Source organism: Gossypium hirsutum, chromosome D12, assembly GCF_007990345.1.
Source record: "Gossypium hirsutum isolate 1008001.06 chromosome D12, Gossypium_hirsutum_v2.1, whole genome shotgun sequence".
NCBI lineage: Eukaryota > Viridiplantae > Streptophyta > Magnoliopsida > Malvales > Malvaceae > Gossypium > Gossypium hirsutum.
Genome location: NC_053448.1, coordinates 59,203,598 through 59,264,545, shown reverse-complemented (window position 1 = coordinate 59,264,545; position 60,948 = coordinate 59,203,598). Strand labels below are relative to the sequence as shown.

Below are 60,948 nucleotides of genomic sequence, written 5' to 3'. Positions count from 1 at the left end.
TTTTTTAGGAATATTTTAGAGAGAACTTCGAGTCTGCAAAATCTTATTCAGGGAAGATCAAGCTTTGCTACAACTTAAAGCTTGATTGTTGATCTGTTAGCGAAATTATATCATTGATTATTAAGACTTTTGATTCATTATGAGGACCATACAATTGACTCTAATGAATAAGTCTATATATGTCTCATGAATGTATAGAAAAATAAGAAATCAGATATATTGAATGTTATTAGTCTGTTAGAGTGTATTTTGCTAATAATGCAAAAATATTGTATTCTTTGGGTGCTGAAGAATTAACACATCTTTAAAGCTTTTTCCCCTATTGTGAAAAGAGTTCAAGAGCAAATCCTACTACACCGTTGAAGAACCAACGTATGATGAAAATCCATTGGCACTTGAACCCACGTATAATTTTCACAGTTATATATACTATGCTTTATTACTTTAATATATGTAAATACCGACATGGCCATGGTTGGAGTTATTGTTAGTTGGCACCAAAGACCATGGACTAAAACTTCGGCAACCAATCTCGCTCCCCAAATTTGTGATGTAAGAATAATTGTTATCCTAGGTTCCAAAACCTGTAATAACGCTCAGGAAATAAGTCACCCAACGAGCTCATCAAACTCAACAGCTACAATGCTACACTTGCCACTTTAAGGTAAGCACCGTAAATTGAGAAAGTCTGAATAAGACAAAAGATGCAATAGTAGCCGCATGATCCTTGGACATAGCCACGTTGGATAGAGACGTTTTAGCCAACAAATGCAGGATCCTACAAGGGAAGCTTAACATATAAGAACATCTCAGTCAATCAGAAGGAATTAGCACATTCTAGTCAATTAGAAGAAAAGAAACTCATGAGTAGTAAAAAGAATGAAGGTAAAGGTTCAGCTTTGGATTATCAGTCAACAATTAGTTCATAGATAAATATTTGTGATATAATTAATCTCGTTTGATATTACAACATTTTCGAATCATCATGGTGATCGAATAATTCAAATTGGTATGATATCTAAATTGTTATCAAACAGATTGATCTAATCATGGTGATTGAGATAAGTTTTTCTTTTTTCTTTTTTTTTGTTTAGTATTTGCCAACAATTATAAGAATTATAACTGTTGATGACGAGAGTATCAATAAGGGAATAAGGGAAGAGACAAGGAGGAGGATGTGGTGGTGTTGTGCTAGGCAAAGAGGAAGGGGATTGAGAGCTCAAAGGAGGAGGTTGAGTACAATAAGGTTGTTGTGATTGCCTAAGATTCGATCCCTCCTTTATCGTGCTAAAGGGTATATATAGTTGAAGATCCTTTGTCTGGTAGTGCTGGCGTGATAGGACTCAGTATCATTCCTTTTGAATTATGATATATAAATGGTGTGTTCACGTGTTGGTGTTTGTTCATAAAGGTGAATGGACAATGCCTTTCTAAAGGAAACTAGTAGTTTGTTCATAGGGACGAATGTTGGCCAAAACCTTTCTAAAGAGATTAGGGATTGGTTGGAGATAGACCGTTCGAAACATGTGTCCAAAGCTAGAGAGATATAACATTGTCATTAGTCATTAACTTAAAATGCTGAACTTTAAATTATTACCAAGCCCCTTTTGAATTTAAATTGTAGGTGACTTTTACCTCTCTCTCTTTTTTGTAATACCTAATATCTACTTAATGTCACTTGATCATTTTTAATTAAAAAATAATCAATCATGTTTTTGTAATTAAGTCAATCAAAATAGAAGTTCTACACCTTTTTATGTGTCAATTTTATGATCTTTCATCAAATTAAATTATTATTTACCGATTTAATTAAAATTTGAAGATTTTTAACTGTAAATCAAACATAACTTTTATGAAAATAATGAACTACCGAAATTTATAAGAAACCAAAATATAAAAAAGCAGAATATCTTTTTACAGAAAAAGCACTTAATTAAGACAAGCCTAACGAAATCTTAATATCACGCTTTTAATTCGCTACCAAAAGAGAAAGAATATCTTCCACCAATAAACCACGAACAAAAAGTGGAGGTTCTTCAATGACCATTCATTGATCCAAACCACTTTGAGCTGCTTTAATTAGACAGTCAGCAACTTTGTTACTGCTTGAATTTAACCTGCCAATCTTTGAAGTAGTCATTACGATATTACTTATTGTTGCAAGACCATTCTGAATAGCTTCGATTAGCATAAAAGAAAACAAAATATTTAATATATAGTAAAATAAAAAAAATTCGTAAATGATTTTAAAAGTATATATAATATTGTTGTCGGTGATAAAGAGTCTAGAAAGTAACCAAATTTTAAATCACTACAATCAACGAAGACCTTGAGAAACGAAACCGAGCTACTAGAAACAAGCAATATCCATCAATGCTTCATTGATCCAAGTGTTTTGAGATCCCATTATTTGACGAAGAAGAAGCAGCGAAAAGAAAGAAATGTTGTTTTGGTATTTGTGAGTTTCGAAAATGCCAAAAATTTGAAGGCAAACAAAACAAAACACGAAGGATCGATGTAGCTTCCTTGGACACCGCCCCCATTTGTAAACCACCTTATTTAAATTTTGCTCTGATAAAGACACCCATCTCTCCCATAAAAACATGTATAGCAATGTATGTCAAATTCGACAAGCTTGGAGTGTGTGGTTCTTGGTCCAAAACTATATATTTATGTATTTATAAATTACCATGTTTTTATTACATGCTTCTTCTTGTTTTTATTGGGTCGACGACCTCAAACTAATAAAAGTTTTTATATGGTGTTTTAATAATGTGAAATTTTGAACATCTTTTATGTGGAAGACACAAGTCAAATGAGCATCCTCCCCTAGGTTGAAAATTGCTTTCACCCTCATCATCGTTTTGGATTCATTTCATTATACTTGCATATTTCCGTTTCATCTCATATATATATATAATATAATATAATATACGCCTAGATTTTTATTCTTTCATAATTACAACACAAAGTTGATTGAGTGTTTACTCAATTGACATCATTACTCTTGTAATGTAATAATTAGGAAGATGTTGGTTTAAGACTGCTTAAGTATGTGTTATCGTCCGATCTAAGGGTTGAGGGTGTTTATGGGTAGTTTAGGAATTATATAAAAAAGGGAGTAAGGACGTAGAGATGGTTCTAATTATTTTATAGTTAATTCATATAGATCATATATGTTAGGTTTTGTACAAATTAAAAAATTCTAATTATTTATAAAACTTTCAGTCGTTCGATATCGGATCTAATAAAAATTACTAGTATTATATTTATTTAGCTATCCCATCCCCATTGATACTATCTCTTTTTAACGTAACAAAGATTAAAAAGTCAGAAAAAAAACCTAGAAGAAAGAGGACAAATTTAACATAAACTGACGTTCTTAAGTTCTTCACTGGTGCACATTAACATTTAAAATAGAAGAGACATGAAGAGGTGGATCATCCCATTTATTGTGATTCATATAACATAAAACTACCCTACCCACTTTATTAACTCTCCACACACATTTAACAACAACATTTTATGAAATTTAAATTAATTTGTTAAGTATATTTAATAGGAGAATAAAATGCTTTGCAGCTGAAATTAATAGTTTAATAGGCTATTTGGGTGATGATTTAAGCCCTTAACGAATTGTACGGCACTTGTCTTGTAAATCAACGACAGAGAATCACCGGCTAGGCCCCACCTAAGCCATAACTCACGCCGCCGGTGTTTTTCGGTTAACCACCGACACGTGTTCGTTGTGATGTTTCACCTTACCTGCAACTAAGATGAGTAAATTAAAGCATTTGTTTTAAAAAAGTTACTGTAAAATTGTAAAAAGCTTTTGGAAATGAAGGTAAAAAAGAAAGTAAAAAATGAGGAATGTCAAACTCAACGTGTTTTATTCATTTACAAAAGCTTGGACATCAATCAACATCAAATTAGCTTTGTAATTGAGATATAACACGATCATGCATTCATGACACTTTCCTCATCTTTCAATTTCAATTTCAAAAACATGTGTTCTTAGCTAACAACGGCATCCAAATTTATGGTCCACTAATAAAAAGATAACTAAATTTGAAATCACAAAAATATTCAATTATTGCTTGGTTTATTAGAATGTACTCAATGTGATGATTGCATTTTTTTTTAAATATCTTAAACATGAGAATTGATATTTTTCATTTTATAATTGCAATACAATAAGTAAAAATATTATTATCTATACTAATTATATTAATATTTTAATTTATTTTAGTCGGTTGAATTAAATAGTGATAAGTAATAAAACACATTACACTCTCAAAAAGACATGACATACCAAAATAAATTAAAAATTCAAATAAAAATATGGACTAAAAACCTGTACATTTTACAAAGTGGAATTTGTACATATGAACTCAAAATGAGAAGCCAAATGATTGTCCCATGGTTTAGCCAAGAGTATTGATTACTTGAATGTTAAATCTCCAATAAGAGATCCCAAAAGGCGAGAACTAAAAAGGAGGTTTAGAGCTTTCCAGGACTATTATGATGGTCGGTCGATCATCATCCCCACTCATCACCTTTGGCATACTATCACCCAACCATCAACTAATTTTTTAGTTCAATGACTGATGTTTATGGAATAATAAGTTTTGGGCTTGGATTAGTCTTTTGCCTTCTTTGGTAAAGATTGTTGTTGTGGTGTTGGCTATATGCTCCGCCCTTTTTGGGATTGTATCTTTTTTAATATAAAAAATTTTTACCTAAAAAAAATAATCTTACCATTAAATTAATCTGTCATCCAAAGTTAAGTATAAGCGTAATATCTTCCTTTTGTGTAAAAAAAATAAATATTATTAGAATTTATAATGAAATTATTAAAAATAATAATAATAAAAAACATAAACTGCTGATAAGGAAACAATATGGGGACTGGGGGGTCAAGAAATGCCAATTATGAATAAGTGAGATATTAGAGTGGAGAACAGCTTGTAATCTGCAACTCAATCTTATCTTCTTCTAAGTACATAAATTAATGATTTAATTAATTAGGAGTTATCTTTCTTAATTTGTCAACTGGGGGAATCTATCACATACAACAACCTTCGGACATGGTCTGGTCTGGTCTGTAGCTTAAATTCAGAGATTCTCAAGTCAAGCATGAACTGAAGCTGAGCCACCCAGGCTCGTCCTTGCCACTTATCATGCCGTCCACGGCAAATTCTATTTCTAGGGTCAGAGGTTGACCTACCAAATTATATTTGTTGTAATCTTGTCTCATGTGTCATAATAATGTTAAACAATTTGTATTATTTTATTTTAAGACGGTCGTATGTCTTTATTATATCTTTTTCTTTTTCTTTTTTAAATATCAGTTCAAATGAAATGGTGTTTTATTAAACATATATATATGTATAAAAGGAAATGGCTCTAACGTTTCCCTGTATATAATAAACAGAGATGCATTAATTAATATTTATTTTAAATAAAAGTTAAACCTTCTATTTAATCTTTAGATATCAATATTATAATGAAAAAAATTCACACAATTAAGATTTCATTTGCTTTGCCTGAGAACAAAAAAGGTTGTTAAAAAATTAAATGTCTATACATTTTTTTCTTTTTCTTTATTTGCGATATATATTTGATAGATTAACCATGGGCGAAGTCAGAAAATATTTTTAGAGGGCCGAAATTAAATTTTAATTTTTAATAATCTATATCTTTATAATTTTTAAAGGATTAAATTAAAATTTTATAATTTTAGGGGGTCAAAGTGCAATTTTATCTTTACTTTTTTGAAATTTTCTAAATGGTCAAAACAACAATTTTCCATTTTAGGGGGGTTAGGGCCCTTGCCAGCTCCCTGGATTCGCCTATGAGGTTAACCGTTGTTAGAAAATTTTATTATATACAAATATAGCTTATACATGTTTTCAAGTTTAAATTTTATGGAGACAACTTATTTTCTTTTTTCCCACTAAATACACATATAAATATCTATATTGATGATTAGACTTGGACTAGCATGAAAGTTTGTTCGAAAAGTAGGATGATTGAGGTAAAAATATGGATTTAAAAAATAGGTTTAGACAAAAAAATAATGCCCATTTTTTAAATGGCTTAGGCCTTGAGTAAGTTTTTTTTAGCTTGAGCCCAACTTGGTCTGACCCTAATTTGCAAAAAAATTGTTGCTCTTTTTTTTTTTACTATTTTACCACTTCTTTTTCATTGTTATGCTATCATTTTACTATTCTATTGCTATTATTTTATTGTTATTATTTGGATATTGTATAATTCTTTTTTTTATTTTTGTTACTATTTTAGGGATATTTACTTATTAAGTTGCATTTATCTTAATGTTATTGAAGTTTTTTTAAAATTTTTTCTATTTGTTGGGAAATATTTATTTTAATATTTATAATATATTCGATGTATTATATTTTTTAAATTTATTTTTATATAAAAAATTTTAATATGAGCAGGTATTTTAATTATAGTATATAATAACAGAAAACAGAAAACTTAAAAAAAAAGTAAGATTGATAAAAATTTATTAAAAAGAAAAGAGAGACTAACAACCAACTTGAATCCCCTTTAGCTTAAACAAAAAAGTGAAGACAAAAACATGAGAAGTCATAGTAAAAAAAGCCCTTAGATGATCCCAACTTTATCTTCATCTTCAAAATTTATCCTTAGACTAGGATTGTTTAATAAATAAAATTGACCTTGGAGAATTTATTCTTTCAATTTTAGGTAACATCATTATCTATTTCTTTTATTTCCTTATATGTAAAGTAATATATTTTATGGTTTTGTGATTTTTTATTACTACAATTATATATATAATTCATAATAAAATGTATTAATTAAAAATATAAGTAAAAATACTTTTTTGGTCCTTCTCAATTTTGATATTAAACAAATTGATTCCTCTTAAAAAAACTACTAAAGATAATTAATCATAACCTTTACTTTTTTTAATTTATCCTACAATAATAAATTATGCACATACTATTCATCAAAAATTAAGCTCTAAGCCTGTATCTAGACTTGGGCAACAAACCCAAACATAAACCAAAATTTGAATTAGACTAATCAATTCTAACCATAACCTAAAAACCCAATCCAATCTACCAACACCTACTAATCAATTCTAACCATAATCTAAAAACTCAATCCAATCTACCAGCACCTAACAAAGTTTTATCCATCATAAAAGACAACAATGAATTCAAGTCAAATTGACCCTCGAACTTGAAATTGAGTAGAATCTAAGAAGATTTGAGCTCAAAACAACTCAAACCCAAAATAAATCAAACCTATAACAAATTGGCATGAAAAGCTTGAACTTTAAACTCAAATGACATAAACCCAAAATTAACCTAAATCCAAAGCGATTTGGCTGTGATACATGTCACAGCTTACACATTGAAACCAGAGTTATAGCAGCTGAATTTTCATTTTGCATATTGAAAATGACAGAATGAACGATTGCAGACAAGAGGTTCTTTTCAACATAGACTAATTTCATTGTCCATTCAGATGACAACATTGTTTTGTTTATTAATACAATAATTTAAAGATAAAAGCCAGATAGAATGAAGCGCTCCTATTGCATGCGTAGTAGCACATTAATCCATATTATACTTCTCGGTCCATCTCTGTGCAGTTGTAACGTACTTCTCACGATCGGTGTTGTACATGCAGGCAATCTCCGGCACCAATGGGACATCGGGATTTGGATTCTTTAACAGTGAGCAAATTTTAAGCAAAACCTAGAATCCAAACAAATATAAGAAAACATCTCCACCTCTAATACTAGTAAACCAAGCAAAGCAATAGTTACAAGATATAAAAAAAATAAAATCTAAACCATGGTGACCTGATTCAAAATAACAATGACACATGATGCAATACTTAAAGGGCTTGCTGTTTATTTCATTTTAAAGGGTACATGGTTGATAGATGACCTAAATAATAACATATGTTCAAATTAAAGTATGCATTTTTCTTCAAGGCAGTTAGGACTATGAGCAAATAACCTTGGAAATGGTGAGGTTGGGGTTCCACCGATCCTGCAAAATATCAAGGCCAATGCTGCCATTCCCATCAATATTAGGATGAAAGATTTTTTTCCTGAACACAACCTCAATGGAAGAGGAAAAAAAATCAAAAGAGAATATAAAAGAAGTAAAAAAGAGGTTAGGTGAACAATAGTAAAAGGTAAAGTTGGTGGTCATTAATTAGCAGCTAAACAAGCATGCTATAAGGTTAGAAAATCATGAATTAACTTCAACCTATTATTTGCACCTTGGGTGGTTTAAATGGATATTGGAGAGGGAAATGAATGTCAACGTGAAACACACCACCAGCATATGGACTGCCTTGAAGATCCAAGATTTTTGCTTGCCAATGAAACATGTTATCTTCATCAACAGGACCTTATTCCATCATAAATAAAAATGAGGTAAAACAAATGTTGGATGGAATACCCAATCTACAACTGATCGTACACGTACCAACCAACCCTTTTTCCCATTTGCCTTGACAAAATATAACATGTTGCACTCCTAAAGAATCTCTCCACATTTAATAGAAATAATGGTGCGATAATGAGTTCTTACATGCAAAACCATAATTGGAATGACTACCTACAACTTAACAACAAATGGATATGTATGGCAATCAATAAGACCCCCCAAAAAGAAGTTTCATATAAAAACAAATGAAAAAGGATTTTGAGAAAAAAACCACAACAAATTAACAACGGCAGTGTAAAAATCAAACCTGCGCTGTAATTGCGAGGAGGGTTCTTGAGACCTTCAAGCTCCTTCGAGATTGTTCCATAAGGAGATACTAAAACCCCAAAACAAACAATTTTTTTTTATTTAAATAAAAGAGAAAAGAAAATCCTAGCTAGATCGCCTTTAGCTTCATCCAAGGAAGCATTGAAAATGTGTTTAAATTTCTAATTTTTATTTTATTTTATTTCAGTTTTGAGTTTTAAAATTAAAAAAAAAGAGTCAAAATTAGGTTGTCATTATACTGCTTGACCCACACAATTATAACATAAATTTCATTTTTGTAGATATAACATTTTAGCTTACCATAGCATACATCTGCGTCCAGTTCTGAGCATCTTTCTCGTATTGGCTCCTATCTGTCTTGTACATGTTGGCAATGTTCTCCTCCACTGTCTTATCGAGCAATGGATCCCTTAAGATTGAGTAGATTGACTGCAACACCTATAGAATCAAAACAAATATAACTACACTTCTCCGCATCTAAATTCCAGTTAACCAAGCGAAGAAAAAGTTTAACCGGGGTGACAGTGACTAGATTCAAAATGACATTAATGATCCATTACGCAACCTATTTGACCAATAGCTTGATGTGCAATTCATTTTATAGAATAGCTCTGATTAATTAAATACCAATTCAATTAAAAAAGCAATAAATTTTATTATAAAAGCATTAATGCCTTCCAATAATTTTATATTTTTTTTAAAAATTAAATAACTCAAACTACAACTTTTAAATTAATCTGAAAATGATTAGAGATTCAATTACTTTTAGGTGTGGGTTGGGGTTGATTTTATATAATTTATTTTCTTTCACCCGTGGGCATCTCATAATCTAGTTTTTGACAAAGAATGGTTGAGAAATAGCATAACAGGGAAATGTAATTTTCAAAGTGAAAAATACGTTTACTTGGATGTAGTTAGGAGGGAGTTAGGAGGTTTGAGCAAATTATAACCTTGGGTATGGTGAGGGCGGGAGTCCAGTTATCCTTCAAAATATCAATGTGAATGCTACCATCATTCCTGCCAATATTAGGGTGAAAGATCTTGGTCCCGAAAGCAACCTAAATGGAAGGAAAAAGAATCGAAAGAGAAGATAAAAGAAGAAAAAGAGAGGTTAGGTGAACAAAACTACAAGTTGGGGGGCCATTAATATGTTATAAGGTTGGAAAATCATGAAATAACGTTGTCCTATTATTTACTATGCAACTTCAAGATTTAGCACAGTCTAGCTCAGCATTGACGGTCCATAGTCCTCTGGTTACAATAAAATTCTCTTTGAAAATAAATTTGATGCTATTCTATCCTCAGTATATATTAACATCAACATTATAAAGTACCTTGGGTGGATTAAATGGATAGTTCGGAGGGAAATGAATGCTGAGTTCAAACTTTCCACCTTCATATGGACTGCCCGGAGGACCCCGCATAATTGCTTTCCAAATAAACATGTCTTGATCATTTTCAGGACCTTATCATGCCATCATAATAAAAAGGTAAAACAAGTGTTAGATGGTAGTGCAATGAGAAAATATATCACGTTGCAGTCCTAAACAATTTTAGCACATATTTAACAGAAACAATGGTGCAATGATGAATTCTTACATCCACCCAAGCTAATACCCGGAAATATTCTCTTTTTGCGAAACATGCTAACCATTTGCTATCAACTTCATTTACATCTATAGCATTATTAATTCCAATGACTTCCTATCAGCTGTAACTGTAACAAAAGGAAATAGGTAAAGAGGAGAGAAGAAATGGAACCTAAGCGGCAAAAGTCAGGAGGATCTTTCTGGATACCCTTGAGCTCCTTCGAAATCCGCTTTGAAGCCATCACACCTAAAATCCCAAGCTAGATTGATCACCTTTAGCTTCAATCAAGCTGTTGCACTGAACATTGCACAAGTAACTAGCCACACTCAACAATATTTATTTTTATAGTGAGGTTCCAGAACCCAAGTGTTGACTTCCTAACCCTTTTTTTTTTTTTGGCCAGATTGGCTTTAAAATTAAAAAAAGAATATGGACAACCAGGGTCTTTCTTAAGTTCTAAATGTTTCTTCTGTGGGACCCCACAGGTATATTTTTTTTATAATTCTGAATAAGAAAGGGAATGTTTGATGTTGAACTTAAGTTCTCATATTCTTGCCATTAGATTGATTAAGAGTTTGTTGACAAAATAAAATAATTTTACTTACCCTTTCTCGAGTATTACTTTTTTTTCCCTATTTATAAAATTATAAAGCTTTTGAAAAAAAGATAAAATGAAATATTCGTAAACTCTAAATGTTGAAAGTAAAACTACTAAAATTTGAGAAATCTCGACTTGTTAATTGGGTGTACATTTCAAATGGACTCTCAGGCAATGGCAAAGCTAAGGAGTGACAAGGTCCCCAACCCCACCCCCAATTGTAAATGTATATTTATCATTTAACCTTTTAACTTTTGAAAAATTTGTCCCCCTTCAACTTTCTATTTAGCCCCTTTCCAAGTTTGAACACTCAACCATGTACTTTTTTTTTTCATTTCATATATTAACTTGTAAATTTAATTATTTATATACTATATATTATATAATGGTCTCACCAACCACCATGATTTAAACCTTAGAGCCACTTTCTTTTTCTGTTTTTTTGGAATGATAATTGATCACTTTTCAATTTAACATTAACTATGAATTAAGGTTGAAATTCAATTTGTTACCTCGTGAAAAAGAAGTCCCTTTTATTATTGCTATTAATACTTATTATTATCAACACCGAATTTGTCCTTCAAACGTGACATAGGATTCATCTTTTAAGGTTTTTCTTTTTCATCTTTTTACTATCATTTTTATTGTATTTTAAAGTTTATTGTAACAAACCGTTTTCAGTGAAATTGAAACAGTAGTTTCGGGACCACAAATCTGAGCCAAAAAGAAAATTTATTTTAATAATATTGCATGGTCTGCATTATGATAGGAGAGACGTTGGAAATTTCGATAGGAAAATTTTACCGATTTCATGCTTAATTATAGAAAGGACTAAATTGCATAAAATGCAAAAGTTAAATTCTAGTAGCTAGAAGGATTAAATAGCTATGGAATTCAAAATTTGAGGTCCTTATAAGGCAAATAGACCATTAAGAGAAGTTAGTAGATGTTTATGATGATTCATCCATGGAAATTTAAGGAAAAAAATGACTAAATTGGAAAGTGGAAAAATAAAAGATGATAATTAAATTAAATAACAAAATATCATCTTTTTCATCATATTTCCCCAAATTATTTTCATGGAAACCCTAGCCAAGAGAAAAGAGTTCAAGCAAACTAAATTGGCTTAATTGGGTAAGCACTCTTGTCCCATTTTAGTAATTTTTATAATTCCGAGATCCTAGTAACCTAATCTACCTATTTTGGGGATTAGTTTGTAAAGTTATCAAAGTATTAAAAGTTTTTCATGGATGATTATCCTGAAATTTTGAAATTTATGGTAGAAAATGAAAGGTTGTTGATAGATAAACAACTTTTGTAAAGTGAATTTTGATCAAATTGTGATTTAGGGGTTAAAGTGTAAAGATGTAAAATTTATGAAAAAATTTCTGATTTTTGTGAAATACATGGATTGTTATTGTTATATGAAAAATTCGGTTAGGCTTGGAATAAGGATTAAATTGCATGAATTTTATTTTTCGAGCCTAGAGACGAAATCGTCATTTATTAAAAGTATAAGGGCAAAATGGTAATTTTGTCTAGGATGTGAATTGGATAAAATTGAATGTGAATTATATTAAAATGAGTTAAATTTACTCATATAGATCCTGATAGACCTAGTTCGAAATTGGATCAAGGAAAACAAAAAGTATCAAATTAGTAGGCTACGAACACGAACAATTATTGAGGTAAGTTTGTGTAACTAATTTGTGTATATTTGTATGTTTGAATTGAACGTCGTGTATATGTGAATTGTATAAATGCTATGAAAATATGAAATTGATCACATGTTCAATAATGCCCGATAAGTAATATGTCCCGTTTGAATTAATGAAATTCGATGGAAACATGATTTCTCGTATTGGTTGTGGTTCTGCATATGTTGTGAACACACCATAGCTCTTACGAGCATCCTGTTATAAGCTCTCTCGAGCTTTCCATTATATGGTTATTGCAAGCATCCCAATCGGTATTGACCCTGCATATGTTGCAGTCATACCACAGCTCTTTGTGAGCGTCCTGTTATATGATCGGTATGGATCCTACATATAATGCAGACATACCGCAGCTATTTATGAGCGTCATGATATAGACTATTTGTGAGCTTCCTGATATATTTGTGTATATTTATATGTTTGAATTGAACGTCGTGTATATGTGAATTATATAAATGCTATGAAAATATGAAATTGATCTCATGTTCAATAATGCCTAATAAGTAATATGTCCTGTTTGAATTAATGAAATTCGATGGGAACAGGATTTCCCATATTGGTTGTGGTTCTGCATATGTTGCGGACACACCATAGCTCTTACGAGCATCCTGTTATAAGCTCTCTCGAGCTTCCCGTTATATAGTTCTTGCGAGCATCCCAATCGGTATTGACCCTGCATGTGTTGCAGTCATACCGCAGCTCTTTGTGAGCGTCATGTTATAATATCAGTATGGATCCTACATATAATGCGAACATACCACAGCTATTTATGAGCGTTATGATATAGGCTCCTTGTGAGCTTCCTAATGTGGTTCGCTTGAACTTCCTGTTATATGGCTATCCGGAGCTCCTTGATAATAACTCTTCAGAGTTACCTGTTAAGCTTAATGAGCTTCCTGTTATAGCTCGGATAAGCTTCCTGTTACATGGCTCACATGAGCATCCTGTTATATGGCTCGAGAGAGTGCTTCCTGATTATGTGCCCTAATGGGTACCCCTGAATATGAGTTGACGGATTCGAATTTTTATATTAAAATATTGAATTAATAAAAATAATAGTGATGATAATAGACAAGTGTATGGTAATAGTAATTATATGTTTAAAAATAAAATACATATATATTAATAAAACATGTATTACTTAATATTTAAGTATATATGTATTATATTATTATAATAATAACTAAAAAATTAAACAAAATAAATGAAAGAAAAAGAAACAAAGAAACAAAACAGAGAACGAAACAGGGAGAAAAGAAAGGAAAGAAAGAAAAAACTAGAGTTTGAAGGTTTAAAGCTTTAATAGGTAAGTCAAATTAAGTCATTTTCTCTTAATTTTGATGTTTTAGAAGCTTTAGAATAAGATTTTGTTGAATTTAAGTTGAAGTTTTGAAAGTTCTTAGGTTTTTGAATATAATTTATGTTGAACAAAATGATGAATTAGGGGTTTAATTGATAGAATTTCTAGTTAGAATTGATTAAGGGATTAAATTGTAAAAGAAACTATAAGTTTTGTGTTGTAGAGATTAAATTGAAAGAAGTTTTAAATTAGGATTTTATTATGAACATTAGATAGTTAAGTAGAATATGGAAGGAAATTGAATAGAAATAAAGTATGAATTGAGTTAGAAAAGTAAATGAGTTAATTAGGATTAAATTAGAATTAGGGTATAAATTGAATAAAATTCAATTATTTAATATAAATTAGTGCTGTAATTAATAATGTAAATTATTATTATTTTCGTAGCTAACAAAGAACCCGAGGCATCGACATCGAAAAGAAATGAGAAAGCTATCGAGAACTAAAACGGGAGATTTACGGTTTGTATTACTATAGTTCAAATTACTTTTTATTAAATGTTTTATATAAATTTTATATTTAATAAATGAGTATAAGGTAAGTATTAATATTTGAGTTGAATGAGAATTGGATTGGATGGTGAATGTGTAAGTATAATTGAATTGTATATTGATTTGAATTTGAAATTGAAATTGAATAGTGATCTTAAATTTGTTATGAAAGTGAAAATTTAATTGAGATTTGGAATGCCCTATTAACTAGTCGGGTTAAGTTGGATATAGTTGGCATGCTATAGGATTTGAAAGAGCACGGGATTTATCGACTTTGTCGATCAGTCACTTTATGTGTCGTATTTCAGGTACTTCGTGTGTCGTTTCAAGCACTTATGTGTCGTATACTGATCAGTACTATGTATCGTTTTAGGCACAATGTGCCGTACTGGTGTGTTTGGGTTGAAATTCATATATCCATCAAAGTCCGGGTTTGTTAATAGGGTGAATAACCGAAATGAGAAAATTTTAAATGAATTTGATTGATTGTACTATTGAAAATGTGAGAAAATTGAATTGTGTATTGGAATTGAGATTGGAAATGAAAGGCATGAACTTAATGTTCATGTAGTGATTGAAATGGAGACATATGATATGTGAATGAAATTGAAGAATAGCTAAAAAAATTATATTGTTATTGTTAATTAATGAAAGTTTAAGAATGAATTGATATTTTGAAAATGGATAGTTATATGCTTGATAATTATATTCCATTATTATTGTTATAATTTGAATTATGGTAATACCACTAAGTATAAAATACTCAGCGTACGGTTTGTTTTCGTGCGCAGGTTAATAGAAATCAAAGGTCCAGGTTCTGTGTCCAAATCAATCCCGACTTCAGCATAACTTCGGTGATGTATTTTTCCTTTAGTAAATATGGCATGTACTTCGGCCTTATTAAAGAGTCTTGAAAGTTTTGGTTGTAAAGAATTGGTTTCTAATGTTTGATCGATAAATGAAACGTTAAGTTATAAAAAAATATGTTTAGGTTATTTGAATATGAAATTGTATGAATTGTGATATTGGTTTTGAATTGATTTCGATTTGAAATTGAAGGGAAGGTTAAACACTTATAAAGGAGTTATATTGAGCTCGCACAAAAAAAATATCCCTAAACACCCGAATCACTCTTAACTCGTATTTTGGGCTTCGAGGGTCCATCTAAGGGACCTTAAGATTATTTTATATTATGTTTGATAATTATTTGTATATTAATTGTAAATTGTCTGATAGGTCCAGTAATACTTTATAACCCTGTTCCGGCGACGGTTTGAGGTTAAAAGATGTTACAAAATATAACTCGTTTGACACATTTAATAGAATCAATGATGCAATGGGGTGAGAGAAAGCGGAAAAAGAGAGTATAAATCGAACATGTACTACCATAATTAGGAAGATCTATCAGGAGATTCTCCAACTCTTCCAAGAGCGCTTCTAAAATTTTCATCCTGTAATTAATGGATATTTGAGTCCTGCAAGTCATCTTCATTAGAGACAATCTTACAGTTTCTAGATTTATTATTAATTAAAGACTTATCTTTCTTAATTAGTCAACTTGAAACCTAACACATGCAACCACCTTTGGACATGATTTGACTTGGTCTTAAACTTACATATATATATATATATTCTATTCTATGCTGCCCTGTGTGAATTGTGAAAGAAGAATGGAGTTGTTAATATACTTTTTATTAAATAACCATAATATATTGAGTTATTTCTTATTTATTTAAATATATTGAGTCTTTCCATTTTCCTTAAAAAAATATGTTGAGTCTTTTTTTAATATGAAAACTTTATTATATATAGCTTTCCATTTTGAAAATATGTAGTCTTTTTATATAAATATATTTTGATGAGGTTTTGGTACACTTCAAAAAAAAGTTTGGATTAAAATCTTATCGTCAAAATGTTTTGGGTCATTTTATATGTATATGTTATGCGTAATTTTATCTGATTTTTTTAAAATTTATTTTGGTCTTTTTCAATTGTTCGTCTGTTGTGCATTATATCAATTGTATTTTATGTTGTAATTGGACAAACGTAACCCTTAACCCGTTAAGGGAATTCAAACGGTTAGCATTGTTCTTTTTTGATGTATACAAAGAAAAGATAGTGAGTTGGGCTACATGGAATGAGGCCCTGCTACTACATCCTATCAGCACATTAACCCATAGCAAACATCTGGGTCCAATTGTAACACCCCTAACCTGTATCCATCGCCAGAATAAGATTATAGAGCATTATCAGAGTTTACTAATTAATTTGTAGACTTTTCTTTTCATCAAGCATTCATATTTAAAACTAATCAAAATCAAAACATTAATGAGCTAACGTTAACCAATTTAACTTGTACATGCCATTATAACCAAAACCAAATCATCCAAAATTATCGATAGAACCAATGGATAATGTGATATATCTCCAACAAGCTTCCAACTAATTGAGCTTCCGATAATCATTTCAATGCATCAAATAATTATACATATTACCAATAATAATTCAATTCCAATAATAAAAAAACACACACATATATAATATTCATTACCAAATAGCATTCACTTCAATTAAAATTATATAGAATATAGTTCATACGAACTTACCAGGCTAAATTGCAGAAATACCAAAATTCAGGGACATTTTAAAAATTTTCTATTTTTCTCAAATTTCCGCCCAATCTTGATCTAAATTAATATTTCATTCAATTTACTAATTTAAATAATAAAATAATTCATTTCATGCAATTCGGTCACTTTTTGACATTTTTACAAATTTACCCTTAAAGTTTTACTTTTATTAAATTTAGTCCCTAAGCCTAAAACGTGCAAATTATCCATGCTAGCTGAATATTCATATATATATTTTTCCTCCTCCTCCTCTCCATTACACTTCCTTAATTTATATAATATGCTTATAAGTAACATTATCTATGATTTCACTATTTACTTGTAAATTTATTCAAAACTGTCCATTTGAGTCATATCCACTAAATTTTTTTTATCTTGAGCTACAGAACTCCAAATTAGGATCTGCTAATTTTCCCTGAAACTAGACTCACATATATTCTTACCATAAAATTTTCAGAGTTTTTGGTTTATCCAATAAGTACAGTTTATTCTTTAAAGTCACCTCTGTTCTGCTGTCTGACAGTTCCGACCCTTCTTTGCTAAAACTTAATTATCTCCTTGTACAGATTTCAGACAATATCCATGTTTATTTCTATTGAAAATAGACTCTTTAAGGATTTTAAACATATAAATTATAACCCATAATTATTTTTTAAAATTTTTTTATGATTTTCCAAAGTCAGAACAGGGGAACCCGAAATCATTCTGACCTTGTCTCACAAAATCTATTATATCTCATGATTTACAATTCCGTTACTTACACCGTTTCTTCTATGAGAAACTAGGATCAGTAATATTTAATTCCATATTTTTTTCATCCTATAATTTCATTTCCACAATTTATGGTGATTTTTCAAAGTTAACCTACTGTTGCTGTCCAAAATTGTTTTAGTGCAAAATGTTAATTATTAAGTTTATAACTTTCCTTATTCCCTTTCTCTATAATATTTCCCATCACTTTCACTTATTTCTCTTCACTAATATATCAAGAACATAAGAATTTATATAAGAAAACTCTACTATAACATCTTTTACATGCTATTTCAATAATATCAAACTTAAAAATATATTGAAATCTCAATGTTCTTACCTTGTCTTATTGATTTCAACCTTTAACTTGATTTTCTCTCTCCTCCAGCTTCAATTTCTTGAATCCAACTTGATATTCTAGCTCCCCATAGTTTCCTTGTTATCTTTCCCTCTTGATGGCTATGGAAATTATTTTGATTTCTAAGTGAAAATGGTGAATTTTTTTGGTGGAAGGACCAAATTGTAAAGAAAGCAAAACTTTCTTCTCTTCTCTTCTCTTCTAACGTGAATTGCATGGAAAAGATGGTGGGTTGGCTCCTTTTCATCTTTCTTTCCACATATATATACTAAATAATAAAATAATAAAATAATAAAATATTATTTAAAAATTAAATTAAAATATTAATAAACTAATATTTATTTATTTAATTAATCTAAAATATCTCCAACATCATCATTATCTTCTCGATTTCTCTCTCTTATAAATGATCATTTTGCCCTTTATGATCTTTTAAAATTTCATCCTTGAGTCATTACTTAATTTGGTAAAATTACGATTTATTCCCTCATAATTCTTCACCTATTCAATTTGGTCCTAATTCATCCATTTTTCTTAGTTTCTAGATTATTCCATCCTTAAAATATTTGCACTATTGGTCCTTCAACTTTTTCTTATTTGCACTTTAACCCCTCAAATTTTGAGTATTTACCCTTGGGCAACAAAACTTTTTTCACTTTTACGATTTAATCCTTTATTGAATTAATATGTCATAATATACTTCTCAATCTTGACATAACTCAAAATTACCCTTTTTATCACTTTATTTCCTTATTTTACTATATCAGGAATATTATCTTACTATAATAATTTTCGGGCTATTACACCAACTCCGAGCAGTTGACTCGGACTTAGTCCGGTTGGTATCGTACATGTCGGCAATCCGCGGAACCAATAGGTCATTGGGATTTGGATCTTTTAAAAGTGAAGAGATTGGGAGAAAAACCTACAGAATCAAAACAAATGTTAGAATACATCTCTAGATCTAAATACCAGTAAACCAGCGCAAGCAAAAGTTACTGTATTAAGAACAACTTTAGCCAGTGTCACCAATGATTCATTATGCAAACTACTTGACCAGTAGATGAAAGGGTAAATATTAAAGGCTTGCTGTAAATTTCAATCTTAATAGGTACTGCATCTTCTTAATGGATATGCTTTTTTTTAGGGTTGTCCAAGAATCAAATTAAAAATTAGTTTACAAATTCTTGTACAATTAAATTTAAATAGAAAGGCATAAACACACAATGAAGCAAGTAAGAATGAGAAATAGATGGTTAAGGAATAAAATGAAGCACCTTGGATGGTTTATGCCGAGTTGAAACGTTCCACCCACATAGGGACAGTCGGGAGGACACACAAGTAACAGAGGGAAACAAAAATTAATTTTAGATTTGCGGGGTTATAATCTATTAAATGTAAAATTAATGAAATTTAAAGTAGATCTTAGAACCATACACAGTCTTGACATCTCATCGTAATGAGGGAATAAAAATTGTCTTCAATGATGATGATGGTGTTGGAAGAATCCAGGATAGAATTCCTTCAATTGATCTCTCAAAAAGGACACACAATTTGATGGAACGGAGCATGGGCCAAATCGTGATTATTACATTATTAGGGAGGAAGATAAGTTTCAATACTATGGGCTATGTGATATGGAAGCCTAACTAGACTTTCCGATTAATTGGTCTGGAAAATGATTTTTCTTTTTCTTTTGGGGCAAATTTCCAATGAGAAGAAGACTGCACTATGGTTTTGTTTGATTATCTTTGGGCGGTGTATGGGCAGTATTTGATTGTCCAATTTCCTACCATGGTCTTCAAGTTTCAATACTTGGCAATTATATCCGTGCAGAGTTATGATTTGTATTCATTTCCTAAGGTTTTTTTAGTGCATTATAGAAGAGAAATATTTTGAAAGCAATAAGAGAGATGTGATTAAAATTGATGATAACATTGACAATGGTATAGTTAAACATAAAAGAAGAGGATAGATTATTAATCAGTGTGATAGTGCGTACATTGAAAATATCAAAAATTTTAATTAAATAGTGTAGAGTCATGCATGTATACGAATCAAGCAATAAAGTAACTCATATATAGGCAAAAGAGGACTTAAAAGAGGAAAATAATATCTAATCGATATTATCTTCAAAGAAAAGCAAACATGTAACCTAAATAGGTACATACCAATTGGTACAAAACCTAAATAAGCACCATGGCTAGAAGACCATTTTCCAAATCAACCGGCATGTCAACTTTCTATTGAGGAAGACTATACCATCGCAACAGCGCCCCCCTCAAAAAAAAAAAGTAGAACCGTTTTAGAACTAGATATAGCCTCAAAGGGACAAGCACTACACCCTCACAAGTGGATGCATCCTCTAGATCTTGAGCACATGGACCTAACACAATGGTGCATGAGGACCGAAGGGCAAAGGGGAATGAAGAAATGAGTGACCTAGTGTTTAGTGACTTTATAATTAACTTTCCAAGTCTCTCTCGACTATCAGAGTGGCGCAGCGGAAGCGTGGTGGGCCCATAACCCACAGGTCCCAGGATCGAAACCTGGCTCTGATAAAAGAGAGTAGCTTACCGGGTCATCAATTTTTTCAATCTTGCATCAGGCCTTTTTATTACAGGTAATGCATACAAGCGATGCAAATATTAAATACATACAGAGAGACTAAACAAATCTATTTCTTATCATTTCTTTTTGCAACATTGACCGTTAACACATGTTTAGTAGTTAAAAAAAACAACTAATGCCACTGCTATTATGGAGAAACACTAAAACATATCTCCAACTTACAGGAATTTACAGTTCCACGATCACTAGGGGGGCACAGACAGTGATCAAATCTCTTATTATTTACCTTAGTATCATAAATAATTGAATACAAAATAAACAGATTCAATGGTTGAACTAAGGGGGTTTCATTTTGTATTATTTGCTGTCCTTAACTTGAAGGGACAACCGAAAGCTCCAGACGGCCAGTCCATTCCTCACCTGGCTTCAATGTTATTGGTTTTTCAACTGCTGCCCCATTCACACAAAGCATCTGTTTGTATTCCTCATCCCCAAAATCAACCATGGCTTTAGATTTCTTCTCCCATGGATTCCAAACACCTGAAGAAATGCAAAAGGAACTTTACATCAAAGCCGGTGTTTTCAGGTTGCATTGAGTTTATGAATATGTCATGCTAGGTTTTAAAAACTTACCAACATCTGGAAGGCCTTCTTTCTTTATGAAAAAGGTCCGTTTTCTTTCGTGGTCGAATATTGCAATGGCATCTCTTGAGCCGAGATAAACTCTGTCCACCTGCAAATTGAGAAGCTACAATTAAGCCTTAAACATGTATTCAACCATAATGCTCGTGGACACATTAATTAGCATGATATTTTATCAACCGATGGCTACGCTTTGAGGGTTCCAAGAACTGAAAAGCTTTTCCATCTAAAGGAGGGTCTAAGCTTTACCTCGGACTCAAATGTTAGGGCGTCTCCTTGTTCGGTGAAGCGCTCCCTTTGGTATAGGTTGTCAAGATAGTCAAGAGTCTCCAATCCCTCTACTCTCACTTCACTGTTAATTAGCATACAAGAAAATATATCCATTTACTTTCTTTACCATAAGAGTAAATTTTTATGGAGTGATGATCAAAGGACTTGAAAGGTAGATAAATATGTACCTGATATCAGATATGGAGAAATATGTGTGATAAGCTATTGAGAAACTGAAAGGCTTGCAATTGATATTCCGGATACGTGATATCAAGCTAAGATTTCCATCCGCAGTCAAATTTACCCGAAGACGAAACTCAAAACTGGGAAGGGTTAAAAACCAATCATCAATATGCATTACTCACAAATAAAGAAGTTTTTATAGCAGACATCTCTTCTTAATATTTGATAGCAGTTTCTGATGATTCATGGCAGATTAAGATCTCACCTGTGTGGCCAGATCTTCAAATCATCTTCCGATGGCTTTAGCAGTAAATCGATATAGGCCTTGCCACAGGCATCATTTGGATGCAATGGTGGCGGATTCTCATCAATGATCCAAGTCCTGTTCCGGGCAAATCCGTGTTGCTCGAGCGATCCTCGCTGACCAAACTAACAAATTCGAAACACAAACTCATCGTCAACCGGATGCATATGGACTTATACAAAACTGATGCAAATAAACATTGAATCCTAAATACCTGTGGGAAACATATAGGTATCCCTCCTCGAACAGCATATGGTGGCTTGAAAATTGCCTACAATATAAACACCATGGCTTAAGACACCAAAGGAGAGCATAATACAAACACTATGGCTTAAGACATCAGATGTTAATGTTTACCTTGCTGCTTGTGAACAGCAATTCTTCACCTCGGTCAGTCCTCCATGAAAGAACCTGTCCTCCATGCAAGCTAACCTGAATAAATTTCAGACAATCAATATAACTATTTAAACCCAAAACGGTAGTTAGATTAAATTACAAATAGAATCAAGCATATGCTAGATTTTAAAGGTTCAATATTCCTGATACCTTAAAATTATGAAAAAGACTAGAAAATAAAGATAAAAAGAAGAAGACTGTGACCTTTGCAGATGCCCCGCGAGGATTCCGAAGAAGAATCTGATCAGCTCCATTTCTATCCTTTGAGACTTCAACAGCTAACCCAGAATTATTCATGGTGAAAACACAGTAAGGCAATGTAAGAAGAGGAAACAAAAGATGCAAACACTGATAGATCTCTCCCTGTCTTTATAACAATCGATGCAGCAGTTAAAGAGTAATCAGAAACAGAACTTTCCCCTTCACACTTTCTTGTGAAAAACCCCTCCCAAAATTTCCTCGTGAAGCCAAACCTGAAAAAATCCCAACTACCAATGCAACCACCTTAATCTTTCTTCACCATTAAAACTGCCAACAAGAGAAAAGAAAAGAAAAAACCTCACTGACAGATGGCTGCTTGATGATGGACTTGAAATCCCTCCAAATTTCCCAAAACAGACCAAATTCAGTGACAGGAAATTTTAAATCAAAAGGAAAAGGAAAAAATACCCAAGTCTAGAAACTACTTCCCAGATAATCAAACTGTCTTAAAACTTGAAAGAACCGACCAAAAACGGTTTCAAAGACAACCAAAATTAAATGTTGAGGCACCTTAAAAACGCTTTAAGACAGGTACAGTTTTTAAAGATTTGAAAATAGGGAGAAGGAAGGTCAAGTCAAGAACAAACTACCATTTTAATGGAGAAAGATTTGTCTGCAAATTTGAGTCTGACCTTTTCGTTTCATTAAAAGGAAAGGTCGGGTTTGTTGAAGAGATTATTAATAAATATATATATTAATCTCTTCCCTCCCTCGTATGGGGTCATGCTGGGGGGAAGGCGACTGACTCTTATTATAATTTGGTACCCGGTTTCTTTTAAAAGTCAAGAATTTATGCCAAAGACCAAACAAGAAGGACAAACTTTTTGGCTTGGACCGGTGATGGTGGTGGTGGTGGCTTCTAGACATATGATGTAGACTCTATGAAGTCTTAACCTGCGACCATGAGTTTAACTGAATTAACGACCCAACAAATATATTAGTAATTAAATCCTATATGTAAAAAGATGAGTAGAAGATAGGTATAAGAGTTTTTCTTTCTTTCTTATTCTTAATGTTGCAAATAAAGTAGATTCAACGGATGTAACTCAATGAATGAAGTCTCAGTATTTTCTTCTTTTTTTCCATTGCTCACTTCTTTCAACAAAATCATCATTAATGGTAAAGAAAGTTTTTTCAATGCTGAATCAAAGAAAACCAAACCCAATCTTAAAAAAGGTGGGATAGACTCGTTGCTTTGGGTATTGAATAAAGTACTCTATCTATAATTTAAATATATATATTAGTATGAAGTACACGTGACATGTCATGTGTCACTATCTTATTATTCTATTAACCATGTCAGTTTTTATCGATATAAATGGATGATTCTTTTAACAAAAATAATAAAATTACTTTTTAATCTAATCTATAGGAACTAATTTATCCGTTTTTTAGTAGAGAGAAAATGAAATCTAACTCCTAAAATTAATAGAAGATATAATTCAATTATAATTTTCTATATATAAACAAATTCAAAATAATAAAATTACATTTTTACATTCAATTTATAATTCAAATGTAAGTTTGAATATATGGACAAATTTATAATTCTCTCTCTCTCTCAACCGTCAATAGTGAAGGCATGTGACTAACCAATGGCTAAGGAAAGAGGAAAAGCCCAAAAGAACAACAGCCAGTGCTAGCCCAATGATGTTTTACATTGAAATTTTAGTCCTTTGCCCCCATTAGCATGTGTTGATCACCTTATTGGCTAATACCCATCTTTGGGCAGAAATCTCATGCCTTTGTAAATCAATGTCAACAAAGATAATAAACCAATGGCAGGGCTTTGTTTTCAAATTTATATAGACATTGATCTTTTAACAAGTAACAATCGAAAAATCATTTCCTTGAAGAACAAATCCTTCGAAGGGGAAAATCATGTGCCCCATTAAAAGACTTGAAAGCATAGATTTAAGAACACACACATCAGGTGGGGGCTTGGGGGGCTGGAATTTTACGAAGGCACTCAAACTTAGACCCCACAAAAAAAAAAAAGCATCATAAATAGGTGGCTAATGAAATCATCAAATACTTTTATATGGACTTGGTCTAACCAGTGGAGCGCGTTGGTTTTTCTCTACTTTTGACTTATCCTCTAAAAATAAAAAAAGATGGAAAAAGCTTTGTCTATCCATGGAAATTGCCTAAACCATGTTTTGGCATGAAATACATTGATGGAAACCAATCTTTTTGGTGTATGGATGTGTGGGTTTTTCATTGGTGAAGAGCTTCTTGCTTCCTATGATTTGTAATAAACGTTGGACATTGAAATTTGGAGCACAAGTTTTTTGCTTCTCAAACTCTTGTATGTATGTCTTGTTAAACTTATGCATGTATGTACCTTATTTAGGTAGGGGTGCCTACTACAATTATTACACCTTTTCGAGAATTTTTCGACTAGAGTTTGGTCCCAAATCCTAATTGCCAATACCATTTGCAATTACTTTCTACCATAAACCATTAATTAAATTCAAAATTAGTCAATCACTTTCCCTTTTCAATACATCGTAATATCTGGTGATAAAATTAGATTAGCACTAAATTTAAAATTCGAATCCAATCGAATTGGATCAAGTCAAATTTTTGAGGACAAAATTTTTCTAGTGTTATTTTTCTCATTCATAATACTCAAGGCTTATGAAATACCAAACTCCTTTCCTCCTCCATTCGTTGTTAATTCCAAATGTAATCTTACATTAGAAAATGAAAGGCTTCGACACATATAAGGTAAAAGTGCTATGGATGCTTCAATTTTAAGAGTCGGATTACATTTTACTCCCCTCTATTCAAAATAAGGACAAATTAGTCTTTATACATTAGATCAAATAGCAAACTAGTAATTTAGTTAAAAATTTCATCAATTTTTACCATTAAGTGATGACATGACCCATGGAGTTAAGAAGGCAACAATACATGACATGCCATGTGTATCTTATGTTGAGGTGGTATTTTACCACAATAGCAAATTTTAAAAATAAAACAATCTAAAAAATAAATAAAATTTTGTTCAAATTCTGAATGCGATTTTTTAAAGAATTATTAAAATTTTAAGAATATATAAAATTATTTTAAAATGATTAAGAATTATAAAAAAAATATTAAAACTATTTTAAATTACAATAAATATGCAAATTACAAATTAATTATCATCAAGTTAAAATTTATTTAAATATTTAATAATTATCATGATGAATTGCTATAAATTTTTAAAAAATTGAAATGATAAATAATTAAAAAATATAAAATATAATGGAAGTGAAAGCTTTTGTTTTAAACAGTTGTTTGTCTCTGCATATTGTATACTGTTACGTAGACAAACATGAGAAATTATACTACAAATTTGGACAAAAATAATAATACACATTTAAGGGAATATGGTAATAGTAAATGGCGTGAAATATAAATATTGCTGATTGAAAAACAAAAAGTGATAGATCCTATCATTTTGAATTTGTGGTTTGGTGAGATTTATTTTATATTAAGACTATTTTTTGTAATTGTTATAATTTTTAAATATTTTTAATATTTATTTTATAATTATTTGAAAACACAGGACAAATCTAACTTTTTAATAATTGTTATAAATTTTATTTATTTTTATGATTTTATTTTTAAAATATTCACACATGTCATGTGTCGATTGCTACCTACGTTTTTCGTCAACTATGTCATCTATTGAGTAGGGATTATACGAAACTACGATTTCACGTCGTACTTATCCCTTTCCAATAAGAGGATAAAAAATCAGACTTTTTCTCCTGAAAAAATTCAAATCCAACTAAAATGTTAAAAATCAGGAGAAAAATTTGATTTGTCGTTCTCCTATTGGGAAGGGATGAGAATTGACATGGAATCACAATTTCATACAATCCTTTCTCGTCATCTCGAATGACCAGTTTGCTCTTTAATCTAGCACACGTGATCAATTTACTAATTTTTCGAATGAAAAATAAAATGCAATCAAATTCCTAATACAAATACCTCATTGATAATTTTACCATAAATAAAACTAAAAAATATAAACAGCAATGGTCCAAAAGCGAAAGGAGATGAAGAGAGTTTAGAATGGACCAAAATTGGGAGGGGGATCGGCCCAGCAGAATGAGAAGGGAAGAATCCAATAAAACAAAACCTCCAAAAGAAACGTAAAAGTCGGTCTAACTAAAAATAAATAAATAAAAAACCTAAAACATGGGCCATATGAGATCACCCACGACACGAGGGGCAAAAAAGTAACTATAGCAAAAACATGGTTAAAGCAAAGCCTCACCTAGCTAAAATCTCTGGTCTGATAACACACATGATATGATGTGGGTTTTGTTAGAAGGGGGGCAAAGATTGAATAAACCGACCAAAGCTCCGTCGGAGAAGCATTGAATCTCGGATCACTTTGCATCTTACAAATCTCTAACAACACCACATCAAACACAGTACTTTCTCATACCCCCTTGTTTTTCTTTTTGTTGTTTAAAAACAGAGGTTTTGTCAGCTTTTCGTCTATGAATCTTCTCCATTACTCGTGAGTTTTTGTTATTTTTTCTTTAAATGAATTATTGGGGGTTTTTTGGGTGCATTTATTGTTTTATACTTGAGTTTATTCTATTTACCATGTTGGGTTTTTTTTTTTTTAATTTGTGGGAAACATAGAAATTGAATAAGGTATTAAGGTCTGCGGTTTTTATTTGAATTTGACATTGCAATATAGATTCTTTTATTATCTCTAATCTTCATAGTTTTTTATTGCAGAGCTTGACATCTGCATGAATGGCTTGGCGAGGGGTTGGGAAGAAAGTAAGTTTTTTTTTTTTTTTTGGCGTTGGCATTGGTTGAGTTGAGGATCCCTTAATTATCTTTGCGTTCTTTGTTTGTAGCCGTTATTCATTAAGTTGCCACTTGAATCAATGTATCATAGGGTAGGAAAAGGTTGGAATTTATAAGAGTACTTGTTACAGTGTTAATCGGGGGACTTTCTTTTCCCTCTACTTAGATTTTAGCTGAGACTTTCAGGTTGGATGAGAATTTGACTGCATTATCGGATGCATTTTATTCGAATAGTTTCCATCCATTTTGTAGTGAAGTGCTTTGAATATGACCATATTAGTGATATTTAGTCTTTCCCTTCACATTTTTATTAGCTGCAGCATATATATTGTCCCACAGAAAGAGAGTGTCTGTTAAGTGTTTTGCAAGTGCCTTAGTTATCATCTATGATTGCTAATGATTTTCTAACATTGTTTACAGGGACTTAATGCCAGTCTCATTAGAGCTCTGGCTTCAGCACCTGTTGGACTTTCAGCTGGCTTAAATTCTTCGTCTACTTTTGATCTTGCAGTAAAATCACTTTCTGCTTCTTTTAAATGTGTGCCTGGTAAGCTGAGCCATCCATATTAATCTAGGCATGCATTAGCTTGTTTAATGTGTCAATAAAACATATGAATACATGCTATTTCTACTTATTGGAGCATGCATGTGTCTCAGTTAGTGAACTTCAGTTACTAGCCCTACTTATGGGTTTTAGCAATGAATTACTCACTCAACAATTGTTATCTCATTTACTTTTTCTCGTTTTGAAGTTTGCATAGTTGTAGTTAGTCAGGTTCAGTGAAGATTACATAATTAGATAACAGCCAATGAACCATGTAACTTGACTTTTGTGTTACCATATTCACCTCAAATATTTGCTACTGCAGGGTTGTCTTTCAGTTTGTTTCTACGGGGATCTAGATATCACAAAATTTTGAAAAATGAACCTTTAATACGGTAAGTTGGCTTCCTTCAATTACTCTTGTGTTCTGTCCTGGGAAGATACTATCTCCGCTATAATTATAGAACTTTGCAAACCTTTTCAATAGAGAGGATCAACACCTTTCAATATTTTGACCTTTCTCTTCAAATGTTTGAGTTGCTTATCTGTTGCAGTACTTGACATAAAATATATTCTCCAAGAAGTCGAACATCACTTGTGTAACAATTTTTTTCTATCTTCTCATTAGTCATGTATAATAGCTATCAATGGGACCAAAAAGAAAAGGAATTTGGAATGGTGTTAAGCAGGCTTTATTGATTCAAATAACTGATTTAAGTATAATTTCTGTACTTGAGAAATGGTATTGACTGTGGAACCCTGGCTGTGCTTAGGTATTTTCATGCAAGTCCAGAATTACTGGCTAGAAAGGGCATTGAGGTGGAATTGGGTTTAAAGGTTAGCAAGAAAAAACCTAAAGGGAAGTATAGCAAGAGGGAAAGGAGCCCGCCTGTTGTAGCTCCATATGTTCCTAAACTGAAGAGAACAAACAAATCCTTGCAAGAGAGAACTGTTGAGATATTTGACGGTATGACCCTTGTTGAGCTCGCAAGGCGAACTGGTGAGGGCATAGGTGTTCTTCAGGATATTCTCATAAATGTTGGGGAAAGTATTGATTCTGAATTTCACCCTCTAAGCATTGATATTGCGGAGCTCATTGCAATGGTATTTCTCATTCTTTACTCTGACATATTGATGAAGTATCTTGTTTGCAATTTAAAATGCAAAACTTGTGTGCGTGCTCATATAGACCTTTGAGTGGAATGATGAGTTCTAATTCATATCCTGGAATTATCCTCTGAAAATTTGATGCTGGCTTCCCTTTTTGACTCGGAATATATTATATTTTTATGCATTTTTCTTGCTACAACATTTCTCTTAATTAGATATATATAATGAACCATTTATGATACAACATCGTGGTGGTATTTGCTTTTGATCGTTGAGTTCCTCTCTTTCTCTTCAATCCTTTCCTTTTGTGTTAGACCCATTATATTTATCTTGTTAAAGGCTGCTTTGGGGACTTTTGATGGTTTTGCAGGAAGTTGGAGCCAGTGTCAAGAGGATACATGTCAGTGAAGGTAAAGAAATTCTCCCACGGCCACCCGTTGTGACTGTCATGGGTCATGTTGACCATGGTAAAACTTCCCTTTTAGATTCTTTACGTCAAACATCAGTGGCAGCCAATGAAGCTGGAGGCATTACTCAACATCTTGGTGCTTTTGTTGTTAGCATGCAGTCAGGGGCATCAATTACATTCCTCGACACCCCTGGTCATGCCGCATTTAGTGCAATGCGAGCAAGAGGTGCAGCTGTCACGGATATTGTTGTGTTAGTTGTAGCTGCGGATGATGGGGTGATGCCCCAGACTCTTGAAGCCATCTCTCATGCAAAGGCAGCTAATGTACCAATCGTGGTTGCTGTTAATAAATGTGATAAACCAGCTGCTAACTCTGAGAGAGTAAAACTACAGCTTGCTTCTGAGGGTTTGCTGTTGGAGGATATGGGTGGAGATATTCAAGTGGTTGAAGTTTCAGCATTAAAGAAAACCGGATTGGATAACTTGGAGGAAGCTTTGCTACTGCAGGCTGAGGTGATGAACCTAAAAGCACGTGTAGATGGACCTGCACAAGCTTATGTCGTGGAGGCCAGACTTCACAAAGGGCGAGGCCCATTAGCCACTGCAATAGTAAAAGCAGGGACTTTGGTTTGTGGGCAGCATGTGGTTGTGGGCTCAGAGTGGGGCAGAATAAGAGCCATTAGAGATGTGGTTGGGAATTTGGCAGAGCGGGCAACACCTGCAATGCCAGTTGAGATTGAAGGTTTGAAGGGGCTTCCGATGGCAGGTGATGATATTATAGTTGTGCAATCTGAGGAGCGCGCTAGAATGCTTAGTGCAGGGAGGAAAAAGAAATTTGAGAGAGACAGGCTATTGAAGATCAGCAATGGAAGGGCCGAGGAATTGGAACAATCAGAAGAAGTGCCTCAGAGGGCTGAAATGCCAATCATTGTAAAAGCAGATGTACAAGGCACTGTCCAGGCTGTTACCGATGCACTGAGATCTTTAAATAGTCCTCAGGTTTGTGAAAGTCGAGCTATATTATCCAACAAATATATATTATATATACATGTTCATGATCTTAATCCCCACTGCCTTGGTTGCTGATGTTTGTTGGGTATTCATCACTACTTGTACAAGTACTCGAATATGCTGAACTATTAATTTGGTAAAGCATTGGCCTTCTCACCTCACTATGCTGCAATTCTTTTTCTGGTATTGAAAATGAGAAGTAAAAACGAAAAGGAAGTGATGCTGGTCATTGTTATTGACTATTGAAACTAATCTTGTTGGTTCTCCCATGTGATGTGTTTTCTAATCGATACTGTCCAATTTCATTTCCAGGTTTTCGTGAATGTAGTCCATGTAGGGGTGGGGCCTGTTTGTCAGTCTGATGTGGACCTAGCGCAGGCATGTGGTGCATGCATTGTTGGATTTAATGTGAAAAGTCCTGCTAGTTCTATTACTATGGCAGCCACTGAAGCCGGCATAAAGGTACTAACTTCCCATTGCATTCAATCTCAATCTCTATCTTGCAGTAAGCGTCAATATATATGTATATGTACATCTATTTTAGTATTTTTTTTGGAGAGTATAAACAATTGATGTTATTGTGTTGTAGAAGCACATCGGAATGGAACTTTTTAAACTTAATTATTTGTATTGTAGATACTGATGCACTGTGTCATATATCACCTTTTGGAGGATATCGGCAATATGATAGTAGAGAAGGCCCCTGGCACTTTCGAAACTCAGGTAGCTGGGGAAGCTGAGGTGCTGAATATCTTTGAGATAAAGGGAAAAAGCAAGGCAAAAGGTGGGGATGTAAAGATTGCAGGCTGCCGAGTGATTGACGGTTGCGTCTCCAAAACAGCAACCATGAGGCTGTTGAGAAGCGGAGAAGTTGTGTTCGAAGGACCTTGTGCATCATTGAAGCAGGAGAAACACGACGTCGAGAAAGTAGGGAAAGGGAACGAATGTGGGCTCGTGCTCTGTAATTGTGATGCTTTCCAGATTGGAGATGTCATCCAATGCTTGGAGCAAGTGGTTCGGAAACCCAAGTTCATTTCATCGGAAAGTGGGGCTGTTCGAATCGAGTGCTGAAAACCACATTTACCAGTGAAAATTCTTTTCCACCATTGAGGACTTGTTTTCTTTGACCTGGCAATTCTACATTGAAATTCATGGAAAGCCTAGCCTTACTGCTAAGTAATGCATTGTGTTTTAGAGTTTGAACTGAATAATTTTAGGATCAAAGCTGTGAATTTAACGTGGAATTCGTCAATTTTGGAGGCGATAGTGATTATTTATAAAGTTTTGTATACAGGATATAAACAGATATAAGATGAAATAACTATTTTGGCATTCACAGCATAGCTTCAAAACCTCTTCCTAAACCTCTCAAAAATATTTTGCTAAGCTGCAAAGCTAGAGTCTTGATAACATCAATCCGATAGTGATTATTTATATTCAAGTTTTGTATACAGGATATAAACAGATATAAGATGAAATAACTATTTCGGCGTTCACAGCATAGCTTCAAAATCTCTTCCTAAACCTCTCAAAAATATTTTGCTAAGCTGCAAAGCTAGAGTCCTGATAACATCAATCACTGGGAACTTAACTAAAGCTCAATACTCAAATTTTCAGCTACGGTGTAACTAAAATCCTAGAGGTCTAATTTTGCCTAAGTCCTTATACTTTATGCACATTTGAAATTTAATATTTTTACTTTTGATCACAATTGAAGTCTAATTAATGATGCCAAAATCGTGTCGAAGAACGTTACTATCAATCGAAAATTTTACAACCTAAGTTAAATGTTTTTATTTACTTATTTGATCTTTCTAGAATACAATATTTTTATATTTTATTTTCAAAATATTTAATAATAATTGTAAACTTGGAAAAAAATAAGATTAATACATTGTTTGGTACTTGAATTTGACTTCAATATTCAATTTAATATTTTGAGTCTTTTTGTCCCTATTTAGCACCTATGTTTTTTTTTCTAGAGCACATATTTCAAACATTTCTTGAGCCACATAAGGCCTTTTGTATGGAAATCAAACTCGGGTACCAAATTAAACAGTAATCTAAACTCAGGTACCAAATAAGATATTAATCCAAAAAGAAAATCCTCTATTTTCGACACTGGCGAAGGTTGTTTTAGTGCCAGTTGAGACGGTGCCGTATAAGGGAGCCGTCAGTAACGATTCCTCGAACAGATCGCCTCTCTCATCGTTTGTTGAGGCCAATTTGCCCTTTCACTCCCTCGACGAGTCCGTCACTCTCAACAAAAATCTTTCCCTCCTTCAAAAAGCCAAACTCTTTCCCTTTCCACCTCCCATCCTTCCTTTAAAAATTAACAAATTATCTCTCACAAAACCCTCCCCCATTTCCCTTCTCCCTTCATATATCTAACACCCTTTTTTCCCCCTCCCATTTCCTCCCTCTTTTCCATCTCCCCCCAAAATGGAAGCATCCCCTGCTCTTTCTCGCATAGGCCTTGCCGGCTTGGCCGTCATGGGCCAAAACCTCGCTCTAAACGTCGCCGAAAAAGGCTTCCCTATCTCTGTCTACAATCGTACTACCTCCAAAGTCGATGAAACCGTTCAGCGAGCCCAAGACGAAGGCCAACTCCCACTCTTCGGTCACTACACCCCTCGTGAATTCCTTCTCTCTATCAAACGACCCAGATCTGTTGTTATCTTAGTCAAAGCTGGTTCACCCGTCGATCAAACCATTGCTGCTTTATCCGATCATATGGAGCCCGGTGACTGTATCATCGATGGTGGTAACGAGTGGTATGAGAACACCGAGAGAAGAATCCAAGAAGTTTCAAATAAGGGTCTTCTTTATCTCGGTATGGGTGTTTCCGGTGGCGAAGAAGGGGCTCGTAACGGTCCGTCGTTGATGCCTGGTGGATCTCACCAGGCTTATTCGAACATCCAAGACATACTTGAAAAAGTGGCAGCGCAAGTCGAGGATGGGCCTTGTGTTACTTACATTGGCGAAGGAGGATCTGGTAATTTCGTTAAAATGGTTCATAATGGAATCGAATACGGTGATATGCAGTTGATTTCTGAAGCTTATGACGTGCTTAAACATGTTGGGGGACTTTCGAATGATGAATTAGCTGAGATTTTTGCTGAATGGAATCGGGGTGAGCTTGAAAGTTTCTTAATTGAGATAACATCGGATATTTTTAGAGTTAAGGATGATTTGAGTGATGGGTTTTTGGTGGATAAGATTTTAGACAAGACTGGGATGAAAGGTACCGGGAAATGGACTGTGCAGCAAGCTGCTGAGTTGTCTGTTGCTGCCCCTACGATCGCAGCTTCATTGGATTGTAGGTATTTGAGTGGGTTAAAGGAGGAGAGGGAAAATGCTGCTGAGGTTTTGAAAGAAGCTGGATTGAAAGAAGAAGTTGGGAGCCTAGCAAATGGAATTGATAAGAAAAGATTGATTGATGATGTTAGGCAAGCTTTATATGCGTCCAAGATATGCAGTTATGCTCAAGGGATGAATTTGTTGAGAGCGAAAAGTGTTGAAAAAGGGTGGAATTTGAACTTTGGAGAGTTGGCTAGGATTTGGAAAGGTGGGTGTATTATTAGGGCTGTGTTTTTGGATAGGATCAAGAAGGCTTACCAGAGGAACCCCAATTTGGCTAGCTTGGTTGTAGACCCTGAGTTTGCTAGGGAGATGGTTCAGAGGCAAGCTGCTTGGAGGAGAGTTGTGGGGTTGGCCATCTCTGCTGGGATCAGCACACCAGGAATGTGTGCTAGTCTTGCCTATTTCGATACCTACAGGCGTGCAAGGCTCCCGGCCAATCTCGTGCAGGCACAGAGGGACTTGTTCGGGGCACACACCTATGAGAGGATCGATCGTCCAGGGTCATTTCATACAGAGTGGAAAAAGTATGCTCAAAAGAGTAATGCCGGTGTTGGTGCACTCAATTGAGGTTTCTGAGTTTGGTTTGTTGTACTATGGCTTTACTTGTTTGTTTCAAATGAGCATTGGTTATGTTATGTTTTTATGTTGGAATAGGATTCTACCTTGGCATAGCAAGGATTGTTCAGCCTTGAAGTTTTTCTTTTTCTTTTAATAAAATGCATGCCTTTTGAGTCGTGAAAATTGAATGATTCTTGGCAGACTGGGTAAAGCCTTGTATTCCTGTTATAATGTTATAGGTTCAAACAATAAACGATGAAATGAATCTGTTCAAGAGTTTGAACTAGCATTTTGGTAATAATGATTGTGAAATTTGGTACATTTGTTAGTGTAAAAGGCAAAAAGGTTGTCAGAAAAAGGGCGAGTAACATTGCTAATGCCTTCTCAATTAATTTCGATGAATGGATATTGTAATTTATTTTAGCCCCCCATTTTCTCTCCTATCATATGGATTTTGCATGTCTCTTCCCATTTTGATGCACTTTTGCTGCTTGCATGGATTTTGCTTTGTTGGCTCAAGCAGATGCACTCTTTGCTTGGAGTTGAATATTCCTAATACAAGTCATTTTATAGTAGAAAAATTGCTTCATTTTTTGGTTCAAAATGTAAAAAGTTCTCACCCTTCATCCCAATTGCGGGATAGATGACTACCAGTGAAGGCTAGCAAGTTCTACATTTGATTGCCAAATAGATTTTATATACATACATAATATTTTTATGCATAAGATATAATTATTCAAAATTTTACAAGGATTCAGAAGGAATTTAGAGGGTGATAAAGCAAAACGTCTAAAATACTAGCTTCTCACAAATTCATTGTCTAATAGTGAGTTCAGCCCTGAGATGGAGGATGCCGTTTATAAAGTAAATGCTATCATCTGACATGAATGCCGTCCAGGGTATACCAAACAGGTTACGATAGCCGACAGCCTTTCCTCCAGTGAAAGTGTAATTCCCTTTATACTTGCTTACATAATCCTCAGTTGGCTTTGACCTTGCCGCAAACTCATAGTCAACAGCAAATGTGACAGATCCCCTCTCTTGCATTCCCAAAAACAGCCCAAAACAATGGAATGAGCTTTGCTGATCCATGTTGCAGTGAGCAGACAAGAAAAAACCTTGTCCTCCAAGATGAAATGCCTGGGAATAAACCCTTCCTGCTGGAAACAGATGTGTACACTCCTCACGTTTCAGGTCCAGGTACACAACACACTGCTGCCTAGGCAGTTCAAACTCTACAACCTTGACTGGACGGTACTTGTATGCCCGCTCCACAAAGCGACGATAGGTGGCATTCGCTTCCTCTGCTGCAAGTGCCCGTTGTCTGTGTGGCATCTCAGACTTGAAAAAGAGAGCTTCAAGCACAACCTTGGATGCAAGTTCTGGATCAAAGTCGATGCAGGTTAAAACCTTTTTCAGCTTTCTGCAAGTCATATATGGAAAACGTATTACGCGACTAAGTCGTGTTGCAAAAATTCCACGTCGCTCCTCCAGTTTTGGGTAGTGTGTCCGAGCCCATTTCAGCACAAAGTCATAAACAGCATCCTCTGAAGCTACCTGGAGATCGTCACTAGAAAATACTGCCTCTATACCAGTAAGAGGCAAGTTGAGTACCTCCTCCTGGAACCTGACAAATAACCAATGCAAACTGGTTAGTCCATTATCTAGAGATTAACTCAACAATGGACCTAAAAGACGACAGTTAATGAAACATTGAACCTAATTTCACAAAATTTTCCACTTAAGGCAGCCATATATACACGTCCAATAAGCGAAATATAAACAGGACATGCAACACTGCATTTCTTGCCACGTTATTTTTAAAGAATGCCCACTATTTTGCAGCAGGGTAAAACTTCAAAACAAAGCCATATATATATCAACAAAAGGGTGCCCCATTTTCATATATTGATAACAAAAGAAGCAACCTTGTGGTTACAGTTAAGAAATTACTCAAAGTATAATTATGTATTTAATGTTGTAAATAATAGTGGCACTCACTTGGTTATATCCTTGTATCTCACAGCAAGAAACTGCTTTGCAGCATCTGTCAGTGGCTGAACAGCATCAGCCATTAAAACACTAGACGGAAGGTCCAAATATAGTAAAGCAGATTCACAGGTCATAGGCAGGTTCCGTAACAATCGGCTACAATATCTCATGCAAGATGCAACCTCGAATTTGTCAGCAGCCATCAACACATCTAACAAGGCAGTAGGTGTGGTCGTTGATAAGGTGTTGCTGTACATAAAACTAAGAAGGTCTAGGAGAGCTGTTTCTTCTGCTTAAAGAATCAGAACAAAATACATAAATGAACACCACAAAGTTCGACAGGTTCCAACATGAAAACAAACCAATGTCATTGGAATTCATGGCAAGAGAGGTAAAAATAAGACAAATGATCAATAATAGGAAAAATATTCTGGCGTTTACCAGAGGCATGTATCCTGAGTGTTACATGTCGCTGCTCTGACTCCTTCATTCCATTTGAAAACAACTGCAAGCAGAGGCACAAACCAGTAAGTCCATGAGTACAAAAACCAATAATAAAGACAGAAAACAACCAATCAGCATCCCCTTACCTTATAAAAGAAAGGACTTTTTGCTGCTAAAATTGGAGAACTAATGTGTATGGTCTTGACTCTTAGAACTTTTGAACAATCCATATTCTTAGATGAATCATTGTTGTAAATGGAATCATTCCCTATAAATGAATCAAAACGGATGTCAATGTTCATTCCTTGCAATCAAACAGTAACTAATACCCCCACACTGAAAAACTAACTTTAAATCTAGTTATATCATAAAGAAAAACTTTAGTTCAGTTAACAAAAAGAAGAAATAGTCCAAACTTAATTAACAACAAAGTGAAGGAAGCTAGGAAGTTTGAGTTGTTCGCGTGAAGTTTAACTAAAAAGAAAACCTTAATTAACATGAAGAAACCTGAAAAAGTGTGTGAATATATATAGAGTAGCAAATGATAAAAAGTAATTTATGTATGTAATTTAAGTTACCAATTTGATTGGAATTCAATCCAATATCAGAAGGAGACTCTTCAACCATTGCCATGGCCTCTTCATCTTGGTTCTCATAGGTTACACCATCCACCGTGTATGGCAAGTTACAATTCAAGATTTGCTCCTCACTTTGCCCGATAAAATCTGCATAACGCCATGAACCCAATCCCAAAAATTGTTCAAAACTACATTAATTACATTGTTAAAAAAAAAAGCTTTTTAAAGGAAAACTACCAATAATTTTAATCTTAGAAACAAAACAGAACAAACCGTTCTCTTTCTTGAAATCTTCCCTCCGTCTCTTCCTATTACGGGCCCAATCAGAGATAGAGCAGCAACCGCCACCGTCGGATTTAGTCTCGGGCAAATCAGGCATGATCTCGATCCTCAGGGTCCGATCGGAGAAATTACTGTCGTCAAAAGCAAAACCAAAGTCCGGGTCGACGGAAGCAGAGGCGGAAGCTCCGCCGGGTGAGAAGTCGGAGTCCATAACCGATTGTGGATTAAAAAGATCAGCGTCCGGCACTCGCATGCCCAAATCCTCAAAGCGCTTAAGCAGAAAGCAAGAGAGGTAAGAAATATAATTAGAACAGTAAAGTTGGAAGGAATTGAGGTTTCCAGAGTCCAAAACCTAGAACGAAAGCGCTGTTTTTATTTTCCGAACCTGAAAATGTTGGTTGGGTCTCCATTTCCGTATTTATATTGGGTTTGGTATCTCCTCCGCCTGCTATGTGGCGGTTAAAGATTGGTTATAACTGATTCTATTAACTTGTAGTTATGGTGGCTGTATAGTTGGATCAATCCAAAAACAATCGGATGATACACAATTGCGCTTAATTTCAATTTTAATTTTGTTTACAGATTAAATCCAATTTTGATTTTCAGATTCTTAAAAGCATGAATCTGATTTTAACTTTTTAAGCTACCCAACTACCAAACGCATATCTCCTTTATGATTGCAGATTTAACTCTACAGCTTATTCAAATTATATAGATTTAACTCATTTAATTTTTTTTTATCACGATACGGTATTTAAATTACTTTTTTTTTCAAACTTGGTATTTTTGTTACTCAATTAGTTAAATTTATTTTGAAAAAGTTTAATTTCAAAATTGGTAGCTATTTTTTTCATTTCAAAATTGGTAGTTCTGTAAATTCAATAGTTAGTTAAACCATTAAGCCTATTTAAAAAAATAATAATTAAGAATTAATATGTGACAAAAAAAGACAAAAAAATATTATTTCTCTCTTTTTTTTCTTTTTCTTCCTTAAGAACTAGACCAATGGTTGAACTAGTCAGGCTACAAGTTTTCGATCTGATCAAATAAATTATTAAAAGAATTCATAAAAATAGAGAAATTTGGTTTAACTATTTGTTTTTTAGCTTCGTTCAATTGGTCTATATTGGTTCGCGGGTTTATCTATTCAATGCCCATCTCTAGACCAATACCTCAATCGGTTATCGGTACGACTGTTTGGTCTGGTTTTGAAAACACTGGTTTTGATCGATGAATAACTTTTTTGATCCGGTTAAGTTGAGCAAGCAAGCAATGAAATTCAAAAAAGAATTTAATTGTCATATCTCGATCTCGAAAGGACAAGTTTTGAGCATTATTAGTATTATCAGACATTATAAAGGAAAAAATAGAAGGGTAAAATAATGTAAAAGAAAATAAAATAAATAAATTTTTTAAGTCTGTAAGACACGGTGATTTATTATTGGCTAGAATGTTTTTTAATTGATATAACATTTTGGTGTAAAATATGTATAAAAAGAATAGTTTAAGTACCACTTGTGCCAAAAAGAAGTAGGCATGATTATTTATTTAGCCCTCCAACTTTATAAAAAAATCATATTAGTCCTCCATTTAACTTTTTGGCTCTTTTAACCCTTGAACTTGCACTTTTTTTTTTGTTAAATCGCCCCAAAATGAATGGAAAAGATAACAAGTATTAACTTTGTTGACATTGACATATATGTCACATGGATACTACATCAGTAATTAATTAATTTTTAATACTTTTTTGTTTTTTAATTTTTATATATTACAAATTTTTTAAATAAATTTAATAGCATTCTATATTTTTATTTTTTAAAGTTAATTAGTTACTTATGTGACATCCACGTGATGTGTATGTCAAAAAAGTCAATATTTATTAATTTTTCCATTCATTTTGAAGCGATTTGACAAAAAAGCGCAAGTTCAATGTTTAAAATAAACGAGAAATTAAATGAAGAGCTAAAATGACTCTTTTTTTTTATAATGTTGGAGGAATAAATAAGTCATTAAGCCAATAAAGTTTAGGTAAGAACTCAAGAAAAATGATACAGTTTAGGTACTAATTTGTGGATTAAGCTCTTTTTTAAATAGATTTAATGGTTGGACTAACAAATGTACCAATTTGGGAAAAGAAAAATAGTTTAAGTATCATTTGTGACTTATAACCAAAAAAAAAAAGTTTAGATATTAAGATGGGAAAAATAGTATAATTTAAGTACCAATTTGTGGATTAAGCCAATTATATATAATGTTAGTATATTTTATGTTTATCTAAGTTTAACATATATTTGTCTAAAATTTTGTTTAAATTTGTCCATATTTGTAAATAACTAATCTAAACTCATTTTAGATCCAATCAATTATTAATTTAATATTTTATATAATTTTTCTTAATTAAAATTCTAAATTTAAACAATATATTTTTTAATGTTTACATATTATTATACTATTATATATTTAATTTCATGTCATATAAATTACATAATATATAAATAAAAATAAAATAAATTACAAATGTATAAAACTTATTGAGGTAGGCTTAAACCTTAAATATTAAAGTCTGAATTCAGCTTGTATTTTAATTTTTATAGGTTATTTATTGTATATTATTAAATTAAATTGCTTTCACATTAAATTTGTCAGTATTCAATTTTTTTATATAGTTTTATGTTTATTTTTACTCCACTCTAGTCAATAAATAAAATTAACTCTTGTTATATTTATAGTAACCTCTATATTCAATTTTATTTTTAGTAAAATATTATTTAAGATAATAAAAATATATAATAGTGATTTTGGAAGCAATTTAAAAATAACAATTAATTCTATGGAATAGATAAATGATCTAATCTAAAAAAAACTTGATAATTTATTTTTAAAAATTTAAATTTAAAATAAATAATAAATAATAACATATATAATATATAATATATAATATATAATTAAATAATAAAAATTTTATTTAAGTAAAATCAAATAGATACATTATCTAATTAATTTTTTTTTAAATTTTAAATTTTTGGCTGTCTAATTAAATGTTTATCCAATTTATTTAAAAGTATATTATTCATGTAATCTAATATAATTTATATAATTAACTGTTTAATTTAAATAAAATATTGTCCATATAATTTAAGTTCTTAAAAAACAATTACTGATGCCACTTGTAACAATAGTGACCCCTTACTCGTAAATTAGATGATAATGCACGTTCTAACCTATGTATTTCTTGTTATTGTAACAAAAAGATGCCAATGAGCTACAACTCATCATTTACAGGAGTGAAAATTTTAAAATATTTACAAATATATATTTAATTTAGTTCTTGACGATTATTTAAATTTAAATAGGATAATATATAAATGTTATATTTTATATTTATTATTGTACATTGTATATGAAAGATTAAATTAATATAATTATTCAGAATATTGGTTACTTTATGCAACTATTTAATCTATTATACTAAAATATGATTTATAGTAAGCTAATGTACATGCAACTAGAATGAGTTTCAATATTATTAAAAGTCTAAAGTAATGACTTAATTTGTTGAGGGTGATGTCAAAATTTATAATCCTCTTTAAACACTTTATCGAGATTGTATTACCTTTAACCTGATCATTAATTCATTTATGAAATTATAAGAATATCACCTCTTTTAAATTATAATTAATAATATTATAATAATACCTTTGTATTTTTATATTTAAATAAAATAATTATAAATCTATTTTATAATATTAAAATACAAATCTATTATATACATTATTGAACATATTTATAGAATTAAATTTTTATTTCAAAACGGGCAGCGGAGTGTAAATTGGGCCAGTAGACCCACTTTTTTCATCCATACTATCAACAACATCCAGTCCATTTTTATTAACTCCTCCTCCAGATTTTTATCACCAAGGGCCGCTATAACTGGGCTTCATTCTTTAGGCACCTCCGATATATGCAGTTCCGTATTCACCAATTCATGCAAAATCTATATTTCTCTCTGAGCCAAGTCTTGCAACCCCAAAAAGGTCACTCGGGAGAGTACCTCAACATATATAATTCAATAATTTATGTTCAAAATTAATTAAAATTTTATTCACACGTAGGAGTTGAGAAAAATAGAAAAATAGAAAGGCACCCATGTCTCGTCAACTCAAAATCACATCTTTCAATTCAATCTCAGAAGAAAATCTTGTCAGCTTAAAGTAAACAATCCCTACCCAAATATATACAGTTTCTCATATTTGTACTCAGGAAACAGTTCATACAGTGAACAATGAAACCCCGTCCTTGTTCCACCATCAACAATAAATTTGTCTCATCTTTAATAGATTTCACGCTCATCCCTACCCTACGTTGTGTTTGTAATAAATAATGCATTATTACGAAAGTTTACTTTTAAGTGGAATAAGTCATCCATATTCTAACACCATGTTTGGTTGGGTGTAATGGCTAATCCATTACACCCCGATTCGGTGGCCCCACCCAATACGTCGTTTGGTTCACCGTTTACCGAATCGGAGGTTTTGCTATTCCTTACCTATTCCCTCAGCAGCTGTAATAGGGATTCCTGGGTTTTAGTTTGTAATGGCTATTCATCGTTTTCTTCTTTAATTTTGAGACCAAAATAGCCTGCCTTCTTCTCCCAAAAAAATTCCCATCGATTTCATATCCTCAAATCAAGCCAAATCGATTCACCTTCACGTTTTCACATCTTCTTCCAGCCAAATCGATTCGCCTTCATCTTCTTCCGGCCAAAGGTATGCTGACAGCCAAAGGGCTTCACCATTCTTCCAGTTCTTGCAGCGACTGAGAAACAGTAGCGGGAAGGGAGGTAATCTTTTTTTGCCCTCATCAAGCTTCATCTCTTTAATTAACTTATTCTTTTTTTCCATTCGTTCGCTCTCTCTCTTACTCGCTCATTCATTCATTCATTTTGTTTTTCTATTGCAGGTGATTAGTGATTTACATCACAAAACTGTTGCTCGCTTCTTTGAAATTTGACAAGTTTAAGGGAAGAAATAAGAAAGTTGCTCCATACTTCTCGTAAAAACTTTGTTATGGTAATCTTGCTGGTGTTTTTTTTTTGGATCGATATAAATTTTTTGTATATCTATGTATTGTCTCTTTTATCTTGTTGGTTTCGTGTGAAATTTGGTTTATGTTTTGATTGAAATTGGAGATGACTTTTGATTTTTTATTTGAATTAATGAAGCAATGATTAATCCATCGAGGAAGAGAAAACATGGGTTTCTTATGAAAAATAAAGTCAACATAAATCTTGGAGGACCTTTGAACATGTTTTGCTCGATTTAGGTGTGGTTTGCATGGTGTTTGAAGAAATTTCTAAGTTCTAATTGTTTGGTGTTTGTGGTTTGGCTATCTAATTTCCTAAGTGTTTTTGGAGTTCCATTTTCTTTTTGTAATGTTTTTTGTTTACTTTCCATTTTGCATTCCACATGTTTGATAAATTAACAAAAGAAAATGATCATTTCCTATACCACTGAAGTTGTTAAAACTTATTTTTCAACTCCATTTTTCTATTACAGAAATGGGCTTTCTGTCAAAAAGAAAATTACCCATTTCTTTGTTTCTCTGGAAGTTAGCAAGTAACATAACTTTGATAGTTTATATGATGAAAAATCCCGTTAGAGTATTTAGGATTATGCTAAAGGTCTTATGTTTTTCAAAAGTATATATATAAACCGAGTCTTTCAAAGGTATATATATTTTCATCATTGGGTATTGCTTCATTCATGAAGTTCTTAGTGAGGATGAAAGTAGTAAGGTTCTTGACTTCCTTCAAAATCCTTATTGCCCCGGTAACATTGGTTAGTTTATTAGTAGAAATTGAAAGGAATGATAAAGATCGCAGAGTAAGTATGGCAGGTGATATCTGTCCCTCTAGCTGGTTACTAGCCAATCTTATAGCAGTTAATGACTTGCAAGAATAAAGACTTAAAGGCAAGGTACTTGTAAAGTTATTGTTGCCAAGATCAAGAGTGTTAAGGTGTTGTAGGGTGGAGAAATTGAAGGCTGAGAGGTCTCCTTCTAGATGGTTAACCCGCAAGTTCAAAGTGACAAGATTGGTGCAGCTCATGAGAGATGGTGGCAGATAACCAGTGAAGTTGTTGATGTGAAGCGGCAGTTGTTCCAACTTGGAAAGCTGGCCTATGTCTTTCAGGATGGGGCCTTCAAATTCATTGGAAAAAAGCTCAAGGATGGTGAGCTTGTCGAGTTGGACAATGGTTGTTAAAGAAGGCATAAGAAGGAACAGGTCAAATATTCTGCAACTCATATAGTTTTGTCTCTGTTTTTTAGGATTTTCATGCTAAATAACCAGAAAGCATATGTTTTTTAACTATTATTGTTATTATTAAGTATGGATATGAACAAGCTGCAAGCTTGTATTGGTACACAAGTAAATGCTATGGATATTCATCTTTAGAAATGAAGATGAATATTCATGCTTTAGAAATGAAGGCTGATTCATAATCTTGAGAAAACTGGAGAACTTCTGAACCATAGGACATAAATGCTATGGAGTATATAACTGGGCTTCATTTTGACTGTCCTTATGGTAATTGATATTTTCTTTGATTGCAGGATGATTCCTTGCAAAGACTAAGCATGGGGTGGCAGCTTTCGCTGGTGTGAATTGAAGGCTTATGAGGGGATTCTTGCACCATATGACAAGACAAGAGAATGGTTATTCCTGATGCTCTCAAGTTTTGCAATAGTTGGTTTCTTTTGTGGAATTTAGAATTTCGTTTTCTTACTTGCTTCTGTGGATAGTTAGTCATGCTCAATGTTTTTAAAATTGGTGGAGAAAATAACATTAGCCTGGAGTAAATATGAAATATACCATTGAACGCTTTTATGTAGGTTATTTTCAAGTTTTGTTTTTGGCTGTTCGTAATTCTGAATTCTCTTCACGAACATTGGTGTTGCCTTGGATATTATATAAGTTTCTATTTCTGATTGTTCGTATGCTCGACTATGAAATGGTTCCTATTAGCACAAAGGAGTGCATAATGAATTAGACTTCCTTCCTGTCATTTAAACTAAATATTCTTTATTGCTTACTAACTGAGCATGTTGTTTTCTAATTATGCCGTTTTCAAGGTATTCATTTTCATTTTCTTTCATTCCTGGAAAACCCCTTTTCTCTCCTTTGCTTCTTCTTACCAAGATTCGGCAATATATATCAGTTTGAGGGCTCATAAGGTTTCTGCAATTAAGCTGTAGGTTAAGGGGTTGGACTGGTACTTGTGGCTTGTGATTGCGGTTGCTTTTAGTGCCCAAACAAATTCAATCCTTGACATGCTGGTTCTTGTGACTTGTGGTTTACTTTTGGTGCCAAAACAAATTTAATCCTTGACATGCTGGTAGTTGTGGCTTGCGGTTGCTTTTAGTGCCAAAACATAGCAACTTTTCTGTAATTGATTATGTGTTCAATGTCACACATTTTGAAGCTTCATTTTCTTTGATTATTTTGAACTTCAATTTCATATGCTTATTTCAGATGTATGGTTGCCAAGTTAATGGCTTTGTTTTCCTTGTACAAGATCCAGCCAAGTTAATGTTTAATATTTTTTTAAATTTGTCTAATTCTTTTTCATTGCTTTTTCTCCTTAAATTGTTTTATTTATAAATTTATTATTCTAATAAATAAATGTCATGTTAAAAAATGAGAAAAATAGATATTCATTTATTTATAAATATTTTTAGAATTTTGTATGTATTTTTATCGAAAAATAAATGTTTAAATTTTTTAGTTTTTTAATTTTTATTTTTGAATTTTAAGAATAATGGTTAAATTTATATAATATGTAAAATTGAAGGTTAAGTTTATTGAATTTTTTAAAGTTAGGACCAGATTAATAGAATTTGTAAGTATTGTAGTATTATATATATTATGATTTTAGAAAATTCATATAAGAATATTTAATATTAAGAATTTTATTAAATTATATATTTTTATTAAATTATATTTAATAATAATTATGTTAAATTATATTTTATAGTATTATATATTATGATTTCAGAAAATTCATATAAGAATATTTAATATTAAGAATTTTACTAAATTATATATTTTTATTAAATTATATTTAATAATAATTATGTTAATTTATATTTTACAGTATCATATATTATGATTTGAGTAAATTAATATAAGAATATTAATTATTAAGAATTTCATTAAATTATATATTTTAATTAAAATATATTTAATAATAATTATGTTAATTTATATTTTACAGTATCATATATTATGATTTCAGTAAATTAATATAAGAATATTAATTATTAAGAATTTTATTAAATTATATAGTTTAATTAAAATATATTTAATAATAATTATGTTAATTTATATTTTACAGTATCATATATTATGATTTCAGTAAATTAATATAAGAATATTAATTATTAAGAATTTCATTAAATTATATATTTTAATTAAAATATATTTAATAATAATTATGTTAATTTATATTTTACAGTATCATATATTATGATTTCAGTAAATTAATATAAGAATATTAATTATTAAGAATTTTATTAAATTATATAGTTTAATTAAAATATATTTAATAATAATTATGTTAATTTATATTTTACAGTATCATATATTATGATTTCAGTAAATTAATATAAGAATATTAATTATTAAGAATTTTATTAAATTATATATTTTAATTAAAATATATTTAATAATAATTATGTTTAAATATGATTAAATTATTTATTATTGATAATAATAATCTTATTATAATTTAAATAACAATAACAATAATCATTTACCAAAACAATTTTATGCTAAGGGTATTCTAGTCATTTTAGTTTTTTCCATTATGCTATTACACCTCTATTTCATTCAACCAAACACAAGATTACTATTACGCCTCTATTCCATTACATTCAACCAAACAGTGGATTAGCTATTACACCTCTAATCCAATACACCTCTAATCCCAATACACCTCTAATCCAATACACCTCTAATCCAATACAGCGAACCAAACGCACCCTAATTTTTAAAAAAAAGGTGACAAATTCTGTATTCTTCATCTATGACTGTCATCAAATCAAATTTAAGTACAGGCTTAGTGTACGATTATTATGAACCCATTTTCTTATAAATATCACTTTCAAGCGTAACCATAACCATTCAATATTAACAAATATTTATGATTCCTTATAATTGAACAGTCCAAAAAGCTAAAATAATATTCTCTAGATAAGAAAATACCAACTATAATGAATCATTTAACTCCTTTCTATTTGGAAAATCCTTAATTATTTTTATATTCCACACTCCGGCATGAAGATGCTTCATAATACTAAAAATAAACCTCTTGCCAATATAAAAAAGCTTTTTAAGTATCATAAGAATAAATGTCCCACATCTAAAATATTTAGCTAAGGCTATAATATTCTACTCCTTTGTTGAGTCATATCACATCATCATTCAAGGGTTCCTTTTTTTTTTCTCCTTTCTCTGATATTCAAAGCCTGCTGTAACACTCGCACACAGAGGATGGATGTTGTTACACTGATTCATACTTGGGCATATTTTGTTTTACATCACTACCACCTTTCCATCTCACTCCGGTTTAATTATAATTTTTGCACTCGTTATAATATTTTCAATTTTTTTAAACATGATTCTTTAAGTATATATATATATAGAGAGAGATATTCTTTAATAATATTTTATTATATTTTTCTTCTTTTAATAGTTATATATATACAATAATAAAATAATAAATTCATATAGTGGAGCGGACAGGACAAACAATTATTATGATCGTTCTATACTCACCATACAAAAGAAAAAATCTACATTACCCCACGTCACATTCAATTTTTAATAAAAAATTTGCGAGTCCAAAATCTATTAAACAGTTCGGGTTTTTATCATCCTTTTGTAATACAATTAAAAAGAGTTTTAGGTTTTCAAAGGAATGTAAAATTTAAGAATAAAATCCTCCTTTTAGATGTTGAAAATCATTAAGGGTACATGATCTAGTATAGAGTTGGAGGAAACATGAAGCACGGGGAACTGGGTTTGATCATATTCAACCCTAATATGAAAGACTGAAATAGAGTTGGAGGAGGCAACCCCAAATATGATTTGTTTCATTGACTTAATTTCCTAAATCATAATAAAGGCTCAAAGTTAGGGACATATGTGGCCCTTGAAGAAGGAATAATGGCAGATAAAATGGAGGAATTGAAGGCAAAAGGAAAAGAAATTCTGGCTCCGGTTTTAGTCAATTTTGAGAGGACAACTTGTAACAGCATTTGTTCGTATATATTTCCAGAGACTTGTTTTTTTATGAAGTAAAAAAAATTAAATAATATAAAAAATTTCAATTGTTAAAGAAGCATTATTTAACTAGTTTGTAAAAGTACAAAGAAACTATTTTACTAGTTTGTAAAAGTAGAAAATACAACCTGCTGCACTGTAATAAAAAAATTGTACAGCACTCTCACAGAGAAAAAGTGATGATTAGACGAATGGAAATGAATAGTGAGAAGAAAGAAAATGTTAATTAAAAAATTATATTATTTTATTTCATATTGTGATTAAAATAGTTATTGTAGTTGTAAAGATGAGACAGTGAAATCAGGAAGTGACTGAGAATGTGATGTGATATATCGCTACACATAATAGTTTCTTCATTCCCATGATATTCGCCATTGACCCTTTTGCTTTTAATTCTCTGTGGCAGCTTAAAGCTGAAATACCGCAATTACACTTGTCATGAGTTTGATTGTTCGAATCATTTTTGTACATGGTTTTCAATATATAAGGATTCCTACTTTTAATTAAACCCAATCGCTAATATAAGTGGGTAAAAAAACAATTAATTGGTCCAAACTATCTCTACTCTCCTCCTTCGTTATGAACACGTATATTTAACGTCAACATTACCTGCAATATATTTGCCTCAATATATATAATATATACTAGAAATTTTATCTAAAGTATATGTATAAAAATTACATATTTTGAACATAGATGTTGGTTTAAAAATAGCATATAATAAATAATAAAAATATATTTTTTGAAACTAATTAATAATAACACAAAAAATATGTATGGTATTAAAATGGATAAAAAAGATTAAATTTTGAGGAAAATAAAATTTACACACATAACTACATCATATTAGGAATTGCATTACAATTGTTTATTATGGTGTGTCGAGTTGACTTATGAAATTAACTTAATCAATATAAACAATTGATAGAAGTAATAAAGTATGCTTAATACAATTAAAATGTAAATATTATGTTAAAATAAAGTTTTGCTTTAGTGGTAAAATTAATGTTTTATTGATGTAAATGGCATGGGTTCAAATCCAACTACATGTAAGTTCGTTATTAGGATCTTTTAAAATAAAAAACTAAAAAGATACAATTAAAGGTTGCAATTTTTTATTGAATTTAGAGAAAATGTAATAAAATAATATACCTTTTTTTTAACTAAATTGATACTCTATCTAGATTAAGAAAATAGGATATCGGAAATTATTGTAAAGTGTAGACAAAATCCAAAATCCATGGGACTCACATGTGCTTCATTCCCAATTTGTGATTGTATATATAAACCACAGAATTATTGAAACACAAACATGAGTCATGTCCCACCCCCAATACATGGCAATAATTCTCAATCTTGGAATTTTGATTGCCAATTTTCTATACTCATCATAAATTGGTTTGAACATATACTCCCGCTTGTATTTAATTTTTCTTTTCTTTTTTTTATGAGAAGATTATACTAATAAGATAATATTTAATACATTAACAAAAAAAATTAAACCATCACATGTATTTAATTGATATTTAAAATAAATAAATAAAATATTGATGGTTTTTTAATCTCATACAATTATTACCATTTGAAAGATATATAAAAAAGAGATTAACATAAATTTATTTTTATAATTTTTTATATAAAATCTACAAAAATTAAATAAAATTTTTATAACGTCTTAATCTTCAAAACTCCAACTGTATCGTACAAATATATATTTTAGGTGTGTTTTCACATTTATTGAATATAATTATATCTACATTAAATTTCCCTAACACTCCTTAATTTAAATTAAGAAAAATAATGGAATTCCAAACACATGCATACAGTGCTCTTAAAGCTGTTTTTGATTTATTAACTTATTCTGCCAAAGCCAAAGCTTGTTAAAACCTTTTTATTTTTTTCTCAGACAACAACCTTAAATTGCGGTTGAATATGTTGAAAAAGAGATAAAAGGGGGTGTTTCCAGAAATTGTCTGAAAAATAAATATAAAAAAGCAACCAAAGTACATTCGATCCAATTAATATCTGTTCTTGCACTTTCCCTAATCCAACACTAATAAAATAGTAATGTTTTTTCAGCTTCGGCTTTCATTAAAAGAAAAGAAAAACAAAGATTTGATTATTAACAGTAAAAACAAATCTGGGTTTGCTTAACTAAGTTGCTTTTACTTCATGTGCACGAGGCACGACATTATGGATTCCGTCTGTACTTTCAAGTAACTGGTTTGGTATCTTAAGTATATTTTTATGAACCAATATCCCTCTACGGTTACTGCTAGGCATGTCCTAAAAGAGATTAATATTAATTAAATTATTTGGCGGAGATTAATTCGTATGTGTAGAAGTAGCGGTATAATCTGAAAAAACTAGGTAGATCTGTGGGTTTCCAGGAATCTTTTTTAGGGTTTCTATACTGCAATTGAAAAAGGCTCCTAAAAATAATTGAAAAATCTCGACACTGTAATCAATCAATCAATCTATTTTCTGACAAAATTGAAACATCATGTTATGGACTAATGGATACGAATCTGCACCTTTCTTAATGTCAGATGAAAATTCCACCCACTCTATTTCAATCTGCACAGCGATAGATGGATGAATCTCTGGATTTGCTTATGTTTAATTGGAAGCAATGAATATTTCTTTTAAATATTTTTAATGTTGAGTTAATAAAATTATAATTTTTATTTTTATTCCTATTTGTAACTCTGTTGTAATTACCTTTCTTACTCATTTTTCGTCATCACAATCTTGTTGTACAGTAACCTCAATCTTGTAAGGTTGGGTTTCATGAATATACATATATATGATATTTATTACCGATAACCGTAACTAATTTTTTTTATCGCAGATACTTTCGGATAAATTAAGTAGCTGGTCACAAAATACATTTTATTTTTATACGTAAAGATCGACTTCTCAATCATATGATTAAGAAATAAGTTGAGCAATCACCATTTTATATCTCGTGATTACAAATAGACCTCCTTCAATCTAAACAGATGTTGGGTCCTCTTTTGCACAACTCATATATGAGTTCCCTCTTAGTTTACCCCCATCCCATTACCACTTGCCTAAAAGATTATTAAGCTTCTAAACCGGCCGATCATGACGATACTAAGGTAGGGCAACCATAGCCTATAAATACTCTTCTCTAATATTGGGATATATCTCTCTTTTTCACCCTTTCTATTCTACCATAAAATACTGTAGCCTCCCTTTTATGACTTTCTACACGCCCAAGTCTCCTACCTCTTCTTTTCCTCAACCATATCAATAAATAGATATATAATTTTAACATAAATTTATAAATCATAATTATAAAGTGATTATATCACCAATCAGTTGACTCTTAAAAATAGTATTTTTGGGCACTTTGCATGTCCATTTTACGAAGTTCGTGACTATTTCTTTCAATAATGTCGTCTCCAAAATTCAATTAAAAAAATGTTGGAAATTCAAAATAATCATTTAAAATATTATAATAATTAATAACTAGATTTTATCACATTTAGCATTTAGGTGAAAACTATTTTATGTTAAAAATGTTTTACATTTAAAATATTTTTCAATAATGAATATTGGTAGTGGTGATGAATTTATATTTCAACAAATGTATGTTCAATTTTTGTATTTGTAATTTGTAATTATTTCATTTAAATATGATATAAAAGTATGGAAAAACAAAAGTATCATCATCATAATATTAACTATAATTTTAATAAAGCGTATTTCAATAATTTCATAATCGAGTTGGTGATTTGACTAAAAATGCTAAGGGTTTAAATATTCAAATTGATAATGCTTGAAATGCCCATGCTAAAAACAGTGTTTCTAATTAGATTCATATATGTATATATGAAAAAAGATAAAAAAAAAATAAAAACAATTTAAAATTTTAATATTCTAGTTGGAATGTAAATTTACTAAAGAATAGGTGCTTGACTTTAATGTTAGAAAGGAAACATGATAATCGCATTCTCATATCAGAGGTTACAGTGCGAAAGTAAAATCTACAAACCAAACTTCCATTGCTTCAATGGCTTTAAATTCTAATTTAAAAAATTAACCAAAAATCAATATAAGTAGGGAAATTTAAACCTACAAACCCAAACAAGTAAACCTGTTCTAAGCTCCCACATATTAACAGATGTCATGTTTAGATATAAACTATACAAAAGAAAGTTCACAGCATAAATATGAAGTTAATTAATCATGCAAAGAAAATCTGGACGCAAATATAAAAAAAGATTTAGGTGTTTATGAACAAGTAGTGCATTGAATATAAAAAATGTAGGGCATATTGCAAAGCAATGAAGCGATGGGCCCTTCATAAATCATAATGCTAAGAGATTGGTAGGAGCCTCAAGCAAAGGATTATACATTGAACAAAGAAGAATATGAATAAATCTCTCTCTCTCTATCTTTTTTGTTGTTGTTGCAGTAGTATTATGATATTTGCTAAATGAAGGTCTTAAAATCACTTTGTAGAATTATTTATATGAAAATATTTTCTTTTTAAAAGTATAGAAAAAGATGACTCTTGTTGCATTATTCCCCTCATTTTTTTCTTTTTCATTTTGAAGGGTTAAGAAGATGTTTTTTGTCGATCGAGTTTTAACTCAATTAGCATGAATATTATTGGCAGTACGGGAGAATGTGAGTTTAGGTACACTGAAACGTATTATCCTCCTATTTAAATGTTAGGGGGACTATAAGTAGTTCTAAGTATTATATAAAAAAGAACAGATATGATTAGAACTTATGAGATTATTAAAAAAGATATTTATGTTTGTAAGTAGATAAATAATCATCTAATACAACTAACTCAAATCATGTTAAATTAAACTTAAACTTTGATAATTAAAGGTTAAATGCTTCAAGTTGCTTTTGGAAATTTGTAATTGAAATTAAACTTTAATAATTAAATATTTTATTTTTAAAAATTTAATTTATTTACCTTTCAAATTTTAAAATTAAAATTCGATTATTAACTCGGACTAATTTTTTTATTAAATTTACTAATGTAATATTTTATTTGATATTTATAAAAATAACATTAAAATAAACTTAATAATTGAACTTAAAAAATAGAAAATTTTAAATTTAAATATATTAACTTATATTTTTTAATAGTAAAATCAAAAGAAACGAGCATAGAAAAAAATTTTTAAAAAAATCTGATTTAATACCAACGCTTCAAACATATCTTAAATGTAATTAAGACTTCAAACAACTTCAAATCTCAAAATCTAAAAGCTAACTCCAACTTTCTCAAAGAAACAGATTACACCCTAGTTTGAACAGAGCCCTTTCTTTATTAGCTTATATAATGGCGTATCCTTCCACTTACGGATCCACCATAGCTGCTATAGCCCGAGTTTGCTTGTCATAATAGAAATAAACTAAGGAAGAAAAAAGCTCTCCACTCTCGCCTTTTTCTTCTTCGAGTCTCTCTCTTTGACTGGCCTTTGTGCAAAGATCTTCCTTTTTTAAACAGTCGCTTTCTTTACTCTCCCTTTCCCTTCTTTCTCTTAATTGCTAAAGCAGCTTCCACTTCCACTCACTTTAACCCATGATCCATTTCAACCTGTCACAGTGGAGAGCAATTTGTATGGCTAATTTCCATCTCACCTATTCTTTTTTGTTTGGGGTTCTCTAGTCTAGAGTTGCATGACATGAGAGACATGGCTCTTTTTTTTTTTCAGTTCACAGGTGTTTATATATGTTGTTGTGTTATTTTGTTATAAAGCTTTGTGATTGATGATCTGATAGGTAAGAGAGAGCTTTCTTCAGTCCACTCATGGGATGGGGATGGGGTTTAATTAGCTGCCGACTCATTCATCCAAATACTGTGTTACAAAACCCAGTAAATGAGTGAATGATGCGGGAGACAAATTGAATCCTAATCTTCCTGTGCTTGGACTGAAGGGAGCTCCCTCCCTCCTTTGCTATTATTTTATTTAATCCTTTTCATGATTTTCTATTTTTATTTCCTCACATCACGATTTTATCAACACCCCAAACGCTACTTTTCTCAAGGTTTTTCATGACAGCCACTGCGAGGTAATGTTGGAATCATGATCATCATCCTTAACTTTAACTGTAACTTATTCGTTTGTTGTTCATGGACATTTACATAGATATTCTCAACTTCTTAATGGCGGTGGCTTCTCATTCTTTGTCTGTACTACGAAAGGAAGCATTGTTTTTGCTCTTAAAGGAAATTGTGCAGCAGTTTCCTCACTCTAGGGCTGAGATTTCAGGTTTGTACTCTTTAAAGAACAGTGTTTTTTACCGAAAGGAGTCTCTTTTATGTGAGGTAACTATGAAGTAACTAGCCAACTAGATGTTGTGTTTGGTTCTTCAAATTGGCTGCTGGTTTTTAAATCTCTGAATGATTTTGAAGCAGCTCTCGAGAACTTGGAGTCCAGATATTTTTAGGGTTTTACTGTGAAGCTGCTGTTGCAGACTTTCTTGTTTAAAGCTCCCACCTAAAAAAGGCAACCATATGGGAGGCGAAGCTCTCATAAAGGACACGCTCCACGAAAAAGCCTTCTTGGGTCTTGCTCTCTTACTGCAACAAGTTCCTAGACATGTCTGTTTACCCTTCCAGTTCATGTGCAATTACACAAATATCCTTTCAGGCGTCTTAAAGTTTTGGGTCCAAGATTTGCAGAAATATGGAAAACTTGTAATTTGTTCTAAGCTTTGTTTGTTTGTTTTTTTTTGTTCAACTAGCTCTTGGGGTTGCTGGTAAAACCAGTCAGAAGGGCATAATCCCAGTTTTGTTTTCCTTGCTGCCCTGAAAAAAACACACATGCATTCAACCAGGCATAATTGAAGCAACAACATCAATGACTGCCGAGAACTCTCAACCAGCTTTTCCTTTGCTAGAGAAACTGTTGATGATAAAATATCAGAGTCAAGGGTAACATTAAATATAGGATTGTTCAGTTTGTAGTTCTCTTGCCAAAAATGTACTGCGGACTGAGTTGAGCATATACACTACGAATTTTTGCTGTATGTATTGAATGGGATGCTGAGGTTTCTAGGGCCTAGGGCGATTGTAACTATGATCTTTACGATTCCATAGCAAATTTTCATCATTGTAGTGAGTGTAATTGTGTACAACAGAAGACTCTTTCAGTAGTATTTCGGGGTAAATTATATACGATGTAAAGCAATACTAAATCAGCCAATTAGCTAAATGAAAGGCTACAGAATATTAATTTATAAGCTGAATTCACTGCCTGTGATGTTCCCTCGTACAGAAAATGGAAGCTTTTGCAAAAGGAAATAAATGGCGATTACCGGTTAGGTCATCCCCGAAGCTAATGGACGTACGAAGCAGATTTCTTCTTCAGTTACGTCATGTTTTAGATGTGTTTATTTTATGGTTTTTGTAAGTAATAAGTTATAAATCTAGTCTGCTGATTGTGCAGTGTTTATACAAACTTTCAAATTGGCTGAGAAAACTTGAGCCCACTTTCCATGAAACCCTATTTTAACATGGGGTTTTTCTGTTCTTTTCCTTGTTATGGGTTCTATCGTCTTGGTGCTTACCCTGCAAAGGACACCAGTGAGTTCCCAAGATGGGGAAGTCACAATGGCTTCGATCAAATTTAGTTATTTTTTCATTAAAAAGGTTCCAACTTCAAATTTTAATAAATGCATATTGATCAACTTTATCTCATATGGATTATCATTTGGTAAAGATATGTATTAAAATTTATTTATATTTTATGTTCAAAATAAATTAATGTGGACTCATATATCACAAATAGATATGCTGTGCTGAATCCATAATGCGAAGTTTAATTTTTGCACCATCTTTAACCAACACAAATGTGACATGGTTTTTTGTCATTATCGTATCATAATTATAATCAGATGGAATCATAATTTCCACGTGCTGGTTTCTTAATGGTCCCTCGAGCTGGAAATATTTTTATTATGATTTAAAGAAAAAAGGATGCTCAAAGTCGGGTGTTTATGATAACAAGGATGTGAGATGTTTTGTATTTTAGTTTGGTGTGTGATTAAATGACTGGGGCCTGGATGTTCCAACCCGTTAGGAAAAAGGTTGAGTGTGTTGACTGTTGATGAACTGTATCCATTAGTTTCTTTAATCAGATCTCCAACATCACCCATTTTTTTATAAATATAACTATATGCATATGGATGAAACTAATGCCAAACAAAATGGAGGTGAATACACACACACATATATATATAGCATCTTTGATATATCAAATTAAAACTTTTTGGACATAACTTGTAGGTAGGCCAGGATTCTTCTGAATAAAGATGCACGTTGCTGTACAATATTCTATTGTAGTGTAGAAGGAACAAATAAATACAGGTGATGCTAAGAAATTTGTTTGATTATCAAAATAATAAGTTACAAAAAATTTGTGTTTGCTTAAATTTTATTTTTTTTGGTGAAAGATTATTAAATTTTAAGAGATATGCAAGGGTCAAGGTTACTACACACTTCCTTGCTTTGGCCCTTTCCTCAAATTGTTTATAACATATCCATACCTCTCCTTTCTTTTATATAATATATATTTTTGATTTATCAACGTATCTACTGGAGTGAGCTTAGTAACTAATTCTCCGTATTCTACATGCTTATTAAAGGGTAGATGCTAGTCATGAGTTTTAAAGTTGCTCCATACTCAGGGCAAGGATTGAACCTTTGTCCATTGGTTAATGTAGGAGAGATCATTACCATCTCATCTAACTCCCGTGGTTAAAAAAGAGGGGTACAACACAAGGACTTCCAAGGAGGTCACCTATCCTAGCAATACTCTTGTCCAAGCACGCTTAATTCTAGAGTTCTGATGGGATCGATATCTATATCTATATCTATATATATATTTAAGGGATTTTCAAAAAAAATCTATATCTGTATCTAGATAATTTATCGGTGTGTTTAGGCATCACCAGAGTCTTAATAATGAGATGGAAGTATAATTACTAGGGTAGTAATTAATTACACCCTCTTGTAATTGTAAGAATTTGTACTTTTCCAGATGCTTTTGACTGACTGACAAAGTGTGATTGTATCATAACTTTTTATGTCGTGTTTGATAGTACAAATTGTAATTATTTAATCACATATATTATTTTTTAATATTAATTACTATAAAAAATAATTAATAATGCTTGAGAAAAAAAAGGTCAAAACAAGTAACAAAATTAAAATCAAATCATCTTATCTAATACATTAGTCCAAAAAGGTAGCCGATAATATGATTACAAATCAAAGCAACAAAATAATAAACATAAGGTATAATCTCTAACATTTCTATATTTTGTTAAGTTATTCCCTATGTAATATTTAACATGTAGTTATTAACCTGTTAGTCCCTAACTAATTTCTTCATCATCTATACTTTTTAAAGTACGGTTCATCCTTATTTCGCCTACGAATGGAGTTATAAAGTAGGCAACATGCTAGCACGATATAACCTTGTTTATTTTTATCGGTAGTGTTGTTAATGTGAGAAATAGTTTTTAAGAACAACAGATGTCCTCTCAAGTACATATTGAAACTTTAAACATCTCAAATCAAAGAGTTTGCGAGCCATATTTAGTGCTTGTGTTTGCTTTATTCTTTCAAATGGTATTGTAGCCCATGATAGAGTGTAAGAAAACTCTTTTCTATTTGCGTAATCAACTTTGTGAATTACAAGATGTAATTTTTAACCTGTTTTAAGATATTTCTCAAATATCATTTCTTTAAACTTTAGAATATGAGCCACAAACAAACTTCATAGTCCTTTGATTATAGCAGTTTTTATAAACCTAATTTGAATGATTTATGTTTCAGTATTAAATATCAAATCAATTTTATACATTTTTTTATAATATTTTGATTACTATTATTCCACACAAATTATATAAGAAATAATATAAAAATTTATAATATAATCATTATAAACCTAATTTGCTTTTTACATGAAATGTTTGAACTTGTGTGCCCCATAACAAACCATTTTTATCCGAGAATAAAATACATAACTAAATAATGAAATATATGTCTTGAAATTAAAATTAAATATTTTTTATTATTGTATAAAATAATTGTTTAAACTTTGAAAAATCACAGGGTAATTGTTTGTAATTACTCATGTAATTTAGCTATTTCAAAAGAATTGGAAAGTATAATTGGATCCACCAATTACACTGGTTATACAAATAATTATACCTAAATTCAAACATAAGTGAATTATAGTTATCAAACATATTTAAATGGTTTTATTTTTGAATAAAACATATAGTCTAAAAAAGAGTATACGTATGGAAATTAAAGTTGTGTTTTAGCATGGATGAAAGGAACTTTCATTTATTAGACGAAAATTCTGTACTATAAAAAGAAGAAAAAAGGTTTTCAATGTTATTATTTCAACTTTTGCTAACTTTAGGAGTCAAAAAGATAATACAGAAAGATATGAAATTGTCCAAAGAATCTGCACTTTTTGATAGAAAAACATTAGATATCCAATTGTTAGTCAAGATTATTAATCTTTTGTGATTCACCTTCGATATTTCCAAGTACCCTTTGATTGCATTAACATGCAAAAGTTTGATTAAATATAATTATATTTTCTTTCGCTTTATGATAATTAAGATCTGGAAAGATATATTGCTTCCATAACAATGCACCTTAAATGCCGAATACCCAAACTCCTGTAACTCCTTTTTCTTCTTAGGGAGCTTTTCCTTGTATTTGATTTTTAATTTTTTACGCTTGCACCAATACTGCTTAATCAGAGATACGTATGTATTGTTGGTATCTAGTATAGTTGCTTATAACTTTTCATCATTCATATTATTATTTTTTGTATTTATCATTAAGAATTTTTAATATTTTATTTATGCATGTAGGTATTTGTACTCAATACATGAGACAGACTTAATAGACTCATTCCACATGTGACGGGCGGCTACCCTACATCTTATAGGGCGTGGCATTGTCCATGGCATAGTCTCAGTGGACTATGTGTATTTTTCATTAAAACATTATTATTTTGTTACCTCTTGTTCAATTAGAACTCTTATGATTTTTCTCTATAAATAAAGACTATGGGCTAGCATTGCTACTTTGTCAATTTACAATGAGATCTATTTTTGTTACTCCATTGATCTATAATAAAACTCATTTAACAAATAAATTCTATCTCTTGTAAGTGCTCTACTTAAGTTTCTAGGGGAAAATTAATAGTTTTCCTTGTGTGCAATTGATTCGTGAATTTAGAGGTCAATCTCTGTGTATAACAAAATGATTGATATATTGAATATGGGAGTTAAGACATGACAACATTCAAACAAGGAAAAGGAACCTCGGTGCACATAATGAGACCTTCAAACAAGAAATGATGGAGAAAATAATTCAAAAGAGGACTGAAATACATTTTGAACCCTTTAATTTCATGTACTAGGTGTACATTATAACTGGTGCAATGGCCCATAAACTTGATATTTTCAAATTACAATTTCCATGGGGAATGCAGAACCAGCCCCCTAAGGCCCACACCACCTCATTTGTCAATTCACAGCATGCCATGCCAGTCTCCTCTTTTGTTTATTCACTCATTCTAAGTTCCATTCAATCAAAAACCATAAAATAACCTGATTACGCACTGGATATCATTCAAATCCAACTAGCACCTGCCAACCAATGAGTGCAGCCCAAAAAAGAGAATCCAATAGTCATTTTCAAGGTTTAGGGCCCTTGGAAAGCGTAATGAACCAATGGGGCTTTAGCACAACAGTATTCTGGTCATGAAAAAGGGATAAGATATACCTTTATTGTGAAAGACTTGAGCCACACAAGGTTTGGGAACTCAAGCATGGAAGGTAAACTGCTGGAGATGTTTGAAGTTGGGCCCTGTGAAGATGACTACCAGCTGGGTTTTCTCATAGGTCAAAGGTTTTGCAATCAAATAAGAAGCAGGTTGGCTGGGGACCTCATTCTTCAAAACCAGCTCCTTCCTTTTGCTCGAACACCGCATGCACAACCGCTACTCAAAGCACTCTCAGAAACAAACCAGAAGAAGTTCCCAAGATATTGGGCAGAGCTTTTAGGGACTGCAGACGGAAGTGGTGTGCCGGTTCTTGATGTAGTTATCACAAACTGTTAATTTCATCAATATACTGTTCTATTGAATATAATCACATTCTACTCCTTCATCTGCAGATAATACTTGTCAACTTCAGAAAGGAGATACTCCCATTCATTTCAAAAACAACAATGAATTCAAATGCTGATACTACAGATGACTGTTCTGATGTTCTCATTGTTGGTGATTCAATGGCAGTAGCAGCTCATAACGAGGATGCAAACGTTGCTCTAGTAGGCCACACGTATGCTTTTTTTTCATGAATACTGTTCAGATTCTAGGAAAGAGTGCAATATGTACGATAAATCAATATCCCGTAACATGCATACATGTCTATGACGGGTTTGCAGCTATTTGATCAAGGGAAAACTATCAAATGGATTATCCTTCATAGCTTACACATATGCAGGAGAGCTTCCAAGTTGTGCTTTTGGACTTAACAGTCAAGGACTGGT

The 60,948-nt window shown here is 31.8% G+C and overlaps 6 protein-coding genes, 2 long non-coding RNA genes and 1 other non-coding gene across 18 annotated transcripts in view; 6 read left to right on the top strand and 3 right to left on the bottom strand.

The window, feature by feature from the left end:
- Positions 1–7,450: 7,450 nt before the first annotated feature.
- LOC107947667 (ubiquitin-conjugating enzyme E2-17 kDa) lies at positions 7,451–8,905 on the bottom strand. The gene is made up of 4 exons (XM_016882247.2): positions 8,767–8,905; positions 8,290–8,420; positions 8,022–8,115; positions 7,451–7,754 (listed from the first exon to the last, which is right to left on the bottom strand). Exons 1-4 carry the CDS (start codon positions 8,824–8,826, stop codon positions 7,611–7,613), a joined length of 429 nt encoding a protein of 142 aa, XP_016737736.2. The 5' UTR covers positions 8,827–8,905; the 3' UTR covers positions 7,451–7,610.
- An 11,862-nt stretch (positions 8,906–20,767) lies between these two features.
- TRNAM-CAU (transfer RNA methionine (anticodon CAU)) lies at positions 20,768–20,839 on the top strand. The gene has a single exon. It is a non-coding gene; the product is annotated as a tRNA-Met (tRNA).
- Positions 20,840–20,946: 107 nt separating this feature from the next.
- On the bottom strand, positions 20,947–23,924 carry LOC107947081 (putative glucose-6-phosphate 1-epimerase). Of its 4 annotated transcripts, none has more exons than XM_016881631.2 (9): positions 23,203–23,924; positions 22,849–23,117; positions 22,606–22,680; positions 22,463–22,519; positions 22,210–22,373; positions 21,950–22,084; positions 21,741–21,843; positions 21,483–21,582; positions 20,947–21,389 (listed from the first exon to the last, which is right to left on the bottom strand). In XM_016881631.2, exons 2-9 carry the CDS (start codon positions 22,939–22,941, stop codon positions 21,220–21,222), a joined length of 897 nt encoding a protein of 298 aa, XP_016737120.1. In that variant the 5' UTR covers positions 22,942–23,117; positions 23,203–23,924; the 3' UTR covers positions 20,947–21,219. The 4 variants fall into 4 exon arrangements, with proteins under 4 accessions (XP_016737120.1, XP_040963411.1, XP_040963412.1 ...); XM_041107477.1 differs by having other exon boundaries at positions 23,496–23,755; XM_041107478.1 differs by having other exon boundaries at positions 23,538–23,755.
- A 3,199-nt stretch (positions 23,925–27,123) lies between these two features.
- LOC107947080 (translation initiation factor IF-2) lies at positions 27,124–32,139 on the top strand. Of its 2 annotated transcripts, none has more exons than XM_016881629.2 (8): positions 27,124–27,338; positions 27,655–27,699; positions 28,150–28,276; positions 28,599–28,668; positions 29,047–29,377; positions 29,754–30,791; positions 31,116–31,265; positions 31,440–32,139. In XM_016881629.2, exons 2-8 carry the CDS (start codon positions 27,673–27,675, stop codon positions 31,872–31,874), a joined length of 2,178 nt encoding a protein of 725 aa, XP_016737118.2. In that variant the 5' UTR covers positions 27,124–27,338; positions 27,655–27,672; the 3' UTR covers positions 31,875–32,139. The 2 variants fall into 2 exon arrangements, with proteins under 2 accessions (XP_016737118.2, XP_016737119.2); XM_016881630.2 differs by having other exon boundaries at positions 27,184–27,427.
- A 786-nt stretch (positions 32,140–32,925) lies between these two features.
- Positions 32,926–35,010, top strand: LOC107947079 (6-phosphogluconate dehydrogenase, decarboxylating 3, chloroplastic). The gene has a single exon (XM_016881628.2). The coding sequence runs from the start codon at positions 33,246–33,248 to the stop codon at positions 34,731–34,733; it is 1,488 nt and encodes a 495-aa protein (XP_016737117.1). The 5' UTR covers positions 32,926–33,245; the 3' UTR covers positions 34,734–35,010.
- A 413-nt stretch (positions 35,011–35,423) lies between these two features.
- Positions 35,424–38,560, bottom strand: LOC107947078 (BTB/POZ domain-containing protein POB1). Of its 3 annotated transcripts, none has more exons than XM_016881625.2 (7): positions 38,406–38,560; positions 38,012–38,291; positions 37,739–37,885; positions 37,307–37,428; positions 37,158–37,221; positions 36,726–37,008; positions 35,424–36,351 (listed from the first exon to the last, which is right to left on the bottom strand). In XM_016881625.2, the coding sequence occupies exons 2-7, from the start codon at positions 38,271–38,273 to the stop codon at positions 35,538–35,540; spliced, it is 1,692 nt and encodes a 563-aa protein (XP_016737114.2). In that variant the 5' UTR covers positions 38,274–38,291; positions 38,406–38,560; the 3' UTR covers positions 35,424–35,537. The 3 variants fall into 3 exon arrangements, with proteins under 3 accessions (XP_016737114.2, XP_040963409.1, XP_016737113.2); XM_041107475.1 differs by having other exon boundaries at positions 36,726–37,005; positions 38,406–38,558; XM_016881624.2 differs by having other exon boundaries at positions 38,012–38,413.
- A 3,898-nt stretch (positions 38,561–42,458) lies between these two features.
- LOC121224334 (uncharacterized) lies at positions 42,459–45,637 on the top strand. Of its 4 annotated transcripts, XR_005921953.1 has the most exons (4): positions 42,459–42,860; positions 42,980–43,089; positions 44,046–44,303; positions 44,633–45,000. It is a non-coding gene; the product is annotated as an uncharacterized lncRNA (long non-coding RNA). The 4 variants fall into 4 exon arrangements; XR_005921954.1 differs by lacking the exons at positions 42,459–42,860; positions 42,980–43,089 and adding an exon at positions 45,275–45,637 and having other exon boundaries at positions 43,096–44,303; positions 44,633–44,734; XR_005921955.1 differs by lacking the exons at positions 42,459–42,860; positions 42,980–43,089 and adding an exon at positions 45,269–45,637 and having other exon boundaries at positions 43,096–44,303; positions 44,633–44,734.
- A 7,941-nt stretch (positions 45,638–53,578) lies between these two features.
- On the top strand, positions 53,579–55,598 carry LOC107947076 (uncharacterized). Its single transcript, XR_001697051.2, has 2 exons — positions 53,579–54,628; positions 54,775–55,598. It is a non-coding gene; the product is annotated as an uncharacterized lncRNA (long non-coding RNA).
- Positions 55,599–59,652: 4,054 nt separating this feature from the next.
- LOC107947072 (uncharacterized) overlaps positions 59,653–60,948 on the top strand; it is a 2,779-nt gene continuing 1,483 nt past the window's right edge. The window contains exons 1-3 of the mRNA XM_016881622.2: positions 59,653–60,493; positions 60,571–60,737; positions 60,844–60,946. Coding sequence (XP_016737111.2) covers positions 60,224–60,493; positions 60,571–60,737; positions 60,844–60,946 — 540 coding nt within the window. The 5' untranslated portion in view covers positions 59,653–60,223. The remainder of the gene's footprint in view (positions 60,494–60,570; positions 60,738–60,843; positions 60,947–60,948) is intronic.

Coding starts and splice junctions, on each gene's coding strand:
- LOC107947667 (XM_016882247.2), bottom strand. CDS start 8,826: ATGGAACAATCTCGAAGGAGCTTGAAGGTCTCAAGAACCCTCCTCGCA. Junction 8,116..8,289: donor ATCCATTTAAACCACCCAAG/GTGCAAATAATA, acceptor GGTTGTGTTCAG/GAAAAAAATCTTTCATCCTA. Junction 7,755..8,021: donor CCAACCTCACCATTTCCAAG/GTTATTTGCTCA, acceptor TTTGGATTCTAG/GTTTTGCTTAAAATTTGCTC.
- LOC107947081 (XM_041107476.1), bottom strand. CDS start 22,941: ATGAATAATTCTGGGTTAGCTGTTGAAGTCTCAAAGGATAGAAATGGA. Junction 22,374..22,462: donor TACCTATATGTTTCCCACAG/GTATTTAGGATT, acceptor CGAATTTGTTAG/TTTGGTCAGCGAGGATCGCT. Junction 21,583..21,740: donor CCCTAACATTTGAGTCCGAG/GTAAAGCTTAGA, acceptor CTCAATTTGCAG/GTGGACAGAGTTTATCTCGG.
- LOC107947080 (XM_016881629.2), top strand. CDS start 27,673: ATGGCTTGGCGAGGGGTTGGGAAGAAA. Junction 27,700..28,149: donor GGCGAGGGGTTGGGAAGAAA/GTAAGTTTTTTT, acceptor CATTGTTTACAG/GGACTTAATGCCAGTCTCAT. Junction 31,266..31,439: donor CCACTGAAGCCGGCATAAAG/GTACTAACTTCC, acceptor TTTGTATTGTAG/ATACTGATGCACTGTGTCAT.
- LOC107947079 (XM_016881628.2), top strand. CDS start 33,246: ATGGAAGCATCCCCTGCTCTTTCTCGCATAGGCCTTGCCGGCTTGGCC.
- LOC107947078 (XM_016881625.2), bottom strand. CDS start 38,273: ATGCGAGTGCCGGACGCTGATCTTTTTAATCCACAATCGGTTATGGAC. Junction 37,429..37,738: donor ATTGAATTCCAATCAAATTG/GTAACTTAAATT, acceptor ATTCATTTATAG/GGAATGATTCCATTTACAAC. Junction 37,009..37,157: donor ACTCAGGATACATGCCTCTG/GTAAACGCCAGA, acceptor TGATTCTTTAAG/CAGAAGAAACAGCTCTCCTA.